At 56.2% G+C, this 69255-nt stretch overlaps 2 protein-coding genes across 4 annotated transcripts; both read right to left on the bottom strand.

Moving 5' to 3' along the window:
* Positions 1 to 19299: 19299 nt before the first annotated feature.
* MATN1 (matrilin 1) lies at positions 19300 to 29074 on the bottom strand. Its single transcript, XM_036256960.1, has 8 exons — positions 28955 to 29074; positions 26667 to 27013; positions 23856 to 24078; positions 22715 to 22840; positions 21872 to 22288; positions 20879 to 21031; positions 19987 to 20067; positions 19300 to 19393 (listed from the first exon to the last, which is right to left on the bottom strand). Exons 1-8 carry the CDS (start codon positions 29043 to 29045, stop codon positions 19344 to 19346), a joined length of 1488 nt encoding a protein of 495 aa, XP_036112853.1. The 5' UTR covers positions 29046 to 29074; the 3' UTR covers positions 19300 to 19343.
* An 11698-nt stretch (positions 29075 to 40772) lies between these two features.
* LAPTM5 (lysosomal protein transmembrane 5) lies at positions 40773 to 66200 on the bottom strand. Of its 3 annotated transcripts, none has more exons than XM_036255485.1 (8): positions 65054 to 65246; positions 50357 to 50450; positions 49596 to 49672; positions 48135 to 48263; positions 47310 to 47432; positions 45835 to 45930; positions 43448 to 43540; positions 40773 to 42233 (listed from the first exon to the last, which is right to left on the bottom strand). In XM_036255485.1, the coding sequence occupies exons 1-8, from the start codon at positions 65222 to 65224 to the stop codon at positions 42144 to 42146; spliced, it is 873 nt and encodes a 290-aa protein (XP_036111378.1). In that variant the 5' UTR covers positions 65225 to 65246; the 3' UTR covers positions 40773 to 42143. The 3 variants fall into 3 exon arrangements, with proteins under 3 accessions (XP_036111378.1, XP_036111380.1, XP_036111379.1); XM_036255487.1 differs by lacking the exon at positions 65054 to 65246 and adding an exon at positions 64621 to 64741; XM_036255486.1 differs by lacking the exon at positions 65054 to 65246 and adding an exon at positions 66023 to 66200 and having other exon boundaries at positions 42008 to 42233.
* Positions 66201 to 69255: the final 3055 nt, after the last annotated feature.

The following is a 69255-nucleotide window of genomic DNA, read 5'->3' as shown; positions in this document are numbered from 1 at the left end:
TCTTATCTCCATTATAAAAACAATGCCAGACCCCCTCAGACAGAGCTGGTGGGAGTATAAATGGAGATAGTATTTTAGAAGGCAAGTAGGCAATGCAGATCAAAATGTAAATGCTGTGCCCTTTGACCCAGCGAGCCCACATCCAGGAAGTTAGCCGACAGAAACAGACAGACAGACGGGAGGGAAGTGTCCCTACAGGAGTGTTAGAAGCGCTGCTTATGGGGGGAACCTGGAAAGCCCCAGATGTCCGTCATGGGGGGACCGGCTAATAAATCATGGGTCGTCCACAGTGGAATTAAATACAGGTTTTTTTTTAATAAGGTAAATCTATAATGCTGTCAGACAGACATTTCCAAGACAATTGGAGGGGGGAAAAGAAAGTGGAGAAACAGCATGTAAAGTGTGATCACATGCAAGAACCCCAGAGGTCAGAAAATGAAACTGCCAACTCTCAGAGGAAGGACCCGGGGCCTTTCACGTTCTCCGGTGGGCAGGAGGACATAGTCAAAGGCTTCTGGTAACTATTTAGTTAGAAAAAACAATAACAATATTCATTTTTAAATAAAATCAGTGAACACTGCTAATAAAAAAATAAGTGCTTTGCTTTTTCTTTTTAATATGCATCTTCAATACCCGAAGGTGCGTTTTTAATATCTGGTTGCATATCTTTCAGTATTTTTTAATCAGTTTTTCAGGCACAGCTGCTATTGATCTGTATGTATAATTTCACATCCTAGGGTTTTTAAAATCTTAATATTATAGCATTAAGCCTTTCCCACCCAGTACGAGTGTAAACAGCATTTCCATAGCCTGTGGAAAATTCCGGATGGCAAGTTTTGTTAACCAAACCCTCTTGTTGAATTGTTTAGGTTTTCTTTCCACCCACCCTCCTATTATAGGTAGTCCAGTGGTAAATACATTTATGTCTGAAGCTCTGGGGGAGAAGCATATGGGGGTCCCCATGCCTCATTCTAAAAACACAAACTATATATGTAACCAGTCTGTTGACTGGGCTGAACTTGATGGAGGCACAAACAGAAATGATGTAAATTTCCCCCAACATGGCCTCCAATTGTGCTCCAGCTGAGACCCACCTCACCCCAGTCCCCAGACATGCAGGTGGATCCCAAGATGGGCACCTGTCCACTGGCCAGCATTGAAAGGTCCAGACTGATCTATCCACAGACCTGTTCCTGTTCCCACTCAGGCCCCAACGGAGCTCGGGGACCCCGACCAGGAAGAGGCAGAAAGGGAGGCTGAGGGTCCTCTCACTTCCTTCTTCCCTCCTTCTTGCCCTCTACACCATGTCGACGTGACCTGAATTCAAGGGAGTCGCTCTCTCCTGCCGTGTCTCCCCTCCATCCACCCCCTCGTGGTGGTCCCCCTGGAGTCCCCACAAATGACCTGCACCCTGCCCAGGCCTGTGCTAGGCCCTGGACAGCAGCCCGGGGTCCAAGCCCCTCACCAGCATCCTCAGTGAACAGGCTGGACTGCGGGGGGAGCTGGGATAGAGCTGGGATGGGAGGGGCCGGCGAGCCCAGGTGGTCTCCCTCCTCTGGTGTCTAAGCCGCCACCTCATTCCTGTGGGCGCTGAGGAGTTGTCCTGCACTTAAACATGCTCCGGGGCTTTTCTGACCCTCTCCCGCTGAGAATCCAGCAAATGCCTCGGAATCCTCCTCACCCCCTCTCCTTACAGCCAGTGGGGTGGGGGGTAAGAAGTCCCAACAGCCACTGGAGCTGGGTCATTGGTTGGCCATTAATGGGGGCCTATTACTCAGGGTGGGAGGAGATGTCTCCACCTGGAGCCCTTGGCCACCCCACACGAGAGGTTAGCTCAGCCAGTGGCCTCTGGCAGGTGGAGAACGTGAGGCCTAGAGGGGGCTCAGTACCCACTGAGGGGTTAGGGGTGCCCAGCTCTCTGCTTGCACTGGGTCCTCATTGTTACAGCTCCGGGTGGGGGAGGAGGGAAAGGAATGGGAAAGAGAAGGAGGTGGGGTTGGCCCACCCCCTCGGAGGGTTGGAGCAGGGAGCAGAGCTCCTAATTTAGTGGGTTTGTTTTACTCGAGATTTCTCGCAGCTCATCAACTTGAGAGGAGGTGTTTCTTTTTTAACTATTTTTTTAAACCCTCTGTCTAAATCTGGCTTTCCCAGTATGTAGATTCAACCCCCACACCATGTGCCGCCCCCAGACCCCCAGTCCCATCAGCCTGGCTTGCAAGCCCTGACTGGCTCCTGGGTGGGTCCGCAGGCTAGGTCTGGGGGTTCCCGGGGAAGGGGGAGGCTCCTGGGCCAAATGCCTGGGCTGGGTGCTCCGGCCTCTGCTCCCCTCTGTCCGCTCTCCTGCCCTAGGTGGCCCAGCCGGTTTCAAGGCTGAGAGAGGGTCCTCATGCTAAGCATAGCTCAGCAGGTGTGAAGAGCATTAAGCAAGGTAAGTGCGTGCAGTGTGCTGGTCCCGAGTGCTTGCTCAAAGACAGCTACTGTTATTATCTTATCATCTTTTCCTCCTCTTGACCCTCCTGGGGGCAGCAATGTGACCCCCAAGTCACAGGGAGGCTCAGAGAAGTGAATCAGAGACGGAACTGGGACTTGAACCCAGGTCTTTGTGAGAGTCTGGGCTCTTGGCACTGCCCACCTGCTCGACCTCAGGCCTCCAGAGCCAGAGCCTCTGCTGGTGCTGTGGGGTCAGGACTGATCTGCAGGCAGCAGAGCTTGGCCGGAGGAGTTATGGAAAACAGTGCCCAGGGCAGTGCAGTTGGCTCTAGTCGGGCAGACAGCCCACGGCTGGCATCAACCTGCAGCGGCCAGGTAGGGGCAGAAAGGGGCCCAAGCACAAAGGTAAGCAGAGAGCCCTTAGCCTGCCATTCAAGGTCCTTCCTGACTGGCCTACCCCTCCCGTGGTTGGCCTGAGCCGTGCTACCCTGAACCATCTGTGGTTCAAGTTTCCACTGTGCACCAGTCACAGATGACTTTTTCTACCTTGTCCACCTGGCAAACTCCTACTGATCCAGCAAAACCCAGATTCGAGGCTTCCTCTTCTGGAAAGCCTCCCTGCCTTCCCCCTACCTATGGAAAGTGAATCTCTTCTGCTTCTGAAGTATGTGGCTTCTTCCACACAGGTCCTTTTCAACTACATTGTGATTTATTTCTCTCTTTGTGTGTCTCCCACACCGGATTCAACAACAGGACTTAAACTTTGGTGGGAGGCCAACAGGCATCCTCTAGGGCAGTCATCAGCACACACTGGGACACACTTCTTATTCCTGGGAACTTGGGGAGCCAGGGCACCCAAGCTTGGAGTCTTATTTCTCTCTGAGCCTCACTGGCAGCAAACTGGCAGCAAACTGGCAGCTCTGGGGTCTTGAGGACCCAGCCCCTTGGCACAGACACTGGCATCTCCCCGGGGGCACCTCCAGGCACCCCCAGAGGCTTCGCCAGTGGAGGAGCAGCGAGGAGAGAATTGACCCATGAATCAGCAGCCACCAAGCACCTAGGCTGTGCCAGACTCTGAGCTGGGCATTTCACAATGGCTCCTCCCAGGCCCAGGTGGTAAGTTTGGGCATCTCCCGTGAGGAATCTGGGACTCGATGTGCCCAAAGTCACCCCTACTAAGCAGCAGGACACACATACAAACTCTACATGGTTTCAGGGACATTTCTGAAACAGAATTCACAGGCCTCCGAGACCATCTGGGATGGAGTGAGAGCAGGAAAAATGGAGCCCCTGCCCTTCTCCCACGAAGCCAGCCTCAGTGCCTTCCTGTCCAAACACTGTCCTCCCTGCCCCGACTCGCCCGCTCCTGAAGCTGGCCCCGTCGCCGCCTCTCAGACGGCGCTGGACTTGAGGTCTGTTGGCCCAGGGCCGGACCTCACCTTAACACCTTCAGTGTTGCCTTCAAGTCCCGTCGCCCCTCAGAGCCTCAGAGTCCTCCTCAGAGAGGTGGGGGTGACAGCGTGCTCTTGCCACATTGCTGCGAGAACCAAGCCGTCGGCGCACGACAGAGGCCACCAGACCCAGCCAGGCGCCGCCGCACGCGGGAGCCCACCTCGGGCACTGCGAGGTGATGCTGGATTTTACTCAATTTGGAGCATTCCAAGCGGTGGCACATAGCTGGACTTTGATAAATGTTTGTTACATGAATTAGTTAATTAATGGGCTTGAATGTTGGCTCTGACGGTTGTTAGTTCTGTGACCTGCAGCGAGGGGCCTGCCTCGCGTCCCCCCTTGGTGACTCTACAAAGCGGAGTCCTTGGCCCCCGGAGTTCCAAACATAAGACACACTAAGGCCGACTCGGGTGCAGGGAGGAGAAGCCTGGGGGGAAGAGGCAGAGACAAACCTGCCAGGGAGAAGCCGCAGCTCACAGTCCACCGGGCTGGAAAGGCTGTGCCCAACTCCTGGGCCAACAGGACCCGTTCATTAAGCATGGGACTTGAGAAAACATGAGTCCAGTTTTTAATTAACTTTCCCCTGAGTGGAGGGAGAAGGTGGGTGGTAGGAGCCCCGCAGGAGAGCGGAGTCCTGGGCACCCCCCGAGGTGGAGGTGAGAGTGGGAAGAAGTGAGGCAGGAGGGAGGGGAGGGGCTGGGGCCTGAGGAGCACGTGCTGCTGCATGTGCCAGTCACTGTGCCCGGAGCTGTGCCTGAAGATGTGCTTGGAGCTGTGCCCATCACTGTGCCCGTCACTGTGCCTGGGGCTGTGCCCGTCGCTGTGCCCGTCACTGTGCCCTCACTGTGCCCGGAGCTGTGCCCATCACTGTGCCCAGAGCTGTGCCCGGAGCTCTGCCCAGAGCTGTGCCCCCACGGAGCCCCCACTGTGCCCATCACTGTGCCTGGGGCTGTGCCCATCGCTGTGCCCATCACTGTGCCCGGAGCTGTGCCTGAAGATGTGCTTGGAGCTGTGCCCATCACTGTGCCCGGAGCTGTGCCTGGGGCTGTGCCCATCACTGTGCCGGTCACTGTGCCCATCGCTGTGCCTGGGGCTGTGCCCGGGCTGTCTGCACACGTCTCACTTCATACCCCAGCAATCCTGGACTCGCCCTGCACACAGTAGGTGCTCAGGAAATGCCAGCCCCACCCCTGCAAGGCGGGCGCACTGTAAGCCGCACCCGGCTCAGAGCTAAGGTTCTAAGAAGCTTCTGAATGAATCCTTTGTCCAGCAGCCGCCAAGCCCAGCCCACCTCCGTCCCAGGCCCCAGCCGGCCTCGAGCCCACCTCAGCCCCGCTTCTCCCGACATAACTCATGTGGTTTTGTGGGATTTGTTCCATCCACGACATACAATAAATCTTTTAGGATGTTTAAATTCCAATCTTTTTTGTAATTTCCCCCTCCCCGCTCAGGGGAATGGCTGTTCGGCAAAGGTCACACATAAAACAGGCCCTATCAGGCAGGAAGAGGAGGCGGGACTCCCGGGAGGAGCAGCTGCCATTGATTAGGGACAGGCAGGTCCGTCCAAGGAGCACACGCTTGCTCTGCCGGGGCTGCAAAGCCAGGGTGACGCCCGGTTCTCCCCACCGCCTCAGACATGCGTGATTCAGGACTGCTCCTCACAGCATCCGTGTGAGTCCTGCTCACTGAGCACCTGCTTCCTTGCCTCCCACCCCAGCCCTGCACCATCCACAGTGTGATCATCCCTGCTGCACAGTGGGGGACACGTGCCACTGAGAGGTGAAGGGACTCCCCAAGATCACGCCCAGCAGTAAGAGGCGTGGCTGGGATTTGAACCCAGGTCTGGCTGGCACTAAGGGCCCTGCTCCCCTCCCCCACTCCCCTGCTCAGTGGGAACTCACAGTATTTCAATGAGAGGTGAGCAAAGGGATCGGCCCAGTCCTGAATGCTCCCCAGGCTTGGTGTTCAACCCACTCCTCTGGTCATTTGCATATATTTGCATACCATGGCTCCAGAGGCCTCAAGTATAGGCAATAAAATCAATTAATTAGTGCAACCAACCAGTGGATACTTAGCTGCAGGGTGCCCTCCGACCACTGAAACCTACAGAATTGATTTTGAATGTGAGTCATCCGCTGCCTCCTGAGTCAGCAGAGCCCACCCCCAAGGCCCAGCCCCCAGCCATGGCCCCTCCTCCTCAAAGACAGACACTCAAGGGGAAAAGACTGTTTAATTTTCTGGAATAAAGAATCTGCTATTTTGTGTTCTTAGGCCATAACGCACCTCAATAAAAGCAGGGCTGTAACAGGATAGAACTTGAGAAAAAGCGAGTCCGGGGATGTTTTATGTGTGACCTAAAACGTGGGTGGCTGACAGCCTGTGCCCTCGGCAAGTACACCGGAGGCAGAAGCCCCAGCCCAGACTCCTGCGTGCTCAGGGCTCCCCAGCGGGAGGTGCTGGAGGCAGGTGGGCTGGCCCAGGCCTCACAGAAGCCACACAGGGGCAGCAGGCTCCCCTCCAGGGGGCTGCTCTGACCAGCCCTTCCCCGGGTCCGCCACTAATGGGGGTTCCCAGCTGAGCAGGGCAGACGAGAAGACCCTGGCGGGGATCTGGAGCTCCTGAGGCCATGAGACCCACGTGAAGTCACACACCCGATCCTTACGATTCCCGACAACGCTACGTCACATGGGAATGGCCACTGGTTTCCTACCAGCCCCGTGGCCAGGGTCACTCGGGCCCAGGCGGTGGGCCCACAGCGGCAGAAAGGCAGCAGGGCGGAGCGTGCCAGGATGCCCGATGAATCGTGTATCAGACAGTGGAACAGCAAGTGAACCGCTGCCTAAATGAACGAATGAATGCGGAGACTGGGGGAGAGTAAGAATGAACGAATACATTGAGCGAATGACACTATGAATTCCCGCATGGAAGGACGCAAGCCTGCCTGAGTGGACAAGGTCATACTGGGTTATTCCCATGATCCTTTCCTCATGGGAGAGAAAACTGAGGCACAGAGAGGTTAGCAACTTACCCAAGGTCACACAGCCAGCGTGAGGCAAAGCTGCCACTCCAACAGGTATGGCCACAGGGCCTACACTTGTACTATGGCCGAGGCTCATCGGAAGAACTGAGCCTTCCCATTGCACCTACCCCACCTCTAGCGGAAAACAACTTCACGAAACCCAGCACCCACATCATTCTTGTTGTTGGCTGGAAGCAGAGCTCGCTTTTCCATGATTGCTCCCGGTGGTGCCCAACCTGCTGCCTCTGCGAAGCTGGGCTGGGCAGGCTGCAGACACAAGGCTGGCGTGGCCCTGGGCAGGGCACCAAAGGAGGGGTCAGTGTCATCACCAGGAGTTGTCGCGGCGCCTCCTGCGGCCCGAGGCCTTCAGTCATTGTTTTCAGCCAGGAGCCTGGGAGCTGGGGGTGTAGGAGGAGAGAAGAGGTGGTGAGGGGATGGGAGGGCAGGGGAGGGTGGGTTGGGCTGGGGATGTCCCAGCCCTGTTTCTCGAAGCTGGGGGATGGTTTTCCAGGGGAAGTTTCTGTCTTGGTCTCTATGTTATTTTTTCTAGCCATTTAGCTCTTTGAGGTGGATGGGGAAAGACAGGGCAAGGGGCCAGGAAGGGAGGGGCAGGTAGGTCACATGGGGACAGTTTAAGGCTCAGCATCAGCAGCCAAATCTGCTCAACAGTGAGACAAGTTGCCCTGTCAGGTGGTGAGCTCACTGTCCCTAGACGTGTTCAAGTTATTACAGGAAAGCAAAGAGAAGGTTTGCTGCATTACAGGAAGAAGTTGGACTCAGGTCATTTCTTGTGCTGACATCCAGATTCCAAGATTTTTATTTCAACTCTAAGTTTCTCTGAATGCGTCTACACTATTTCAACTCTTCCGGAGAGATTCCTAAACCCTAAGATTCTGTGGGCCTGGGAGTCCATCAGTGCACCTGTGGTCCCCTAATTCTGGGTTCCGTGTGAAGACAAGATGCTCGGGTCCTGGAGTTCTGTGACATGCTCTTTGAGTCTGTGAAATGGTTCTGATTCCAAGACTGCACATCTCAGATGCTGTGTGCGGGCTGAAGACCCAGGCCTCTGACCTTTCCGTATCTTTAGAAGGAGGTTCTTCAGCCATTTATCTCCAGGGACCTCTCGGCATTAAAAATGAAGTTCCAGGGAGTTCCCATCCCATTCTCTCTTCTCTCTCAGCCTCACCTGGCTCACCCCCGACTCTCCCTCAGGAATCCAGAGTCAGGAGGGTGGATCAACATTCCAGAAGCTTCCACCCCCCTCCCCACCTTCATTTGAACCTGGTTAATCTGCCAGCAGAGATGAACTCTCCTCCTGTCCCTGACAATCTGCTTTCTTTTTGGGTTCGCCCACACACACTTCCCCTGGAGACCATGCCCCAGCTTGGAGAAACAGAGCTGGGAAACCCCCCCACCCATCCCATCCCCCCCCCACCCTCCATCCCCTCACCACCCCTTCTCTCCTCCTGCACCCCCAGCCCCAGACTCCGGGGCAGAGTGTGGGCTGCCCCCCTGCTGCCTTCACGTTGGGACCTTCTCCGTGAGAGCGGTGATCACCTGTTGCAAGGTCACTACAAGGACTCCTGCGCCACCCCAGTGTCTTGAGTGAGTTAAATGGGTCCTGAAGCCCCAGGTAACGAACACAGTTTAAAAAGGCCTGTGGAGATGTGCTCCCAGCTGGACGCTGCAGGGGTTTGTCCTTCAGTATGAATCATGACACTAGTAAGGAGCAGCAGTGGAGTTTCCTGGTGCGTCTCCCTCAGTACAAGCAGCCAGTCCTGTCTGTGTTCCCCGATCCACTCGCCCTGCTCACCACGAGGTCTCCTCCTGTCTCAGTGTTTAATCCGCTGGCTGTCCGTGGGCTCTGAGCGATGTCTGTCCTTAGGTTCAGTTTGATTTCTCTGGAAGGACCTGGGTCCGGGAGGAGGAGTGGAGACCAGGCGGGGAGGGGCCGGAATTCTGGAGGAGGCGGGACCCGCAGGGGGCCCTCCAGGACGTCCCAGGGAAGCCCCCCACCTGCTCCTACCTCAGCAGCAAGGATGGGGTCCCCCGGGCGCCTGTGACAGAGAGCCCAGAGCACGGTGACTTGGCCCTGGAGGAGAGGAACAGGGGTGATGGGGTTCGGTCCTGTGACAGGAGGGGAGTCCCTCGGGCCGTGGCTGCAGGCACTCACCAGTCTCTTCCTGTGGCTTCGGCCCAGCCGTCTGGACCATCTGTGCGGCTGCTGCCCGGGAGCCCCTGGCCAGATGTAAACACAGGGGAGCCCGCACCCACCCTGGGCCCAGGCAGGACAGGCCTTTGGCTCAGGAACCAGACAGTGGCCGCCGCCTCCAAGTGGGAAGAGGCCTGTGAAGCCAGAGCCGGCAGGGGCCAAAGCAGAGCTGTGCAGCCTCACTACCCTCTGGCCCGGTGCCCACACGGTGCCGGAGCCCAGGGGCTGCTCAGGGGACCGCACAGACAGGACGTCACAGGCAGCTCCAGGACGGGCCCTGGGGAGAGACTACGGCCTGAGGGCCTGAGGGCGGCTGGCCTGGGAGAGAGCGGGCAGGAGGCTGTGTTTGGGGCCAGCTCCTCTCCAGGCCCTGGGTCTCTGCCATCCTCACACAGCCCTGGGAACCTCTGTCCGTGTCTCCACTTCTCAGAGGAGAAAACGTCCTGGGTGATACGCAGGCCCAGGTCACCCTCTCAGTAACGGTACGATTCCCACCAGGCCTGTCTGGCTGCGAAGCCTGTGATTTTCCTCGTGCCCCAGGCCACATAGATGGGACAGGCGCCATTAGGCACCGAGCACAGGACTCCGGCCTCGGGCCTAATTCCAGGGGGACCTGGGAGCTGGGGCTCCGTCCGTGGCATCTCACTTTCCCGGTGTGTGACCTGGGCCTCTCTTGCCTGCGTCCTCCTCTGAGGAGTGGAGGCTCAGGCAGGTGCAGTGACCGGCCCAGGGTCCCTCGGCCACAGGCGGAGCCAGACTGGACCCTGGGACCTCACTTGGGGCTCACGGGCCTCGTCAGTGTCTCTCCAGCTCCGGCCACTCCTCTGGTCCTTCCGTGCTGCTGGCCATCGCCACCCGCCCCCTGCACGACAGTGACCCAGCCCCTCCCTTTCAGTGCACTTGAAACGGGCTCCCTGTTCAATCCGCCTCACCCTGAGCAAGGGCGTCCATGAAGTCAAGGGTTCGACGCGCTAGCTGCTGCGGGGTGTCTCCGACGCCGTAAATACAGACACGACTGGTAATAGAAAACGTGAGTGTTTGTGCCAGCAGCACCCGCAGTCACCTCTCAGACCCCGGGAGTGAGGACGCCCCTCCCCTGAGAGGCCCAGGCCTGCCGCTGGGGGCCGAGAATAGGGGGAGGAGGGGCATTTGGGGGGTGGACATGGCCCGGCCTCGCCCAGCCCAGCTCAGGACAGTGGGGTTTCTCTTCCTGGGGGGCCGCACCCTGCCTGCTGGGCCTCAGCAGGAGGGGGCTGGGCTTGCCCCCACCTTGTGAGCACAGGCCCCGTGGGGAGGGGGTCAGAAGGCTGTGATGGCCCCAGTGGCCCCTGAGCGTGGGGTGCATGTTGGGGTGCTCACCACATGCTCTCCCCACCAGTCCTGGCTCCTGGAGGAAGCCCCAGGCTTGGGACAGAATTCGGCTCTGTGCCCCCCCAGGAGAGAGGCTGGGGGGCGCGGCTGTCCTCGGGCCAAGGGCTCCTGCCAGGAATGGAGGCGGCAAACTGCAGGGGATCTGACACCAGGAAGAGGGAAAGCGATGCTTTCAGCTGTGGCCACGTGCCCAAGCAGCCGCCACGCCAGCCACGGGGCACGCGACCTCCAGATGGGGGTGAGGCTGCAGGGGCCGGCGAGGGTCGGTCGAAGGGTGTGGCCAAGCTGCAGGCGGCTAGAGGCGAGGCCAGGACCCTCACCTATGAACCCCAAAGCGCACCAGGGCCGCCAAAAGGTTTCTCCCTAGAGGAAGGAAATCTCAGGGGTCATGAGGGGCAGACGGGCCTGGGTTCAAGTCCCAGAGCCTCAGCAAGGCCCTCGGCTGAGCCTCACTCTACTTTAAAATGGAGATGGTCGCCCTGGCCGGTGTGGCTCAGCGGTTAGAGTGTCGGCCTGCGGTCCCGAGAGACCCGGGTTCAGTTCCCTCTAAGACCATGTACCTCAGTTGCAGTTTGTCCCCGGCCCTGGTTGGGTCGTGCGGGTGGCAGCCACTCGATGTGTCCCTTTCACATCGATGTTTCTCTCCCTCTCTCTCTCTCTCTCTCTCTCTTCTTCTCTCTCCCTTCCACTCTATCTGAACAAAAAAAAGGAAAAATGTCCTCAGGTAAGGATTAAAAAAAAAAAAATGGAGATGGTCCTTTCTCCCAAAGTGAATGCGAAGAATGAACGAGGTCAGCACCAGGAGGACCACGCTATACGCATGGTAAGCACTGATACATGTTAGTCATTCATAAGTTCATATTTATAAATCACTACTTACAGTCTATAATATACCATAAATAAACTATTATATGACAATATATTTATATTTTATGTATTATTTATATGGTTATATTATATTTATAAATCATAATGTTTACATAATACATATTACATGTAAGTATGTATAATATACTGTATACACTGTAAATCATTAGTCGTGAGTTATCTATTACTATTGCCACTCAAAGGCTAAGGGACACAGAGAGCAGATACGTTCTGTGTGGTCTGGTTTTCATTCTTTCACACATTCATTCAATCCACCTACAGGGCGGGGCAAAAGTAGGTTTACAGTTGTGAGTACGCGAAACAGAGTGTATTCTTGTATTATTATTTATTAATTGTTGTACTATTTTCCATGCACACCCGCCTCTGCCCACCCTGCGTTCACGGAGACGCGGGGAAGCGGAGCTGAGCTCACTCACGATGGCGCAGCGGCACCGGCAGGGTGGCTGCCGAGGAGGAGGGATGAGTTGCCGTGACTCTTGGGTGTGGGAATTTCAAGTTCAGTTCACATGGATGACGCCTACCGTGTGCTTGGCACAGCCTGAGATGCCGGCAAGGAAATGAGGCTCAGAGAGGTGAAAACTCCCCAAGGTCGCACAGGCCTGCGTGAGCCACGCCCCACACCCAGACCTGGGCACTGGGCACCGTCCTGCAGACCCCAGGCTCCTCCTCAGGGTCATGGAGTGGGGCAGCTGCTGGCACTTTCTAAGGAACCTCCTTGGACCCTGCAAACCGGAGGGGACAATGTGAGGGGGCAGTTCTGACCGGTCCACAGGGTTCCGTGAGGGAGGGTCTGGATCTGGAAGATCCGGTGCCTCCTCCTTGGAGCCCCGGGGGGAGCCCTGTGACCTGAGACACAGCTCCTGGGTCTGAACCCCTGTGAAGATGCTGTCCCGGGTTGGACACCCTCCCTGCGCTGGGCATGTACAGTTTCATTTCTGTCTCCACACCCCCGCGAGGTGGGAATTATTCTCCCCATTTCCTGGGTGAGCAAACGGAGACCCAGAGGGCAGGCACATGCTGGGACTCACCCCAGTTCTTTGGACAGTGGAGTTTGTGTTCTCTCCAAGGTGTTTGAGGGTGCTTTCTGGGGCCCCCAAGTCACCTCCACTTTGGAGTCCTCGATGCTGCACCAGGCTGCATTTGTCTTGGCTCAGAAATAATTACACCCTAATTTGGAGACAAAGGACTCAGCCATTTGCCCATAGAAACAGACAGTAAGACAGTTCCCTGGGGCACACCTACTTAGCCCCTACCCCATCCCCTACATTCGGTCTGAGCTGCCCCCCCCCCCCAGCCCTCCCGACCCCACCCCACCCCCCAACCCCCCACCACCTGTCCAGCTGGACAGGTCCTGGGAGACTGACATGCATCCAGCCCAGGCCCCTCCCAGGCCCCTCAGCGTGAGGGACTGGACAGTGTCGCTGGGGTGGGGAGATAACCACCTCTGCAGAGTCCCACACACAAGGTCTGCCCCTGCAGAGAGGTCGCTGCCCCCCTTGGAAATATTTGCGTTCGGGAGGGAGGGGACAATTTAAAGGGATTAGATTAAGTGCTAGCAGTGAGTGAGGGAAACTAGCCCATCTCGGTGACAAGGGCTGAACCCCATCCCCCAGCTGGGCCCAGTCACCCCATTCCTGGGCCAATGATGCCATCGTGTGGCCAGATTCCTCCATTGCAGCCCAGGCCCACGATTCCAGCCCCACTAAAATCCTTTCATTCCAAGGCCCAAGACGTCCTTGAGATCATTTTTCCAGTGTCAGGAGACCATTGCACAGCTCGGGAAACAGAGCGCCCCGGTAGCAGCAAGGGGTGAAGGGGAAGAGTGGGACGTTTGGAGCCCAGCAGGCCTGGGCAACAACTACACCAGACAGTACCTACGAGGTCCAACTAAGTTTGGATTTTACCTTAGAGACAATAAGGAGCTGGAGAAGGTTCTTGAGCAGCGTGTGACCTGACCAGGGGCTCGGTCTGGTACTGATGTGTATAATGGACTAAAGAACAAGGCAGGAAGGCCAGCTAACCTGCTATCGTCCCAACCTGTGGAGAAAGAACTAGAACTCGCTTTCAACATAACGTCTGAACCTCAGAGAGGCAATGACTTTAGAAGAGTCCTGACTTTAGAGCCAGGATTCCAGGGTTCAAATCCCAGCCCTGCCACTTACTGGCTGTGTGACCCTTGACAACTGCAGCCTGGGTGTCCCCTTTTGTGAAACAAATGTATTACATGAGTCGCTGAGGATTCTGAATTAGAAAGAGTGTGTCTATCACCTCGCATCTGAAGGATGATCAAAAATGTAAGACACCCTGGCTGGTTGGGCTCAGCAGTTAGAGTGTTGGCCCGTGGACTAGAGAGTCGAGGGTCCGATTCCGGTACCTCAGTTGTGGCTCAATCCCCGGCCCTGGTCGGAGTCCGGAGGGAGGCAACTAGTACATCTGTCTCTCACATTGAGGTTTCTCTCCCCACTCCCCACTCTATCTGAAGATAAATGAAAAAATATCCTTGGTGAGGATTTTTTTTAAAAAAATGGTAATACAATAGGTGACCTAAATCTGATTCTGACCCCAGATACTCAAAGTTTGCTCTGTCCCCATGAGCAGACCTGGTCTGTCCCCATGTCAACACCCAGCTGAGCGCTGGCGGGAGAGCCCCCCAGCCCCGAAGCAGCTCCCAGGCAGCCGGCAGCCTCTGAGCAGCTCCCCTCTCCCCCCTATTCACTGCGACTGCAGCTGGAACCAATGGGATGCTGGGACCCCCCCAACATCTCTCACAGAGCTCTGGTCCCAGAGAACACCACGCCATTCAGAGGAGAAGTGCAGAGATCCCCGTAGGGACTGCGTCTCCCCTCCCTTGTAAATCCGCTAATGAACTGTAATGGCAAAGACAAACCCCTTGTTGGAACCTGGTAACCAATTCACTGTGGGGCCAAGAGACTGCCATTGTCGTCCAAGTAAGGAAAGAGAAAAAATAATCCTCATTAGTTTAGTCTTGTTTATCTATATAAAAACAATAAAACGTAAAAACCAACCAAAATATCCGTTGCAAAGTAACATGCTTTGTGCCGATGAGCTGGCTGCCCTGGGGAAATGTCGGCTTGCCTTCTCTCTGGATTGCTTATAACCTCTGTTCATGGAATCCAGAGCAGAGACGAGGGAACGGCGGGGGCGGGGGGCCCAGAGCCGCTGCGGGGGGAATTATGATGAGTTGGCACGGGAGGCTGGGCACGAAAGACCCGCAGCTGTGGGCTCCACCTTCCTGGGAGCCTGGCAACGTGATCCTGGAAGAGCTAGGTCCTGACCCGAGACAGGGACCAGTGAGGTCCCCCGGATCTAGTCCAGGCTTCCAGCCGGATCCTGACCCACTCTTGGGGACACCTGCCGTCCTACCCACCCAGCGCTGCCACCTGACAACAGCCCCTCCTTGTCCCTGAGGAGCCCCTGCCGAGCCCTCTCAATCCTGGGGGGTCTGAAGCCCCAGCCTGGCTCCGAGGACCCCAGCCAGAGTCTTGCATCCCTGGCCACAGTGATCGGTCAAGGGCGGGCGCAGGACCCAGGCTGAGCCGACGAGGCTGGATTCTGTGAGCTCGGAGCGGCAGGGTGAGTGGGCTGCCTGCCTGGGGTCAGGCCGTCCTGGTGGAGATGAGTTACCGAGACCGAGGCCCGACGGCCTTGCTGAGCCCAGCACCCACCTCCCCGGCTCCTTCAGTCACGGGTCCCACCACCTCCCGCCTTGTGCTGGAGCTGGGTGGTGCGACCTTTCGGTCACTTCAGCCAACAGCCCTAACTCGCCCGGTTCTGGCCCATGTGCCTGTGGTCCGGTCTCCGGATGGCTGCTTCTCTCCCCCTCCTGCCACGGAATTCCTCGTTCCTGGAGCAGGAATACTGGAGACAGGAAGCAGCCTCCCCCACCAGATGACTGAGTCTTGGGCACAGGCCCCCTCTATTTGTTGCTTTCATGGAGAATCCTGAAGCTCAACCCCAGAGGCCCCCAAGTCCCCACCCCACCTCAGCTCCACCTGGACTGGGGACGGAGCCGGGCCTGACCAGGTCAGGGGTTACAATGGCAGCCTCAGGCCCACCTGTTCTAAGCTACTGGACTGTGGCCTCCCCCAGCCCTGTGGGCCCCTCCCTAGCCCCCGCTCTGATCGGTCTCTCCCTCCAACACCTTTCCAACCCAGCATGCTTGGTGGGCCCTGACTCCCTGCCTGGCCCCGCCTCTGGAGTCCAACCCTGCCCCCTCTGCCCTCAGTGCCCTGGGTGGAGCCTCAGGCTCCTCCAGGACCAGGTCCACCCTCTGCTGAACTGCGAGCCTGCTGACTGCCTGGCAGGGTGACGGGAGAAAGACGCCCCTGGGGTCTGCTGAGCACATTCATGACCACAGGCAGCAGAGACGGGTCCATGCTGTCGCTGAGAAAGGCCTCAGCACGAGGAAACCTGGGAGTCCGGCGCCTCCACTTACCCAGACAGTCCCGTCCTTGTGTCTAGATCAGCTCTCTGTTTAAGAGGTGAGGAGCTGAGGCCCAGGGGAGAAGGGGTGACCTGTCCAGGCTCCACAGCCAGAGTAAAGCGAGGCTGGAACGCGGGCTGATGGACACAGGGCTCTCTTCTGCTTCTGTCCTCCGTTCCGGCCCTGGTGCCTAGGGGGGGCCTGGCCTGGGTGCAGCACAGTCGTGCGTCGCATAACTGAGTGATGGAGCCGGCCCGCTGTCCCGGAAGCTCGCAGGCTTGCACCATGCTCCGTGCCTCGCCCCCCTGAGCCCTGGCACACTCGGGCTGGCGGCGCCCGAAGCGGAGGCATGGCTGTGGTTCTTTGCCTCCCGGTGGAGCCGGGATTGTGCCCATCAGCACGAGGCAGGTGGGCCGAGTCCCCCGCCGAGGAGCAGAAGACTTGCAGAGCCGTGGTGCACACCGAGCGTGGTCTCCCAGCAGGTCCAGGTGCTCCGGGTGGCACAGCCTCTGGAGGCCAGGTGGCCACAGCAACTCCACGGACAGCAGTGCCAGGTGGGAGCCAGGGAGGTGTTGAGAAACTGACAGGTGTGGGTGTGTCCCTGAGGCCCAGAAACCAGCCTCCAGATGGCAGCAGTGACACCCACTCCACCCTGGATGCAAAGTGTGGGCGCACCACGTGGAGTGCTCCCCACGCATCATCTCATTTGCACCCTGCAACCCCCTGTGAGGTGGTGCCGGTGTTACTTTTCCACGGAGAGGTGAAAGGCCCTGCCACGTCACTGGGTGGCTGAGGGGTGCTTCTGGGACCTAGGAGGGTCCAGTCATTTCCCCGAATTGAAGAACAAGAACCAGGACATCAAAGCCAGGAAGTGCAGGTGCGAGAACAGCTGAGTGAGGGCTGTCGCGTTGAGGAAACAAGCTGACCCAGCCACGTGGAGCTTTGCTGAGAAGGCTCCCTGGGTGTCTCAGGAATGGCCGAGGCGGGGAGTGTAGCCAGGCCCGACGAGGCGGACCAGTGACTGACCCCGTGTGGTGGATTAACATGGCCACAAGCCCCACTGTGTGGTTCTGTGGATTGAGAAGCGTCCCATGCACCAAGAGGCTGCTGGTTCGATTCCTGGTCAGGGCACATGCCTGGGTGGCAAGCTTGATCCCCAGTGGGGGTTGCGCAGGAGGCAGCCGACTGATGTTTCTCTCTCATCGATGTTTCTATCTCTCCCTCCCTCTCCCTTCCTCTCTGAAATGAGTAAAAACTTTTTTTAAAATGGCCACAAATTCCTTGTTACTTTCCCCCCATGGAGAGTGGAGTTTCTCTCCCCACCCCTGGAATGTGGAACATAACATCTTTGACTAATAAAATGCAACGAAAGTAGCTCAGTGCCAACCGGGGGCCTCAGACCTGAAAGGCTTTCAGAAGCCCTGAGATGCCTTGGAAGAAGCCGTTCCCCTGCTACAGCGACCGCAGGGGGAGGGCAAGGCCCTGAGGCCGCATGGAGAGAACACCAGGCAGCCCGCCTGGCACCCACCTCCCTGAAGGCCCCAGGCACGCGAGTGGCCCTGCTGGGCGCTCCAGCCTGGCTGGGAACCAAACGTTTGCAGCATGTGGTGCACTGAGCGCAGTCAACCCACAGAATCGTGACAGTAACCGAGGGCTGTGTAGAGCCACTGGGTTTGGGGCGGCTTGTTACACAGCATAGATAACGGAAACACCCTTGGACCGGGACGCCATCGGCAACCCGACAAAGGCTGCTGTTCTCTTTCCTAGGGAGGGTGGTCTCTGACCTCTGCCTTCCGGGGACCTGGGAGAAGATACAGACCTCCCAGCTCCAGGACCAGCAGCCAGGTCGCTAGGGTCCCCATGTCCAAATTCCCAGAAGAGAGACACCAGCTCCCCGACTTGTCACCCATTGACCAGTCAGCTGAGCACAGGACATAGGCCCTGTGGGGTGGGCGGGTCCTCTCAGAAGGGAAGTGTGGGCAGAGCAGCTGCCCCCGGGGGAGTGTGACAAGGCCTCCCCTTGGGGAGCAGAGGAATCCCCAGCCCAGGGCCGGCACAAGGACAGGGCTCAGGGAAAGGTGTGCGGCGGGGAAGGGGGACGGCCCCTGCCCCAGGGTGGTTGTGAGACGGCTCGTGAGGGGGTCTGTGTGCTGTGGCTCCTGGCGTTGCTGGGGGGTGTTATTCTGCCTCCTCAAATTGCCTCTAAGGAAGATCTTCCAGGATGCTCTGAGCATCTTATGAAAGCCTTTGATGTGCTCTCAAGTGTGAGTCTAGTAGTAACAGTGAAAATGCTCCATTAAACAAGAATGAGTTCTGAAAATCACCTCGCTCCCCTCTGGGAGGCAAGAGACTGCAATTCCAGAGGGCGCTGATCCAGAGGGGCCCAGGGGAGGCTGGCAGACCCCATGTGGAGTTGGGGGACTTGGGGGTCAGCAGTCTTTCCCTTGTGCTGTCCTTCATGTGGGGGCTGCAGCTGTGTGTGTTGGGGGTGGGGGTGAAGCTTCTGAAACACAAGGAACTAACAGAGAAGACTCCGCAGAGCACCTGGGCCAGTCTCTGCCCAGGCTGGGACCCTTCCCATCACCTCTCTCACACACTCGCCTCACGTACAACCTAAACCTGCTTTCTTTTCCTCCAGCTACATGAGGGCGACAGGGCACCCTGCTCAGTGTAAGTCCTTTAAGAGCAGGGACTGTGTCTCGTTCATAGACCACCACCTCCCCACTGTCTGGCATGGGGTAGTGCTCTGTAAGCGTTTTTGTCTGCATGTGTGCATGTCTGCATGCATGAACGAATGAATGAGTGAATGAATGAATGAATGAATGAGTCAGACCCTCAGCTTTCCCATCTGTGAAGTGGGGATGACAAGTCTGCTCTGGGTAGGGTTACTGAGAGCACGAAACGAGATCACGAAATGAACATGTGACTGAAAAAGCAGGACAAACAGTGAGTCCGGAGCAGTCGCTGTCACCACCGTTACCACCACTGTCGCCGTCCTGCGGCACCCTCATCCCCAGCCACCCATCCGACCTTTCTCCTGCTCCCCAAATAACCACACTGCCTCTGGCCCACTCAGTGCTTAAGTTAAATCACATTTAATTGTTTTTCAAAAAGGAACAGAGAAGTCAGAAGAGATTCACAGCACTCACAGTCATGAGGGTTAACTAAAAGTAGAATATATTAAGCTTTTGGTTAAAAAATGCAAACGCAGCCCCAGTAACACTCACCCTTGTGTTCCCACTCGTGCACTGCTTCCAGACGCACCCCCGCGCTCAGGCATGGGCGCGCGCACACACCCACACACACACCCCCAAACTCACGCAGTCCCAGCGCTCACACACACCCCGAGCAGGGCTGGAGGCTGGTGGAAGAGGGAGAGGCCCGGTGCCATCCCAGGGCTGCCTCTCCCAACCCCCTCACTAAATGACAAAGTAGACTACACTCGGGGCTCTAGGGGACACACGCGGGATTCTGTGAGCTGTGCTTGGGGTGGGGACATAGAGGAGCCACGGCGGGGACGAGCGGCCTTAGACGATCCTGTTCTCCATGACGGCCAGCCGCTTACTCACCGCTTCCAGTGGGCTCGGAGTTAAGGAGGTGCAGGTGGCCCGGCGCAGGGCAGTCCTGCTGCGGCCCAAACAGGACCCCCTTCCTGTTTCCTGCAGTGCCACCCTTCCAGGGCTGTCTCTCACCCGCCCATAGCAGGTGTTTTCCCCAATGTCGAAACGTGTCCCACTGCCCTCAGAACGGTACTCTCCGAAAACACAGCCAGTGCTCAGAGCCCCGAAGGCCAGCCCTGCCCAGTGCAGGTTCAGGCCGGCTGCCCCCCCCCCCAGTATGACCAAGCCAGGGAAGCTGTTGGAGGCCCAGCCGCATCCGAGTGGCAGCTGGCATAGTCATGTGACCAAGAGCCTGAGAAGTGGGATGTCCATGGGCACCATGTTTTCCTCTAGACCTTGACCTCTGCCTCAGTTTCTCTGTTTACCCTTTAGGAGCCCCTGCTCTTCCCAGGGTCAGTATCAAAGCTGACATCCGCCTATCTGGCCAGAATCCAGCCCATCTTCAGCAGGAAGCAGACGAGGAGGAGCCCACACTGACCCCCACACACCTTCTCTCCCCACAGGGCACCTGCCGCTGCCCCCTGCCTCCTGCCCCTCTGGGAAAGGATATGTTTCCTGGTCAAGGCCTGCAGCAGCCCCTCCACTTTGGCCTGGAATTTCACAATGGATTCACAGTCACACGGGTCTTCCTCTGGAATGGACAGGAAGCAGAGAAAGACAGGAAGATGGTGAGCAGTTGCCAGGCAGGGGGGCTGGGTAGTTACTGCCCGGGACCAGGATTAGGGAGTCTTGGGGGAGTGTGTGGCCTAGAACCTCTCAGGGGGTGAGATATGTGGAATTCTTGAGACAGAGCTCCAGGCGTGGTGGAGGGCGACCCCCGATCGGCTTCCTGGCCCCCCAGAGCCCTGATAAAGAACTCCAATCCAGCGTCACTGCGCTGAGCACCTGCTGCGTGCCTTATGTCATCATGGTGACTCCTCACCCCCATCCTGTGTGTTTGAAGTCGTTAATGCCATTGTACCGATGAAGAACCAAGAAGTGAAACAACCGGCCCCTGGTCAGCAGGCAAAGCGTCAGAGCAAAGACGCACACGCAGGCCGTGCGGCTCTGGAGTCCACGCTCTACCACCGGGAACAGCAGGCAAGGTCACCAGCAGGGGCAGGGGAGGCGGCAGGATTCAAAACCCGCTCCTCGGTTATTTACCATGTTTCACCCCTCTGACCTTGGTTTAACTGTCTGTAAAGTGGGGATAAAAGATTCCTACCACATAGAATTGAATGATTTACTATCTGGAGAGCACAGAGGAGGGGCATTTGCGTCATGAGCACACATGTTTGCTGGCAGGAAGTTAGACTGGCCAGCCTACCTCCCAGTTCTGCCAAAGCTCGGTGCCACCCCAGCTCCCGCTTTTTGCCACCCACATCCACTTCCAGGATGGCTCCATGCCCCACCCCCAGAGCCCCACCTGCCCCTCCATCCACTCCGGCTCTGGTCTCACTCACCCACACAGATCTTCTTTTGCAGCTTCATGCCAATCTGGTTGATGGTCTTGAAGTCGGCCGTGTAGAAGTAGTGCTCTGCCACGGGCTCCGAGGCGATCTCCCTCAGCTCGTCCTCCACGGCGTTGCCCACACCCACGGCAAACATCTTAAAGCCTGCCGCCAGGAACAAGACAAGTAAGGGTGGAGGTGTGGGCTGGCAGCCGCGGCTCAGCCTGTGGAGGGATGCTTAGGAAATCAACACCCGATACCTCCTGGTGGCAGCTGCAGGAATTGCAGGCACAATGCCTGGGACAATGACGTTGAGGAAATGAACATTTACTGAGATTCTCCTGTATGTCAGACCTGTCCCCACTCCCTGCACTGGGAGCTTTGTAATCTCATTTAACTCTCATAACCATCATCTGGTGGTTATTATTATCCTCATTTAATAGGCAATAAAACGAGGCTCAGGTGTGTCCCAAAGTGGGCTGCCTTTCCACAGTTGTTATGTTCCTGGGAACATTCAACTAGAAAAGTTCCAAGTCCCCAAGGACCATCAAAAACAAGCCATTTTCCCGGCCAGTGTGGCTCACTGGTTGAGCATTGACCCATGCACCAAGAGGTCACCGGTTCGATTCCCAGTCAGGGCACATGCCCAGGTTGTGTGCCCAATCCCCAGTGGAGGGCATTCAGGAGGCGGTCAATCTATGTTCTCTCTCATTGATGTTTCTATCTCTCTCTCCCTCTCCCTTCCTCTCTCTCTAAAATCAATGAAGAAAAAATATTTTTGATAATAGATAGATAAATAAATAAATAAAACAAGCTCTCTACTTTCCTGGGGCCTCAGTTTTGTCACCAGTATAAGAAAGACATGGATGAACCGATCCTTGCTCACTCAAATTGAACCTGGGTTTAGGGCACCATTCAGAATAGACAATAGGATAAATTACAGTTGGGTTGTACCATGTACCCCTGGCCATCAGTGGTGTCCAGGGTCCAGGCGGGAGCACCTACCAAGGTCCTTGGCCTTCTTGGCAGCATCATTGATGTAGTCCTGGCTCCGGCCGTCGGTGAAGACAATGCCCACCTTCTGGGCACCAGGCCTAGCCCCACTGGACACAGTGAAGGAATTGTCGATGAGGTACTTCAGGGCGGCCCCGGTCATGGTGCCCTTTTCCATGTAGGACATGTTTCGCACAGCTGCCTTGATGTCCTTCTTGGTGTGGTAGCGGCCCAGCGGGAACTCCTGGCGCACGGAGCTGGAGTACTGCACCAGCCCCACCTGGGCCAGCTTGTCTGACACGTCCAGCGTGTCCACGATCTGGTTGATGAACTTCTTCACCAGCTCAAAATTCTCCGGCCGCACACTCTTGGATCCATCAATGAGGAAGACCAGGTCAGTGGCCGAACCGCCACCGCCACCGCTGCAGACTGGAGAGTGTGGGAGGGCAAGGAGGTGAAGCTTCACGACAGTTTTCCATCTGCCCACTGGCTGGGTACCTACCACACACCAAGCTCTGTGCTGAGCACCATCCCATCTTGTCCTCAAAACTCTCTGCAAAGCCCAGTGTTACAGCATTGAACACTGGAAACTCACATGGCTCAGAGGTAGTGGCACCAAGATTTGAATTCAAGATGTGTGACTCCCTCCACCACACTAAACCCACCACCCATTGTGTCAAAAAGAGGAAATCAGAAGAGAATTTTCAGCCGACATCAAACTCTAGAAGGAATCTGTCACCTTTGCAGACTGGTCCAGAGCAAGGTGTGGGAAGGTTCGGATGGGCTGGGAAATAGCCGAAGCCCCATCCCCCCCAGTCCACCCTCTCCAGGGCTGCCTGCGTCCAGCCCACTGACCATTGCAGGTCTTGCCATCGCTGTTCAAGGTGAAGCCCTCACGGCAGGCACAGGTGTAGGAGCCTGGAGAGCTGATGCACACCTGCTCACAGTCATGGTCTCCCGTGGCACACAGGTCTGACACCACTGCGGGGACAAGAAGAGACTCAGAACCTCAGGAGATTCAGAATCATTACAGGGCCTGGACTCTCTCAGTCAGGATGGGCCCTCACACACTCAGGAAAACTGAGGTCCCCCACTGGGTGGGGTCCAGGCCCCAGAGCCTCAGCCCAGGGCCAGAATCACTGCACCAGGACTGACATCCCTGAAGACGGTGATGATACTGATGATGAAACTAAAACTTCCTGATAAAAAGGTACAGGCCACGGGGACAAGAGCTCGTTTTGTTCTGTTTGGTTCACTGCTGTATCCCAAGTGTCTAGAACAGCACACGCAGCAAAGAACAAGCATGCTCAAGGCGCTCAACAAATGTTTAAAGCCACCTGCTGAGCGCTTGCCATGCGTTACGTCATTGAATCCGCACAATAAGATGCAAGTTTTTCTTAGACCCATTTTAAAAATGGGGAAAAGTCCTTGCCCTGGCCCCGCCCCACCTACTCGAGACCCCATTCCCTTCTGACAGGTCACATCCCACAGGCCCACCTCCCTCTTCTAAGGACTCTGAACCTCCTGCCCAGTGCCCCAGCCCCTCAGACTCTCCCGCATCACGGAACATTTTGGCACCCAGTCCCCTCCGCCCCCATCCAAACATGCACAGGTTTTTTTAGGCCCTCTCTTGACTGGATTCCCACCCCTCTTTGGTCCCTACCAGCACCCTGCCACAGAAAAGGGTTCTTGGTATCGCCTCTTCCGAACTCCCTTCTGCCAGGCGGAGGACCCGCCCGCAGATCAGCACCGGGCCCCAGCCCTGGCCCCGCCCCCGATGCTGGCTCTATCGCAAGCCCCGCCCCCGATGCTGGCTTTATCCCAGGCCCCGCCCCTGGTCCCGCCCCTGGTCCCGCCCCCGATGCTGGCCCTATCCCAGGCCCCGCCCCTGGTCCCGCCCCCGATGCTGGCCCTCTCCCAGGCCCCGCCCCTGGTGCTGGCCCTATCCCAGGCCCCGCCCCAGGCCCCGCCCCAGGCCCCGCCCCGCCCCGCGCACAGCAGAAGGCCTCCTGGAACTTCTTGGACAGCTTCTCGATGACGCTGTAGCTCTCCACGTAGTCCACGTGCTCCTCCTGAGGCTCGCTGGCGATCTGGCGCAACGTGGCCTTGTCCACGCGGCCCACGCCAATGGCGAAAAGCTCGACGCCGCTGGCCCGGGCTCGTGCAGACACGTCCCGCACGCTGTCCTGGGGCCTCCCGTCCGTCACCACGATGACCACCTGCAACACGGGAGACACCTGTGAGGAGCGAGCCCCGCTCCCGGCGCGAGGCTCGGGGCGCACTTGGCCCTCCAGCAACCCCGGGACCGCTGGCGGGAGAGCGGACTGAGGCGAGTTGGTTCAGGTGGATCTAATTCCCCTCCAGAGTTCTACGCCAGGGAACAGAACAAGGCTCGAGGAAGAGAAGACAGGTCTCCTCTGACTGGAAAAGACTAGGCTGAGGTGTTCTCCCATCCGACTAGGGCCCCGGATGTCGCCTGCATCAGGCGGACCGAGTTCAGAACCGTATCTCCCTCGCCCCAGGATGGGGCCTGGGACGAGGCCAACGCCGTGCAGTTCTGCCCGCTGGCCACCAGAGGGCGGCAGAGGAGCCATTCCCACAGAGAGGTCCAACAAAGGAGAGGTGACCACCTTTTCTCCCTCCATTCCCTGATGCTCTGTGTCCTTTCCACAGAGGGAAAGACTGTCTGCTGTCCTCGCACAAAGCTCTTCTGTTCTCCACCCTGCAAAGGGAGGCAGAGGGGACCCTGGCGCTGAGCCTGGCCCTCCTCACCCCTGCTTGAGCCTGCCCTGAACCTGGGTCCTCGCAGCTCTGCCGGAGTCTGGGACTCGGCATCTGCGTCCTTGGCTGCTTCTCAGCTTCTGACCTGGATCTGCTTCTGACCCCTGGGTCCCCACCCCTGGCCCGGTGCCCAGGCCTTGTCTCGTGACCTGTAGGATAGTGGATTAGACAAGCTGGGTTAGAAATGCAGCCCCCCAAGTTACAGCTCACCTTCGAGCCTGTTTCTTCATCTGCAAGAAGGGGGTGTGGTGAGGTTCAAGTGAGGTGATTCGGGGTACGAAGCCAGGAAGGGGAGCTATTATTTGTAGTATCACTGCCCTGGGTCCCCTGGGGAGTGAGCTTGCACAATCTCTACCCTCAGAGGCCTGGGCTCCTGGCCCTAGAACCCTGCTGAGACCATTCACTGCGCGGGCACGCCTCTGAGCCCTAGAACCCTGCTGAGACCATTCACTGCGCGGGCACGCCTCTGAGCCCTAGAACCCTGCTGAGACCACTCACTGCGCGGGCAGGCCTCTGAGCCCTAGAACCCTGCTGAGACCATTCACTGCGCGGGCACGCCTCAGCCCTAGAACCCTGCTGAGACCATTCACTGCGCTGGCACGCCTCTGCGCCCTAGAACCCTGCTGAGACCATTCACTGCGCGGGCACGCCTCTGAGCCCTAGAACCCTGCTGAGACCATTCACTGCGCGGGCACGCCTCTGAGCCCACCGGCTCCCTCGGGCCCACTGCGCCTCTTCAGCCCAGTTCTGGGACTTTCCGTCCACGTCGTAGGACGTTCCACAGGTCAATTCCAGGCTGAACACCTAATGTCTGGTGCCAGCTCCCCAGGCCTCTGTCTCTGTCTCAAGTATTATAGAGAAATTCTCCTCACTTGCCCATCCCAGGCCACTGGGCTGAGCTGGGGTGAAGCAGTTAACTCTGCAGATGGGACAACTACAGATGTCACCTCCATCCCCTTCACCTCTCTCCACGGACCACCTGGGGCCGCCATATCCTCCCAGTTACCATGACCATCCACCTCATGTCAGAACTTATAAGTGGCCCCCACAAAATAAGACCACCAGGCTGCCGGATGCGCCATTTCTTTGAGGGCCACGATGGCAGGGGTTTATGCTACTGTCTGCGAACACTTCTACCGCCTTGTAGCTGGGCAGGCTGCTTGCGCTCCCTGTGGCTCGTCTGTGAAATGGAGACTCCGCCTCCGAGCAGGAGCGCGTTCACTTGACACTCACGTCTCAGCCATGCACTGCACGCCCGAGAGTGGGTACAGAAGGGGTAAGAAAGAGTGTGTCCCTGGGCTGGGGCCCCGGGCAGGTAAACGGCGAGTCCTCGGTCCAACAAGGGCAGCGATGGGGAGGTGCAGGAGCCTGTGGGAGGACCAGTGGGGGAGAAGACACCTGACTGGACTCCCGGGCCCTAGGCTGGGTCCTGAAAAATTACCCCGTGGGTCCAAGGTCTGTGAAAGTGCTGAGCACTCTGCCTGGCGCCCTCGCTGGCTGAGACTCGGGGACCCGTGCCTCGTGTTTCTGGGCCCCTGCCATCTGAAACTTGCTAAATAAAAAACTAGTTAATGCTCGTATGGGGCTCATTGGCACCAGGGGCTGCTCTGAGCACTTTGTGCTTATGAACTCACGTAGTCCTTGTTGGAGCCCCTTGAGAAGGTGAGGAAACTGAGGCATGCGAGATGAAGTAGCCCACTCAGGGGCCAGTACGGTGGCGCAGGGACCGGAACCCACACGGGCCAGTGGCAGTGCTCAGCCCGTAACCATCACACAACCATCTGAACAGCCCACTCTGCCTTCGGGAGCACAGCCTGGCTGGGAAGCCAAGGTCAGCTGAACTGAAGTGCTCACCTGGGGTCAGAAGGGTGGGGACAGATGGGTGCAGCGCTGCCACTTCTCTTAGTTGGGTCTGCTCCCCAGCTGTAAGTGGTCACCTCGTAGGGTGTTGGGAGAATTCGAGCGTGTGCAGGCAGAGCCCACAAGCAGCAGGACCACAGCAGGGCAGGGGAAAGCGTGCAGGTACCTTGCTGATGTCGGGGGACCTGTTGCGACCGCCCTCAGCGTCACTGAAGGCCGTGGTGATGGCGAACTGGATGGCCAGACCGGTCATGGTGCCAGTGGACAGCGGCCGGATGCGGCGCACGGCCTGCAGCAGCGCAGCCTTGGAAAGGTGGGCACGCAGCGGGAACTCCTGCTTCACTGAGCTGGCGTAGTTGACCACGCCCACGCGGGTGGCATTGGGCCCCACATTCAGCGACTCGATGACCTGGGACAGGAACACCTTCACCTTCTCAAACTCCACAGGCCGTACACTGCGTGAGCTATCGACAACAAACACCAGGTCTGTGGGCCGGGTCCGGCAGAGGTGCCCTGGGGAGAGGAGGGAGACGGCAAGGGGCAAGGGGCAGGGTCAGGAGGCTGGACCCAGACACTCAGGAAGGGAGCAGAGCATCGGGGGTGACGTAGACCCCACTGGAGGCCTCGGGCAGGGCAGACGACTTAAGCCAGGCCGTCCTGAGCCTTTGTGAGCATGAGCCTCACAGCTCAGCTCCTGGGGAACAGAGACTCACGTTCCGGCCTTGGGCAACTCACCTCACCGCTCTGAGCCTCAGTTTCCTCCTCTGTACAATGAGCTGATGACCCTTTCCTTACAGGATCCTTTAAGGACAAGCAAGATTGCCCAGAGGTGGCCGGCGCAGGGCCGGGCCTGCAGTGGGTGTTCCAGGAGCCACGAAGGCTGGGTGGCCTTTAAAACCCACTTCTCAGGTTTGAGCCCAGAGTGGCTCCGTAAACAAGGGGCAGCTGTTTCTCCACGCTGGGCAGCAGGGCACTGAGGGGGGCCCTCTGGGGATGACACAGCCTTGAAGCCCAACACCGTGCCGGTCAACATGGCCTCTTTCATCTGAACATCAAAGCTAATCACGGACGTGGACCCAGCTTCCCTCAGCCGGGCGCGTCCTGCTGGCTGCTGTCCAGGGGCAAGGGCAGAAATTTCTAGTAGCTGCCTTGGCAGCCTGACCAGGTGAGCCTCTGAGACACACCCCCAAGGAAAAATGTCTTTCCAGACGCCCTGGGAGGCAGCTTTAGGAGCTTGCGTTTCATCTGCTCCTGGGGAGAAACGCTGCCGCTTGATGAAGTCACCGGCCCGGGCCTGCCGCCAGCGGGCCAGCACCAAGGCCTTTCCCTTCCCGTCCCCAGTCCGGCCGAGCACGGCCTCTCCCAGTACGGACGCGGGATGAGTCATTCCAGAGCGTGTCCTCGGCAGCCGCGGGTCCCGGCTCCCGGCCACAGGACCCTGAACCCAGGCACCAGAGCGCCTCGAGGGGCCTCAGACATGACCTTGCGGCCACAACCTGGGCCTCTCTAGCGAAGGGCACAAAAAAATGGGTAAACTGCCCTGGCCGGTTTGGCTCAGCGGTTAGAGCATCGGCCTGCTGTCCTGAGAGACCCAGGTTCGGTTCCTGCTAAGGGCATGTACCTCGGTTGCAGTTTGTCCCCGACCCTGGTTGGGTTGGGCGGGTGGCAGCCACTCGATGTGTCCCTTTCATGTTGATGTTTCTCTCTCTCTCTCTCTTCCTCTCTCTCCCTCCCACTCTACCTGAACAAAAAAAAAAAAGGAAAAATGTCCTCAGGTGAGGATAAAAAAATTTTTTAAAGGGTAAACTGAGGCCCAGAGAGGGAGAGGGACATGTGCACAACACAGAGCAGTGTATCAAGACCCAGGAGGCTCCGGGGCTCTCACTGCGTGGTCTTAGGTCCTCCCCTGTCCAGCCTCAGTTTCCCCACCTGTATAGGAAGAGTTGGGCATTCGAGGGTTCAGTGCCCAAGTCTGAAACTCTGGAAGTGGTACAACCTGCAGGGAGCCCACTCCAGGATGTGCTGAAAGGGTGGGGGACCAGAAATGGAGTCTCCCCGCCCCCCGAGGTACGTGCATCACAGTCATGTGCTCAGCCCTGGCACAGTGCAGTCCCAGACATCAGTGACTCTGCGTAGTTTCTGCCCTCAGTGACCCAAGAGACAGTGGTCCCTGCAGCATGCATGGCCCTTGAGGGCAGCCCAGGGCTGCGAAACCCCAGGAAAGGCTGTGGGCTCTGGAAAGAAGCCCACTGATATCCCCTGACAGACAGACCGAGGGTCGCTCCGGTCCTGGGCCCTTATCGTGCCACCACCTCTGTCTGCTCCTGTGTTGGCCTCCCTGCCCCTCCCCCCATCGGCTCCCATTCCATCTCTGCCCATCTCCGTGCCCAGGCCCCCGGGCTGTGGTCAGGGGCCACACATCCACTGTCCCCCACCTCACATAGGCCCCCTCACCTCTGGACTGGGGGGCAAGGCCATGCGTGCGTGGGGCCAGGTGCAGCAGCAGCAGATGGCAGAGCACAAGGGTGGCACCAGAGACCCTCATGGTCCTAGCAGCGCGGCAGCAGCCAGCACAGCTGTGGAGGCCAGTGGGCTCCTGGTCTTATCAACCTTGCTGCCCAGCCTCCCAGCCAGGAGGCCCTGCCCTGCCCCTTGCCTCCTTGGGGGTGGGGCCCCACTAAATGAAGGTAGGTGTGCGTGTGTGTGTGTGTGTGTGTGTGTGTGTGTGTGTGTTCCCCCCTCCAGAGGAGGGACTGGAGGAAGCTGGGAAGGGCGTCAGCGCCGGGCCTGTGCTGGAGCGGCCCCTCTAACCACAAGCCTCCTTTGCCTCCAGAAGCAACCAGAGCCGCAGCTGCAGTTCAGGAATCTCAGGTGGGTGGAGGTGACTCCTCCGGGCTGGAGCCGGCAGGAACCTGAAGCTGCAACTCTGAGGCCAGGGAAACCTGCCCTCCAGGGCCTCACCCCCAGCCTGCCCTGCAGCCTCTTCCACACCCAGATGCTTCTCTCTCCTGCGATTTCAACCCCAGTCTTCTCATTAAACATTTCCCTTCTCCAGCCTCGGCTGTGCCCTGCCTCTCCACGGAAGCCCTGCTCTCCACCACCCCTGGACTCACCGGGCTCTCTTCCAGTCCGTGCACATGCAAAGCGATCTGCCCAGAATGCCCTTCCTCCCACTCACTCTGCGAGACAGAATCTTTCCAGATCATAATTTGAGCGGTGTGTATATTAGTAGTTGATACGTGCAAGGCAGCAGAGAAGATAGCCAAGAGCACGGAGGTGGAGCCAGATTAGCTAGATTTGCTATATATGACCTGTGTGACCGTGGGAAAGTGACTTCACCTCTCTGTGCCTCCAATTCCTCATCTGGAAACAGGATGGACTAGAGGAACAGAGTTCTCGAGCTATCTCATTTAATTCTCTTGACAACCCTGCAAGGCAACTATTAGTATCGTTATTTCCTAGATGTGGAACTGAAAAACAGAGAGGTGAAGTAACTTGTCTAAAGTCACACAGCCAAAGTCCTTGCTGGGATAGTGCCCACGCCAGTGTTCTCAGCAACACTGCTTTCTCAGGTGTAGCTTGGTGGAGGTGCTCTCTCCATGCCCACCTCGTCCCCACTCTCCTGAGTTAGACCCCTCCCTACGCTTCTGTGCACTGACTGTCTCATCCATGAGTGGGTGAGAGTCTAATCCATTCATCTCTGCATCCAGGACCAGCCCAGGGCCTGCACAGAGGAGGCAAAAATAAAGGCTTGTAAATAAAAGATCAGAGCCCTGGCCAGTGTGGCTCAGTTGGTTGGGCATCGTCTGGTGCACTGAAGAGTCTCCAGTTCGGTTCCCGGTCAGGGCACATGCCCATGTTGCAGGTTTAATCCCTGGTTGGAGCATGTGCAGAAGACAGCCAATTGATGTTCTGCTCTCTTTCCTTCCTCCCTTCTTCTCTCTTTAAAAATCAATAAAAACTTTTTTAAATAAAAAAGTAAAGGAACATTACCAGGGATGGTCCCTACCATTGCGGCTAGGTCCAGTGGTCGGTGGGATAAAGCAAAGGAGCGTGGGCTTGGCCACCTGAGAGACCCATATTCAAATCCACTTCTGCTGTCGACCGGCTGTGTGCCCTGGAGCTGGCACTTAAACTCCCTGAGCCTTGGCTTGTTATCGCGTGGGGGGAACGGCAGCTCCTGGCCTGCCCGCCTCACCGGGACCACGTAAGGAGGCAAGGAGAGGACGGAAGTGGAGATGGGGGCGTCAGAATTATCACCTTCCCGGGGGTAGAATTGCTAACACTAAAGACCTGTGCACTTCACTCTGTGTAATGTACCTTAATCAAAGGAAATGTACAGACACTTTCTTTAAAATGATTGCGGGGCACAGCTGCCCCAACCGACTTTCTCCTCGTCTTCGTCAATAACGGCAGTCACTCACGCCACCACCAGACCCGTTCGTTCTCCCGGCAAACCTGTGATGCCAGCAGATCCGAGCATATTAGCCCATTGGTCAGATGAGGAAACTGAGACCCAGAGAAGTTCATGACTGGGAGCCACCCAGCCAGTTAGAGGCAGAGGCACGCCTGGGACTCAGGTATCAGTCCCCTTGGCCCCCGTGTAAGAGAACAAGGAAGTCAAAAGCATCTCCCTCCGACTTGCATTATTTAAGTTTCAGTTATTCATATAATTCATAGCCCCCCCCCCCCAATTTCCATTTGTTTTGGGGTTTTTTTAAATCCTCACCCAAGGATATTTTTCCATTTTTGTTCAGATAGAGTGGGAGGGAGGGAGAGAGAGAGAAACATCAATGTGAGAGGGACACATCGACAGGTTGCTCCCACATGACCCCAACCAGGGCCGGGGACCAACTGCAACTGAGGTACGTGCCCTTGACCAGACCTTGACCAGAATCGAACCCGCGACTCATTGGTGTGTGGGCCGACGCTCTCACCACTGAGCCAAACCGACCAGGCCCCCCACCCCCAATTTCCAAAACCAGCATGCTGCTGGTTTCTTTTCCCTCTGCAACATCTAAGTCTACTTCTCTTCTCCAGAGACACTGCAGGGATGACGGCGGTGGCACTTATCATGTCCCCAAATTGTGTTGTAAAAGTGCCACCCGCCCCACGTATCAGCTCCCCCAGAGCAGAGGTCTTGCCGGTCTCAGTCACCACTGAACCTCAGGACTCGGCGTGGTGCCTGGAACAGGGCATCTGGTGTGTGAACGAAGAAGTGAACTAAAAGAAGGAAGGATGATGAGGTGTCAGACAGTCAGCCATGGTGACTGCCGGTGACAGAGGCAGAGTGCTCTCCCCCCGGCCCCGCCGAAGGTGGACGAGGTGAACGTGAGCTTGAGTCCCCTCACCCACCGCCCCTCTCCCGGGTGGACAGGGCTGTGTCCAGAGCTCTGGGTACAAAGCTGTCTTGGCCGGGGCAGCAGCTGGGCCCATGAAATAGCTCTTTCAGCTCTGGCTCTGAATGGCAGGTCTATGGACTCCTCAGGGGAACACAGGCGCCTTTTCTGGGTCACTTCTCCGCTCATTAGCGGAGCCACAGAAATATGCCACAGGTAAGCTTTCAGGAACAGAGATGGATTCTCCCCAAAAAGGGGCAGCTTTCACGTTCCATAGCGAGAACAGCGGCGTACAGGGAAGGGGCCTAGAAGTTCAGCCTATACGTTGAGGAAAGAAAATAAATACTTGTGCTTTAAATGTGTGAAACATTTTTCCCCAGGAATGAAAATGGGGAACACTGTGTCGGTATTGGCCAGAGAAAGAAATGCGCCGAGGGGCCTCCCTCCAGGCTCTCCCCCGGCAGGACCCCCGCTGCCCCCTCTCCTTGTTGTCACACACCTCAGGTTGCCCAAACTCAAAGCCTCCAGTGTTCTGTCTGAGAGAGAGCATTTCTGATAAAGCGAGAGGCCCCGGGCACCGTGTGGCTCAGTGGGGATCGCACAGGCTCCGTTTCTCTCCGAGAGGGCAAACCTGGTTACCAGAGCCCCCCAGGACCAGAGATGCCACCTGGTCTAGGGCAGCACGTCCCCTCGTCCTTCACCCACCATCATCACGGTTCTGCTGGATCCAAATACGCCTTTACTGTTATTCATTCCATCTTTCTCTTTAACTCTAAAGCCACTTGCTTGTTGAAAAAATGTCTCCTCCCACTAAGAAATAACAGCCATGAAATCAGTGGTTTGGTGTAGTTTATATGTTTATTCCGATAGGCCTTTAAATAGATTAGAAACAAATTAAATTTAACTTTTTCACCCACTGACCGCCAAAAATTACCCTGCATCCTGCCAGTAGCAGGCAGGCCAGACCTTGGGATCGGGGTCTGGCTCCGCCACCTGCCGGCGCGCTGACTTCAGGGGAGTCCCTTCACTTTCTGCTCTGGGGTTTCCTGTCTGTACGTTGGGATCTGATGGCAGCGTCACCGGTTGGGGAGAAGGAAGTGTATTGAACCTGCGTCACTGTTCTGTTCTTTGTGCCTTCAGTCAGGAGAGAACAGGCGAAGCTGCTGTAACAAGCAAGCCTTCCGAGCACAGTGGCTTTAACACAAGGGTGCGTTTCTGTCTCGTGACACAGGCTGGTGCCAGACAGCCACCTCCCTGCACAGGCCCTCAGGCTGCCTCCGTCTCGTGTCCCGCCACGTCCAAGTCCTTCATCTCCAGCCACGTGGACAAGAGAGAGACAGCAAGCGTCCCTTCTACCTGCCTCAGACAGGAGTGCACATCCCCTGACTCTGCCTGGGGGTCCCGGGCTGGGATGTGAGCAGTGACCCTTCCCAATAAAAAAAGCTTCTGTGGCACTGTATCACCTCTCCACGGACATTCACACTTAGCTGGGCAGTTAAGCCACGTCACAAGCTTCTCCCAGCCAGCCTCTCTCCCTCCCCTCCTCCACCGCCCTCTCTTCTCTGCCACACAATGAGTCACATGCTCCTCGGTTCCAGCACGGTTTTTTTTTTGCCTTAATTGCTGCAGATTTTATTTCAGATGTTACTTGCTGGTTTTAGGGACTCTCACCCCAGGGGACCACGAAAGCCTCAAAGGCAGAGACGGCAACTTTTGCACAGGCCATTTTCAGAATTTGCACTCAGCAAGAGGTGGCTCGTTTTGTCTGGGGGGAAACATAAAACCTTAAATCTCAAGCTGTGAAGGAAACTCAGACATCATCTGCACAGTTCCTCCAGCCTGCCACCCATCACGCTCATTCTGGAGAGGTTGTTAAAACCACAGAGTTCACCCATGCCAGTGCCTTCTCGGGGCAGAGGGTCAGCCCGCAGCCCGAGGGGCAGCTGTGGGAGGTTCCCGGAGAAGGAACCCACTGTCCATCACGTGGAGAGAGAATGAGCGTGCAGGGAGGGCGTGGGTCTAGCACGGGAACCGTAGCAAACCCAGTCGACCCCTCCGCTTGGCCCTTCAGCCCACCTCTGGTCTGCAGCAGGCAATTCCCATCACAGACAGTGAGCAAGGCAGCCTGGGCATTTCGTGTGTGGAGGGCAACACAGGGGGGATGGGCTCTGTGAATAAATACCCCGCTTCCCACTGCCCCCTGTTGGACAGTTCTGAGATGTGCTCCTCGTGGTCCCTGGAGGGTCCCCAACAACAGTGAGCCCAGTTGCCCACAGAAGCAAACTTTTGTTAATGTGACTTTTTATTGGCTTTTGCCCCTTCCCTGCCTCACTTTCCCCTCACTGTATTTCCTGGGACCACCTCCCGAGTCCTGTTCTCAGGATCTGCTTTGGAGGAATGTAAACGAAGCTAAGGCACCGCTTTCTCAAGTGTGGGAGTCAGGGCGAGGCGGTGTCTGAGGCCCTCCCAGCGGAGAACAGCCCTAACGTGGGCAGGTAAAGGCGAGGTAGGGAGGAGTCTGCACGGGACCCTGGGCCAGCTGGGATCTGCGGGGCTCTGGGCAGAATAAGCATCCTCATCGAGGCGCATTTACAAGTTATTCTCCGTTTTATACTTCCTTCAGTTACCCCCAAAACAGCAACAAGTTTAGTCAAGGGGGTTTTATTTTTAGGGTTTTTTTATTTATTTATTTATTTTTCTTTTTTATTGATTTTACAGAGAGAGGAAGTGAGAGAGAGAGAGAGACATAGAAATATTGGTGAGAGAGAACATCTGGCCGCCTCCTGCACGCCCCCCACTGGGGATCGGGCCCACAACCTGGGCATGTGCCCTGACCAGGGATCGAACCGGCGATCTCTTGGTGCATGGGTCGACGCTCAACCACTGAGCCACACCGGCCAGACAAGGGTGTTTTCTTTTAATGCAAATTCTCAGGTCCCACCCCAGACCCAGCAAATCTGTATTTCTAAGCTCTCCAGGTGGTTCTGATGTAACAAAACCATCCATCTCATCCAACCTCCCCTATGAAACATCAATTCTCTGTCTCTGGAGCACCTCTCGGACAGGGGGCTTGCTCTCCTCAAAGCATCCCGTCAGCTCTGACGTGAGCGTGTCTGCTGGTGGACCGTGGTCAGTGACCTGAAGATCATGGCCATGCCCCCGCTCAGCTGATTCCTCCCTAAGGAAAACGTCTTCATGTCTTACAAACAGCCTTTCTAACACACGGATCGCAGCCCCTCAGCAGCCTGGTGCCGGCTCCCAGTGGCAGTTCAATTTGTCTCTTTCCCTCTTAAAGATTTTGATTTTTTTTTTTTATCCTTACCCAAGGATATTTTTTTTTCTTTTTTTTTTTTTATCCTCACCCTAGGACACTTTTCCATTTTTTGTTCAGATAGAGTGGGAGGAAGAGAGAGAGAGAGAGAAACATCGACGTGAAAGGGACACATCGAGTGGTTGCCACCCGCACAGCCCAACCAGGGCCGGGGACAAACTGCAACTGAGGCACGTGCCCTTAGGAGTAACCAAACCCGGGTCTCTCTGGTCCGCAGGCCGACGCTCTAACCGCTGAGCCAAACCGGCCAGGGCCGGAGGATATTTTTCTACTTATCTTCAGATAGAGTGGGAGGGAGGGAGAGAGCGAGAAACTTCGACGTAAGTGGGACACATCGACTGGTTGCCTCCTGCACCACCGGGATCCGGGCCAGGGATGAACTGCAACCAAGGCACGTGCCCTTGGCCAGAACTGAACCCAGGACTCATTGGTCCCCGGGCTGATGCTCTAACTGCTGAGCCAAACCAGCCAGGGCTGGACTCTGGATTTAATCCTCCGGCTAGCAGAACAGAATATATTTCCTCCCCCGGTTTTCAAAGTACCTAACCTCTATTCACGCTGCCTGGAATCCTTGCTGTTTCCCCTCTGGAGGCCCGAGAGCACATGAAGATGCATGAACAGTGTCCAGCCTGCTTCATCCTTCAGTTCCAACTCGGCCTGCCCTGACCAAGATGTCAGAGAGTCAGGACTATGGCTGCCGCTGCCACTTCTACGTTCATGGAGGAAAAAAATAAAACTCCAAATGGGGACGAAGTGATACTTTCGTTTTCTATTGCTATGTAACAAATGGCTGCAAAGTCGGCAGCTTGAAACAGCACCCATGTGTTAGCTCGTGGTTTCTGTAGGTCAGAAGTCTGGGCACAGCTGGGCTGCGTTCTCCTGTGAGCTCAGGGGCCTCCTCCCAGCTCACACGGTGATGGGCAGAATTCAGTTCCTTGCGGATGTGAGACTAAACCCCCTCCGCCACCCAGCGCTGGCTGTTAACCAGGGGCCACTCAGTCCCTAGAGCCACCCACAGTTCCTTGCCATGTGGTGTCCTCCAAGGCCTCCTCATGCTTCAAATCCCTCCTGTGCTGATCCCCCTCTTCAGGAAGAGCCCAGTCCCTTTTCAGGGATCACCTGATTAGGTCAGGCTCACCCAAGAGAATCTCCCTTTCTTGAAGTTAGCTGTGCCACGTATCCTAACCTCATCCCCAGAGTGACTGTCCTGTCAGATTCACAGGCTCCACCCACACTCAAGAAGAGAGAGCTATACAAGGCCATAGGTCATGGAAGGCATCTTAGAATTCTGCCTTCCCCGAGTGGTGTACGTGGGGGGAGGGAGGGAGGAGCCGGGGTGTTGACGAGGAAATGCAGCCTTCTCCAGTTTGGGGTAAGACCGGTGCTAACTCACACACTCCGACTACGGCCCACTGGGTCCGCTCTCAGTCCCTCTCCAGGCCCTTCCCTCTGGAAGCCTTCAGCGACGAAGGTGTTGGGAAAGCGCCCTGTGGAGTTTGGGGACCCCGGAGCCAGGCCTGGCCCTGCTGACTCACGGAGAGACCACCGGCAGCCAAGGACTGCTGGCAGGGTTGCTTCGCCTCCAGCTTTCGTGCGATGTCCAACCCCAGGAACACTGGACCCTTTCCCCCCGCACCCCGGGCACGCTCATGTTCCCGCCCCTGTCCCACCTGAAGCACTTAGAACGAGCACCTTCATTTCTCCCAAGGCCCGTGATAGGAACTCAGCTCCACCAACGCATAACATTTCAGCAACTTGGCCCTGTCAAGGCCAAGGCTGGACATGTCTGTGGTGGTGTAAGCTGTGAGTTATCGAAAGTCCAGTTCCCAGACTGGAGCCCCCTCCCGCATGTGGTCCTGGCCCAGGCGTGGCCCAGGCTGTCTGCCAGCCGGAGCCCCCAGCAGGTGGAGCGGAGGAAGCTGCGAGGCCAGTGTCCTGCTTGACCACCGGCCCCCGGGGCGGCAGCAACACTGTTTACCAGGTGGACTGTTTATTGAGGGTTGTAGCTCCCCGGTGCTGGCCGCTCTCTGCCAAGCCCGCTGCCTGTCGGACACTCTCGGTGGCCAATTAGACAGGCTTCCTCCTGGAGTCCCAGGAGGGACTCGAGAGGGAGAGCTGCCTCCCAGAGAGCCCGTCTGGCGGGTGGCGGGTGGCGGGCGGCCTGTGGCCGCAGAGACCCACAGTGGCTGCTTCTTAGGTGCCACCCAAAAACCCCAGGTGGGCCCAAGGGTGGGTCCTTCCCAACTTCCTTTAACCTGGGAACTGCTTTTCTTAACACTTCCAACTCCTTGCAAACTGGAGACGTTCCCAGGGTGCCTGATTGGATACGAATCTCTGGTCTCCCCAACAGTCAGCAGAGACCCCACAAAGTGGAGAACTTGCCCATAAGCACAGGGCCAGGTTTCCCCATCTGCAGAATGAGTACACACCCCACCCCCGGCTGTTACTGTGTCCCTGGGCTGTCCGTCCTGGGCAGGGTCCCTTCAGGACACAGCCCCGCGCGTGAGGTCTCCTGTGTGGTCCGTCGCACCTCACACGTGCTGTCTTGGTCTCCGGCCCTCTAAGTGGCCAGCAGGCTGGAAGCCGGAGGCTGGACGGGGCAAGGAGGTGAAAGCTTTGATCTGAGGGCATGTCAGCACCGGTCCGGCTGATGTGTTACCTCCTCCACGAACCCTGGTGACATCACATTCCTGTGTCCACAGATGGCACTCACACCCCCCTCCCTCCTTCCTCACTCTCCTGAACTCCAGACCCATAGACAGCTGTCTCCTGAGCACCCCTATCAAGCGTCCCCCAAGGCAGCTCAAATGGAAACAAAATTCAACATATCTTTTGTTCCCCGTCCTGTGTCCCTAGCTCAGAGCTGGGCACCCCCCCCCCAGATGTTCTCCAAACCTAGGCACCAGCCTTGACCTCCCCTCCCTCCCTTCTGTGCCCAGGCCTGGCAGGTGCTGCTTCCCAAATGCCCCTGGAATCTACCCAGCCGCACGGCCACTGCCTGGTTCCGTCCCCAGCATCCCTCCGCCGGGCCACCTCCTCGTCAGCCTCTGTCTGGGCCCTGCTCCCACCACGGACCCTTCCTCCGTCACAGCTCCGGAGCCAGGCCTGTGCTCAGTGCCAGGCACACGACAGTGACTATGCCACAGCCCCTGTTCAAGGGGCATCCGAGGTTCTGAACCAGGCCCTCACCTTGGAGGTGGATGACACGGGGCAGGAAGGATGAGAGGGACAAGCTCAGGTTCCAGTCAGGGCTCCTGGACTCAAACCCCGCTCTGCCCTTCGACCGGCAGTGACTTTGGGTGAGTGGCTTGCCCACCCTGAGCCCCAGGAAATCGTCACACAGCACCTGTGTGTGACGCCAGTGGAGAGTCATAGAGATGACACGCTGAGGAGTCCACTCAATTACAGGGACCATTCCTGCTCCCGTCGCAGCCTGAGGGCTGAGGTGCTGGCAGTCGGGTGTGATTTTGCAGGCTTTCCTTCTCCCCAAGAGACTGCCCATCCGGGTGGCCCTCACCTGCCCAGCCTGTGCACAGTCCCTCTGTCGCGGGGCCAGCTCCTTACAGGCTGCGAGCTCAAACAGGCCCTCTCAGTGGGTCCAAACCTGGCCTCGTCAAAGGACCCCTGTGTGAGCCTCAAACAGGGCATTGATAGGGCCGCGGTGAGAGCTGCCCAGCGGATTGCGGGCTGGCTTGGCTTGGCCGGTCCACGAGACTTCCCCAAGCCCAGCTATTTCCTGCTCCTTGGGCCGGCCCCCGCCCCGCAGCCTGGCCGCGGGGCACAATCTTGCTATACATCTCAGCCTATTTCCTGGCTCCAGGCCAGGGGTGGGGGTGGGGCCTCACCCCAGCTATTCCTCAGGACATACAGCCACGGCTCCTTGCTGTCCTCTTGACGAGGATGCAAGACTGAGGACAGGGCCAATCCTCTCCTCTGGTAACCTCTGCCCTTTGTCCCCATTAATGGGCTTCTTCATATGGACCTATACAAGAAGCAAGAGCTCTCACAGGCTGGGATCCCAGCCCCTCTTAACAGCCTCCATTTGAAGTGGAAATAAAAAGACACTTGGGCCCAGCCAGTGTGGCTCAGTGGTTGAGTGTCGACCCATGCACCAAGATGTCGCTGGTTCAATTTCCAGTCAGGCCTGGCACAGGCCCAGACCGTGGGCTCGATCCCCAGTGGCATGCAGGAGGCGGCCAATTGATGTTCTCTCTCATCAATATTTCCATCTCTCTCTCTCCCTCTCCCTTCCTCTCTCTCTAAAAATCAATAAAGAAAAATAAAAAATTTTTAAGCCACTTGGTCTAATCCCTGACCGCTGTGTGGTCTCAGGAAAGTCACTTGATGTCTCTGGGTCTCCATGCTGCCCAGGTGGATGGGAGCTTGCTGTCCATCTGTATCACAGCCTCGCTTGATTGGTTGCTTGGGGATCTGATAAAGGTAGATGGAATCTATGAAGAAAGCTACTGTCCCCAAGAAAAAGTGACAAGCCAGAAGCTTGACAATACCTTTCAAATCCATGTCCTTCTCTTCCCCACAGGGTGACTTCACCAGCCTTCATGGGGACCCTGTATTGGATCTCTTCCTTCCTAACACCCACACTCAAACCCGACCCTGTAACCCATGCCCAAAACCCGCCCAAGACTCCCCTGTCCCAGGATAAGTCCACACTCCTGGGGGTGACATTCAAGGCTCCGTGGGGTCTCCGGGTACCAGGGAGGGAGCCCAGCTCAAACTGCCTGGGGCTCTGCGGACTTCGCTCTTGGCAGGCTTGCAGCTGCGGGCAGGGAGGAGCAAGGCAGGAGGCAGAGCAAGAGAACAAGAGATAACTGAAGAATTTGATTCCTAGGTCCAACCATACCTGAAGCAGAAGTCCCTGGGCTTTTCCTTTGTGTGAACCAACAAGCATCATGACCACCTTTTTTTTCAAAATAAACTTGGTTCACTGAGGTTTCTGCAATCATCCTTCCTGTAAATGCCTTCTTGGCTGAAGTTAGCCAGGGTGGGCTTGCAGCCAAACAACCCTAAGGTATGCAGACTCCTGCTCCAGGCCCCCAGCCCGCCCCAGCCCCCTCTCCCAGCCCTCCCCACTGGCAGCCAGATGAGCCCCCGACCCCAGCTCCCCTCCCCCACGTCCACAGGGGCCTTCCATATCCTGCTACTTTTGCCTAGCACTTCCCTCCCCACGTTTCTTGCTGCTGCCCACCCATCTTCCAGACTCCGCTTGGCGAAAGGTCCTCTGGGAAGCTGTCTCTGGCTGGCTGATGTCCCTCAGACTTTCCCTCTTGTGGTGTTGGCTGTTCCTCGAACTATTATAATCGGTTACAGATCTGTCATCGTCTACCTAGACTGGGGGTGCCTGGAGGCCAGTCTGAGCCCTTGCAGTCACCCCAGTGCCAGCGCAGCTCCTGGGTCTGGCAGGTGCTCTCCGGGTGAGTGGCGTTCACGCCTTCCCTGGGAGACATCATGGTGCTTACGTGGTCCGTGATTTGTCATCAGAAACAGTGCCAGTCATGACACTCCCCAGCTGCACAGGACCCTGTGAGTCGCTGGATGGAACAAACTGTGTGTGTGTGTGTTGGGGGGGTGGAGCCCCATCTCCTCCATAGTCGAGGAACCACATCAGCCAGAGAGAAGCATGTTGCTGCTTTATTGAAACATCTTCCCCGTCAAACACAAAGCAATTTTGTGAGCGGGTGTTGGCGGGGAGCCTCTTGCAGAGCCCTCTCCCTCTGTACCCCCTAATAGACTCCCAGAGAGCCTGCCTCCGTGGCCCTATTGCCACCTTTGGGTCAGCTGCCTCAGGAACCCCAATCCTCAGGGAAGCAAGCAAAAGAGGGGGTGTTGGGACCAAAATCTTCCCTACGGCACCAACACCACCAGCCCCCGTGGCAAGGTTTGCACCCACAAAAGGTGTGCCTGTTTTGACTGAATTAACCTGTGGATTTAGTCCAACAAATAGATTTGCCTGATTTCAAGGCTGAATTTCTGCTTGACCACAAGCATCGGGCAGAACCGGGTCACTTACAACCAAATTGGCGATGGCTGAACGGCGTGGTGGAATGGACTGATGACCCGTTACTTGAGATGACCGTAGTTGAGGGACCCATTGCACGAAGTCTACTGCTGTGACTGCTCTGACCACACGTGGATGTTTCAACCACATGTGGCTGATCACTGACGATGACAACTCTTAAGCCAAACAATGTGTGTCCAAAGGAACTGTGTGATGATTAAAACTACTGTTAGTTCCTGGAACTAGCTGTTGAATGATGGTTTGGCTACGTCTCAATGAGTTTTCATTTGAATTACCAATTATTCAGCCACTGAGAAGTTCTAAATTGACCAGAGTGGGCAGCCAGTTATTGGATTGGATTGAATTGCATGGTTTGGGGCATAATCTAGTTTTTTTTAATTACTGAATTTAATCCCTATTCTAAGCAAACTGGGTTGGCTGACTTGATAATTATTTAAGCAAGCGACTTGGAGAAATTGAACATATGGATTTGGTGGGGAGGACTAATTGATAATTACTTCACTAAATTACTCTGTGAATTTATAAACCAGTGCAATGACCCATTGGAGTTTGACCAAGTTATTTTACTGAACTGACAAGTGTGTTCTTTTTTATTTGTCAGCCACTTGGTTAAACTGGTCAATCTGTAATTTTTTAACCAAACTCAATGAATTTAGAATGACCAATTGTTTAAACAAATGTCAGAGCTGATCAAAATAAGCCACATGTTGAACTGAACCTTTGAGAGACCCAGGGAGTCATTTAGCCTAAAGGGTTGACCCAACTGTAAGCATCTCCCAGGCCCCACGGGAAAAGCAGGCCAGCGAGGGGTACACAAGCAGATTGTCCTGAAGTCGGCTGGGTGGCCCACCCAGGCCACAGGGGCCACCAAAGCAAAGAAGTAGATTGCGAGGCAGCTCTGCCGCCCCCCAGCACCAGCGCTGGGGCCTGGTGCTGTCACACCTCAGAGTATGGGGGAGGCGCTGGGCCCACTTCCGGAGTCTTGGTTGGCAGAGACACAGCTTCCTCGTAGGATGGCAGGACCACCTGGGAGGCACAAAGATGAGGACTGGTGACTAGCCAGAAGGAACCACACCTCTGATAAAGCATGGCATGACTGCACACCTTCTGTACACTGCATGCACCAGACAGGTGCCATTTCTGTTCCCGTGGCGAACAGACTCGCCTCTGCCTATTCCGCTTCAAGCCCCTGTGTTTTGATTACAACACACCATTTTCCCTGGGAAACAGTCTCAGTCCATGTGCTTTCAGAAGAATTGGCCCCATCCTTCAGATCGAGGGGGTGAACATATGACGAAGTAGGGTTTTATCCCCCTGGCTGTCTGTAATCAATGGTTTGGGGATAGGCTTGTGACCCACACTGGTCCAATCAGACGTGCTCCTGGGCCTTCCTTTCTGCTGGGTTGCTGAGAGGATGGGATGTCAACATAGGGATTTTGGCAGCAATTTTGCCACCATGAGGAAAGGGCTGCCTGCAAATGGAGCCAACAGGGAGGAAACTGGAGTCGAAAGATGGGAAGAATGAGATCGCATCTGGATGTCGGGACTCAGCCAGGCCTGAGCCAGACATATTGGACTTACAAGTTCTGTGAACTAATAAATTCTCTTTTTTAACTTAAGCCAGATTGAGTTGGGTTTCTGCCACTTGCAACCAAAAAAAGTCTTGACTAATGCAATCTCCATTTTACAGATGAGGAAAGTGAGCCACAAGTAATTTAAACCAGCTGCCTTTTCCCATCACTTCTCCAGTCGGCTGTTTCTAAGGGCACCTCATCCTTCTGTCTGGAAGGCCCCTCCCTGTTCCCAGCTAACCTGTCAATCGGTATAGGCTAGCTGTACTTGGTCAAATGCCACCTCCTCTAGGAAGCCTTTCATGACACCCCAGATGAGACCAGCTGCCTCCTCTGCTCCTATTGTTCCTGTGCATCATCTGAGTTGTGATTGGATTTCTGCATCTAGATTCACTCCGGACTACACAACCTTCTAGAATGGGGTGACATCTTAGTTTTCTCTGTACCCCCAGGGTGGGATATGAGGCCAGCAAAGAGTGAGAGACAGAAAATGTTGACTGCATGCCTGAATGAAAGAACCCTAGATTATCAGAGATCTTCACATTTCTTCTCGTCCAACCCTCATTTTACGAGCGGAGACACTAAGGCACAGCAAGGGCGAGAGACATGCCCTAAATGACAGGGGGAGAGGCAGAGCTCACCCTTGCCCCAACCCCAGCCCAGGCTCACCTTCGGCAGCATCTTGGAGCTGCTCTTCTCCGTGGCTGAGTTCATGTACTTGATGAGTCTGTAGCATCTCCACACACACTTGAACATGTAGACCTGGAAAAGGCCCAGGTCAGACTGTGGTTGCTGACCCTCCTCCTCACTGCCCCAGCAGGCCCGAGACAGGTGCTGGGCCCTTCCTGGGGAGCCCCAGCTCACCCCGAAGGCAGCATCCAGCTGCTGCAGCTCAGACCCCTATTCTGGTTGAAGGGTGCCCCACCTGCCAGTCCCAGGTACCCCAGGTGTTTCCCTCTTACTGCCCCACAGGCAGCACAGGAAGGGGCTTCTGAGCTCCCTCAAGGCCCTCGGCCAGTGGTCCTGCAGACCCCGCCCTCTGCCAGTCGTCCTGCAGACCCCGCCCTCTGCCAGTCGTCCTGCAGAACCCGCTTGCCCACTCCTGTGGACTGAGAACTCACTACCTCCTGACAATGCCTGGCTCATCTTGAGACAGAGCTCCCAGTGGGAAAGTTTCGCTTGAAAATTGCTTATGATACGTTGTTACTTAAAGCAGATTCAAAACAGTGTATGCAGTAGTACTGCATGTTTATAAATACAAACAATTATATGTACAGATGTATGTATCGGTCAGATATTGTAAGTGACTGCTCTCTTAGCAGCTGAAGAAAGAATTGGGAAGACGGTCCCCAGGGTAGGGCGTGAAGTCCCAGGGGCATGCTCAAGGAACAATAGCCAGTAATTCTCGCCATGGCCAGTTTGGTTCAGCAGTTAGAGCGTCGGCCCGGGGAGCAATGAGTCGCGGGTTCAATTCCAGCCAAGGGCATGTGCCTCGGTTGCAGTTCATCCCCGGCCCTGATTTGGGTCGTGCAGAAAGCAACCAGTCAATATGTCCCTCTCACATCGATGTTTCTCTCTGTCTCCCTCTCTCCCCTTCCCTCACTTCCTCCCACTCTCTCTGAAGATAAATGGAAAAATATCTTCAGGTGAGGATTAAAAAAAAATAGCCAAAATTCTCTTTCTGCCCGAAGCTGTCCCCCAAGGAAGAAAAGGGGGTCCTGTCATCTGGAAGGTCTCTTGTTTTATGGAGTCTCATGACGGGGACTTAGAGGGCACCAAGATAAAGACAATGAATTATAAAAGACTGAAGTATGAAGGGCCAGGGAGAAATCGAGTAGGTGGAGTGTGGCCAGTGAGGGGCCCAGAGAGAACCCCACCCAGAGGAGAGGGGCAGGGAGACGGGGTGGTGTGGTGGGGTTTGGGAAGTTGGTCTCTTGTCCCGTGTGTGATGTGAACCCACACTGTTTCTCCCAGCCTTCGGGAAAGCTCTCATCGTGCGTCACCAATGCACTTGGACTTGGAGGGAAGGTGAAAGGAGTCAAGTTCCGTTCCAGGTTGGTCGTAGGTGAGGCCAGAGACTGCTCAGGGCCCCGGGTGAAAGGGGGCGGGGACGTCTGCTTATACCCACAGACAAGGACAGGAGGAATGCACCAAGGTGGCGCCGAGTGCTGGTCCCAGGTGCTGGTGGGTGTGGGCTGCTTGTCCTCTCTGCTCACCCGTAGTTTCTAACTTTCTACAATGAGTGTATGTTACTTTCACCGCCTGATAAGAACACGTGTTTAAAAGCTCTCTCTTCTGTGTAGTCAACATCAGCCTCCCAGGGGCTTCGAGCCACGGTTGCAGCCTCTAGGGTCCCTCTGCGAGTCCTTTGAGTGTTTGGAGACAGGATCGGGTCCTCCTGTGTCATCTCTTCCCCAAGCTGCCTTGCCCTGGTACCCTCCACTCCCTCAGATGGCAGACTCTTCTTGCCCCTTCATCCTCCTGTTTGTCGTCACCTCTCTAAGAACTGGGACCTGAAACTGGACTCTGTTCTCTGGGTCTGACCAGCCCAGAGAAGAATAAAATGATTTTCCGCCCTCCTGCTCATCACCAAACCTCTGGTGATATGACCTCAGGACCCATCTGCATATTGGTGCCTGAATCACACAGAGTTGTGACATGGGCGAAGCAAGGAGTGTGTCCCTGCCACAGAGGAGACCTGAGTTCCAGAGAGAAGTGACTTGAAAAGCGAGCACCCAGCTGGTGAGGGGAGAACTGGGATTCGAAACCAGGTCCTTCTGAATCTAATGCAGACAGAACAGTTAGTTCCTCCTTCCCTAGATCAGGGCCTCTCTGGGTTACACATGATGTCCCTGCCCCCTGATGGCAGGTGGTCTTTGCAGACCCACCCCCTTTAAATGGGGTGTCCCCGCGGACCCCAGCTCAGAGGAGCTGGTGTGGGGAGGGCTGGAGTAAAGAGCCAAGAGCAGGGAGGTGGCAGCGGACACCCTTCCCTGCCTGGTGTGTGGCCAGACAGCCCTCCGCCCTCCCGGAGCCATGCAGCAGTCACCACTCACCTTCAGGATGAGGACGGTGATAAAGGCGACGGAGAAGATGATCATCATCTTGACAAACTGATTATACGCCATTCCCTCCTGGCTGGGGAGGTAATTCTGCAACAGATTTGGGGGCCATGTCAGTGCCTCTGGCCACAGGTAGAGGAATGACAAGCCTGCCCTCCACACACAGGGACATGTGTGACACAGCCATGATCTGGGCTGATCCTGCAAGGATCCTGGGAGGCAGGTGTTACTTACCATCCGCCCCATGTGACAGGTGAGCGGATGCAGCCGCTGCCTGCCCAGATGGCCCTTACCTGGTGGTGTCCCACCCGCTCGTGGAGGGCACGCCCTTCCCTAGAGTGCAGTCCTGGCTGACCTGACCGAACCTCCTAGTCCTGCCATCCTTGAGAACTCGCCCCTCCCTCGGGGCAGCTCACTGGCGGATGCCGGGCTGCTCGCCATGGGGCGACCTCTATGGCATTTGCAAATAGGTGCACACATTCTTTGACACTCCTCCCTTCAGAACGTGGAGGTCATTCCCCTCCCTCGAGTGTGGGCCAGACCTAGGGACTCACCTCTCATAAATAATAGAAGGTGGCAGATGTGTGTGACCTCTAAGACATACGGTTTTCTCCTTGCTCTGCCTCTCAGATGCTCACATGGGGACAGCCAGCAGCCATGACAAGAGGATGCTCAAGCAGCCTTATTGAAGGCACGCAGAATGCAGAATTGAGGCAACAAGCCAAGAGCCACGTGAGAAGCCACCTTAGGGGTGGGTCCTTCAGACCTAGCCAAGCCCTCGTTGTCTAAAGCCCATGTACCCAACCTCAGGAGAGACCCTGAGTCCGCACAACCAGCTAAGCCACTCCCAAACCCCTGATCCCCAAAAGCTGTGTGAGATAATGACTGTTTATTGCTTTAAGTTACTATGTTTGGGGAGAATTTGTTTGACAACAATAAAAAATTAGTATTATGTCTGTGGGGCAATTCACACTCCAGGGCTCCCCCTGGGATCAGGCCGGGCTGCTCCTGCAGACACGTGTCTGTCTGCCTTCTTCCCTGGGTCTATCCTAAGGTTCCTCCTGAGCACTTTCCCTCAGTAAATCACTCATACAAGAATCCTTCTCCCAGCCCGGCCGGTGTGGCTCAGTGGTTGAGCATCAACCTACACACAAAGAGGTCGCTGGTTCCATTCCCGGTCAGGGCACGTGCCCAGGTTGTGGGCCTGATTCCCAGTGGGGACGTGCAGGAGGCGGCCAATCAATGTTCTTTCTCATCAATGTTTCCATCTCTCTCTCTCTCTCCCCCTCTTCCTTCCTCTGTCTCTAAAATCAATAAAGAAAAAAAATTTAAAAATGAAAAAGACTCTTTCTCCCAGGCTCCACTTGTAAAGAACTCAGTCCAGCCGAAGCCTGAGGCACAGAGAGGAGAAGCAACTTGCTCAAGGCCACACAGCCAGTGACGAGAGTGGGCCCTTGGCCCGGACTTACCATGTGGTTCATGGACTTGAAGTTGAGATAGGTGGGCACTTCCATGTAGGAGCTGCAGAGGGTCAGGATGCTCAGGCAGAAGTCCAGCAGCTGCAGGGTCAACAGTGGGACCTTGGAGGGGTGCTTAGGAGGACAAAGACAAGGAGGAAGACAGACAGCAATTAAGCCCAACCAGAGGCTCCAGTACAATGAGGCGCATGGGGGCCCTCAGAGGCTGTCTCGGCTAGAGAGTACCAGTGACCTTCCTAGTCCACCATACCCAGAAAGAAATGGATGCCCGGTGCTCAGACACTCATATCAAGGGCCGGTGGCAGACCCTGGGACGAGGACCTGGTCCTGACTCCCTGCCCAGGGCCCTTCCCCAGTCTAGCTTCCCAGTCTTTTCAAAGACAACAGTCAGGGAAAGGGTGGGAAGCAGCTGTGGGAGCCACGTCAACAACTGGCACCACCCGTCACGGGCACCCCTGTGGGTGCTCAGCATGGCTTTGACCACGATCTTCCTCTAGACTTGGTTACAAAGGAGGGACAAAGCAGGGCTGGGGGCTGAGCTGGGGCGGGTGCCCCTCCCTCTGCTGTGGACCCACCTCCGCCAGCATTGTTGGGTGCTTACCCCGTGTGAGCACCCTGCACACTCTCCTCATTTAATACTCCTGGGCACATTGAGCAGATGGGGCCACAGACCCATCAGACAGAACAAGGAACTCTGAGGTGCTCAGAGACTTGCTGAAGGTCACCAACCAGGAAGGGGCCTTGGGGGCTCCCTGTCACCACCTGAGCCCCGCCCACCCCAGGCTGGGTGGGTCGAGGGCAGGGCTGGGTACTCACAGACCGACTCCGGGAGATGAACTTGAGGTAGGCAGGCAGCTCCACGTAGGAGCCCAGCAAGGTGAACAGACACAGCAGGTAGTCCATGATTTGCAGGGACATGAAGGGCAGCAGGTACTTCTCCCTGTTCTGAAAGGCAGGCCCAGCACGGTCAGGGTGTCCCTTGCACGCTTCCCCCTGCAGCCTGATGACCCCATGCACCCACTCACCAGCAGCTCCCTTCCCCCCCAAATGCTCCCACCCCACACGGAGTCACATGCCTTCCTCTGAGCGAGGCTCTGGGGACAAAGAGAAGGCAGAACACAGCCCTGAGTGCAAGGAGCCTTGGAGTTCCAGGAGACACAGAACAGTCCCCATCTACAGGGATACATGCTCCAGGGGTTCGGGGAGCAGGCCTGACTCAGTTTCCTTTCAAGAACTCCACCAGGATGGGCCATTTTAGGAGAAGGGGTCAGAGAGGACTTCCTGGAGGTGGGGATGCCAGGATAGACCTGGAAAGAAGCAGGAGGGAAAGGGGGAGGGCACTGGAGGCAGAAGGCCAGCACGAGCAAAGGCCCTGTGGTGGGAAGAGGCCAGTGCTGCTGAAACCAGCAGGCCTTCCCGCACTCAGGCACTCCTGGGGAGGTTCGTGGGCAGAGGCCCTGAAAGGCTGAGGCTGATGTACTCCTTCAGCTGAAAGCAAGTGATCAGCATGACCAACAGTACTGCAGGGGACCCCACAGCTGGGGACAAGATCATAGAAAGGGTGGTTTTGTTGGTTTCTCATGTGGTTGTCTAAAATCACTCAGGTGGTAGTCAGAGCAACCCAGTGGTGGTCAAAACAACCCAGACGGAGTCTCAGAGCCTCCAGAGATGACCCGATGCATTTTCGAGCTGGACCATTTGCGCTGCTGCACAAGCACCTGGGTGCCACCCGGAGCAAGGTGGAATCCATCCCTGGGGTGCAGGGCTGGGAGAGCGCAGGAGCCAGGGGTGCTGGTGACGTTTCATGAAGGTGGAAACGTTCCAACCTGGCACCGAATCACGGACTCCCTGTCACGGCCCTGGGAGGCCAGCCCACTGTCTGCCCAGGAAGGGCGCTGTCTCCGGCCCGGCTTCCTGCCTCCCTGGGGCCGAGGGACAGATGGTTCCCCTTACCCACTCACTGGTGGCACTGAGCCGGACGGCTCTACCCTCCCCTCTGCTCTGGCTCCTCTCGTGGTTACAAAACCCACTCCCTTCTCCCCTCTCCTCGTCCCTCCAAACGGCTCTTCCTTTACCAAGGTTCCCTGCGGCCATTTGTACTATGAGAGGATGTGGGTCACCAGTGATGATTTCTAGGAGGCAGGTGGGGTCTCCCCAAATCCCACCTCCCACCATCTCAGCAGCCAGTTCTTCCCAACGCGGTCGTGACTGGGAGGGGGACAGAAGGGCAGTTGGGGCTCCCCAAGCCCTGGTTCCCCTTCCCCAGGGGGCCCTCACCTTGACCACGCCGACCAGCAGGCTCACACTGATGACAAAGAGCATGGCGATGAGCAGGAAGCTGGAGATCAGGTCGGCTGAAAGGCAAGGGGGAGTAGTGAGGGACCAGAGGGGCCCCAGGGACCCCCGGGCTAAGGACCACACCTTGGGAACCACTGCTGTGGGGCTATGACCATGAGCAGGAACGCCTAGGACCTGTCCTCTTGTAGGTCTCAGTCTTACGGGGCTATGAAGATGCAAACAGACCATTTCAGGTTACACAGAGGGCATACGAAGGGTCCGGGCTGGGGCAGGAGGGGCAGGCTGGCGTCCGCCTAACCAGGGGGAGTCTGGGAAGGCCTCTGAGAAGGTGCTGTGAGCTGAGGGACAAGGTGCTCGGGCAGGGGCCTGAGACAAGGTGTGGTCAGTGCAGCTGGAACGCGGGGAGCCAGGAGGAGCCTGGGGGAAGTCCGGAGGGAGATTCAAGTGACCACTGTGGCCCGAGAGGTCAGCAGGGGCTGGGTTTCACGATTTTCTTCTAGATGGGCAGCCGCTGAAGGGTGTAAGCAGGAGAGTCCTGCTGTGGTCTTTCTAAGCCTGTTAGGTTTGCAAAGTGCCACCCTATCTACTCCGGGTCCGGACAGTGGAGCCGCCCCATTTGCAGATGAAGGGTCTGAGGCCCAAAGAGAGGAAGTGGCGGGGCCTCAAACCCCAGCAGGCCTACACCAGCCAGGGCCCCTCCCCTTTTTTCCCAGCTTCCCCTTCCTGTCCCCGGGACCTACCAATCCTGAGGTAGCCTGTCTGGGAGAATCGGCAAGAGGCTTTGCCGTGGGCCACCTCCACGGAGTGCTCGATGAACAGCAAGACACTCATGATCTGGGGGCAGAAGAGAGCATCAGTCAGCCGGGGTCTGCACGGTTCCCCCCCCAGCCCAGTCCCTCCTCAAGGGTGTCCAGTCAGGGGCCTGTAGGAGGGGTCCTGGAGGAGATGGAATGGCAGATCAGTGCAGCATCCTGGATAAAGCTGTGGCCTGGACAAGCTCATGACCGTGGTTTTTCCTCGTCCCTGCTGTGTGAGCTTGGGCAAGTTACTTGACCTCTCTGTGCCTTGGTTTCCCCCGCTGTGAAATGAGGATAATAGACTAGCTACCTTAGGAGGCTATCACGAGGAGTAAATGGGGACATTCCAGTAGAGGACCCATGTTCTCATTATAGTGGTAACTGAGACCCCTGACGGTCAGTCTTGAAGAGGAGGTGGGGGCTAAAACTGGGTCCCTCCTCTACACCCCCTTTTATAACGAAGGCACTGAGCATCATAGGATCATAGTCACAGCATCTGGGCATCAGAGAGATTCAAGTTCATGAAGTCATCAACACAGGCCTGGGAGCATCTGACCTATGAACCCCCCAGGGTGCCGCCCAAAACCCATCCCTCGTGACCCGTCAATTTCCCCATCTGCAAAATGAGGACAATAACAATACCTGCCTCAGGGTTGTAGTGGGACCAAATGGGACATAAGTCAGCAACGCGCTGGCAGATCGTAAGCACTCAGTCCACGTTTTCTATTATTGTTATTATTATTATTATCCCCACTGGACTGTAGTTTCCTGTGCTCGTGTGTTCACTGCTGTAGCTGTTTTATTTGATGAATAAATAGATGAATAGATGGATGAATGAACTCTGTCTCCTCGGGGGACCCTGCTGAGAATAACGGAGGAGGGGCACACCTGACGGATGTGAGTGTTGGGGTGGTCCTAGAAACTGGCGAAGTCCAGGCACAAAACTGCACTTGGAAAGGACCTTGGAGGTCACCTTGCCTGTTTCCTCTGCCTCCCAGTGCAGGGATCTGGCCCTGAAGCCTCCATTCAAATGCTTTCAGCCACGGGGAGCTCAGACTCTTCTGTGTGTCTGTGTCCTTGCAGCAGGCCTGCTGCCCTCCCCCACCACACACAGTTCTCTGGGCACCATCGACCACCCACTGAGAACAAGACTATCTCCTCCCTCGTAGTAGGTGTCCTACCTCTATTAATGTGGTACATTTACATTGGCTTCTCGGCAGCCTTGCACCAGCAACTCATGCTCAGCTGACAGGCAACTCAACACCCACCATCTGTTTCCCCCTTGCTGACTGTGTGGGTTATTTTAGCTCAGACACAGGTCTCAGTCTGTCTTTCTGCTATGTTACATCCTGTTCAGTGGGGCGGAAAGAGACAACACAGAGAAGTCATGAAGAGCTGGACTCCAGAGTCAGACGGAGATGGGTTTGAATCCAGGTCAATACATGACCTTGGGCAAGTCACTTCCCTCTCGGTTTCTCACCTGGAAAGTGGCAATCACTGGATCTAGTAAGGAATGAACTGCATTGTATTTGCAAAGAACTGAGCTTGGGGCCTGGCGATAGGTGCTCAGCGAACATAACCTGCTTTGGGTGGGCGTGAGCTTCCAGGGGTGGTCAGGCAGTACCAGGAGCAGGGTGCCAGGCCCCAACAGGGAGCTTGCTGTAGCTGTCGCCTACACCTGGGTAACCAAGTAGGCTCTGTGTCACCAGGAAGAAGCAACCCAGAGCGGAAGGCAGATGCGGTGGGGCCTATGGCTGATACCCACAAGAAACAGCCCTGAGAGAGAAGCTGCTTCCTCAGCCCCTCTCCTTCCAGTTTCACCTTTAACGAGGGAAGAGAAAGGGAGGCAGACAACAGTTTCGTCTAGGACAGAACAGGGAGCAGGGCCCCCTACGAGGTGGTGAGCTCCCCGTCCCTGGGAGTGTGCAAACAGAGCACAGATGAGTCGCAGCTGGGCTTAGAAAGGCCCCTAACTTTGCACAGAGGACACTAGTCCCTGGTTCAGGTGTGGCACAGAAGACTTTTGAAGTCCCAAGAATCCAGAATTGTCTGAGACCTGGAACAAAGCTCAGAATCAGACAATCCCAACCTCTAGCTGCTGGAAAGAGCCTCATCCAGTTTCTTTATAACCTCCCCTCTGCTTGTTTTATGAACTCAGAGAGGTTAGGTGGCTTGCCCAAGGACACACAGTAAGTTGGGGACAGAGTAGAACTGAAGTCAAGTCTCCCAGTGCTGGCCTGTTGCCTTCTCATACACCCTGCCCCCAAACACCTCGAAGCCCCTGCTGGCCCTGACCCCGAGGGCTCAGGTATTTTTTGTTTGTTTGGTTGGTTTTTTTGGTACGTGCCCCTAGCAGGAACCAAACCCGGGACTCTGGTCCACAGGCCGACACTCCAACCGCTGAGCCAAACCGGCCAGGGCAGGCTCAGGTATTTTGATAAGTACCTGTCAGTGAACCTTTTGAGCACACTCCTCTATGTTTCTTTACTTTTAACTTGTATGCATGTGCTACTATCCTGGTTTATCATGAACTGATATCATGAAATGTACATATATAAATTTCAGATGTTAATAAAGAACATGATTGAAAATTTTATGAATTCTAATATTGTCATCCTGAGACCCCAGTGGTCACCTTGAGTATCACCCCACTTTGGAGACCACTGCTAATTTTCAAACCTCCCACCCTCCCCCAAATCTTAATTCTGACCCTAAACCCCTCTCATGCCCCTGCCTGCAATCCTGCCATTAGCATCCCAACCACCCCTCCTAAATACCGTGACCCCCAGCAAGGAGAGGGACCCTTGGACAGCCGGGAGCGCCACCCACGTCATCCCAATGACCCTCCACAACCCAGTGAAGGACCATTCTGACTTCTCCCACCCCCAGTTCAAAGACGAAGAAAGCGAGACTCAGAGAGGGCCAAGGCTTCCCAGCTTGTCATCTGCAGGGCCAGGATTCCAGCCCAGGCTGAGGGGCCTCGATTTGATTCTCATTCCCTCTCCAGTGTCCCCCCAGCATCTCCAGCCTCCTGGCTCTGCGAGGCCTGCCCCCTCCCCTCTCCCATGTCAGTGCCTCAGTAGAGTCAGAGGGGATGCCCATCTCCTGCTCCTTCCGACGTACCCCCCACCCCGTGGCGTGTGGGCGCAGCAGCAGCAGGCACCAGAGCAGGGCACCTGCGAGACGGTGAGCTCCCTGTCTGGGTTTAAAAACAGGCTCACAGCCCTGGCCGGTTTGGCTCAGCGGTTAGAGCGTTGGCCTGCGGTCCGGAGAGACCCGGGTTCGGTTCCCGCTAAGGGCACGTCCCTCAGTTGGCAGTTTGTCCCTGGCCCTGGTTGGGTCGTGTGGGTGGCAACCACTCGATGTGTCCCTTTCATGTCGATGTTTCTCTCTCTCTCTCTCTCTCCCTCCCACTCTATCTGAATAAAATATCAAAAAATGTCCTCGGGGGAGGATAAAAATAAAATAAAATAAAAACAGGCTCACAGAAGAGGGGAGCAGTGTGTGTGGGGGGAATATCTGTAATACTTCCAACAATCAAGATGTAAAAACTTAAATAAATAAATGAAATAAAAACAGACTCACCCTTCACCCATTTCACCTCCTTAACAACCCTGTAGGGGGAGGGAGATGATTCTGTCCCCATTCACCAGGTGAAAACCCGAGGCTCCCAAAGGCGAGAGCTAGCCCCGGTCGCACAGCCTGCCTCACACCCTCCCAGCCCCTAACCTTCGACAAAGACACCAGTCCCCAATCCAGGAGAAATGTGGGAGACTCAGCAACCTAGGAGATGGGATGGAGAGCAACCGACATGTGTTGAGCCCCTACTGTGTGCTCAGATCAGTGCTCACAGGTTCGTACCACAAACTCCCAAACGCTGCAAGAAAGGCAACGTTTTCCCAGTGCTGCAGACGAGGAAAAGGAGGCTCAGAGAGAACTCACGTGCTCCGTGTCCCGTGGCCAAGCTGGGATCTGAACCCTGGAGCCTGTGCTCCCAGGGTCCAGGCTCCCCTCAGGGCCAAGTGGCTGCTCAGGCGCCCAGCCCCTGGTCCCACCAACTCTCTGCCATCCTCCTACCCCCATTTCAAAGATGAGGAAAGCCCCGGACACTCAGAGCTCAGGACGCAGCAGCTGGAGTGTGATGGGAGGCCTCTCCCACTGCCTCACTGCTGTCTGACCATAGCCAGGTCTTGGTTCCTCCCTGGCCTCAGTTTCCCCCTCCAGTCCATGAGCACAGTCACTCCTTTTGCACCCAGGGCCACTGGGATGATTGCACACAGGAGAGACAGGGGAGTGGAACTTTTGCAAATTGTGGCACGTCACACCCGGGCTCTCAGCCCGGAGCTGCGCCCTGCTCATGAGACGGCCCCCACTGCTCCACTCAAGTCTGGAACCAAGAGCCCTTTGCAGTTCCAGAAAAGCACCCGGCTTACCTACAGCGTATGCGGGGAGAGGCCTGCAAACCCACGAGTCCACATTTCCCAGGCCCTCATTTCCCCTCACCGCCCTCCACCCCCACCCCACCCGGCTTCCACCTGGACACAGCGCTGCCCTCTCCCTGAGCTCCAAGGGCCTGGCGGGCGGTGGCTCACACCCTCCTGGACAGGGCTTCTCTCCCACAAAGCCCAGGCAGGCAGCATTCACTCACCCACCTGTTCCTCCATGACAGCGTCTTCTCGCTCACTGTCCTCAACTCCGTAGGGTGAGATCACGTGGGTAAGAGCCCGGGATGCTGGAGTCAGATGGCCCTGGGCCTAAGCCCGGCTCTTTGCCCTTGAGTGAACCACTAACCTCTCTGAGCCTCAGTCTCCTCATCTAGGAAATGGGGGTAATAACCGGACCTGCCTTGTAGGGTTGCTATCAGGTCAGATGGCAGGTGGCACAGAGCCAGGCGTGGCACAAACACTCCTTGAACTAGCGCCACTGGGCAGTGTTCGTTCATCTATGTGGGTGATCATCCTTCCCCTTGCTTGTTCACCCAGTGAACACTCTGAGCACTACCACTCCAAGCCTTGTCTGGAGAAGCCACTGACCCTGGCCTGCTGATGCCCGTCCCCCGGGGTAACCTGACCTGCATGTTCAAAGCCATAACAGGGGACATGCAGCAGGTTTAGGGGCCCTGATGAAGGGGCGATCACCACCGCCTGGAAGACTCAGGGAGGGTTTCGCAAATGGGAATAGTTTTCACGTGGCTTTGAAGGGTACAGAGATGTCCAACAGAGAAGAGAAAAGCACTCCAAGAAGAGGGACCGTCATGTGCAAAGGCCCGGAGTCTGGCAGAGCTGATCCCGGGAACGGGGAGCTGATGCCTCTTCCCTGAGAGAGGGGATGTTACCAGTGGGAAGTGAGGCTCAGGGAGAAGCAGTAAGCAGCCCAAGGTCACACAGCAAGACGGGTGCAGAGCCAGAATCAGCCTCACTCCTCCCGCGGCCGAGGCAGGGCTCAGGCTGCGACTGTGTCCTCCCGTCCTGGTGGTGCCCGGTGCCCTCACGGCCACCTCGGCTCTCCATCCCCCTTTCCACCTCTTCTCTCTGCTTCTGTTCGCACCCAACACCCACTCTGCTCCTTCTTTCTCAATAACAAGCACAACTTCCCTAAGCTGTGCAGGGGGGCCGGTGGCCAGGACGCCAGGGGGCCCTCTATTTGTTTTCCTGGTGGCTCAGAGGAGCCACCAACAGCTTGTGCTGAAACAATGTGGGCAGGTTCGGGGGTTCGCAGGAGGGGAGGAGAATCACGGGCGAGGGGGTGCACTGTTGAACATGGCCATGGCCTGAGGAGGCCACACCACAGCTGAACATAGTGGAAGACGTTCTGGTCAGAGGAGGCGGACAGTGGTGACCTGCTGGACGTGGGGACTGGCTCGCCTCTCACTGGGTTTGGCATGGTGAGAACAGCTATGATCGCGTGAGTGTTGATTATAGACGTGACAGTGAATGAGGCTGCAGAGGCAGTGACAGAGGTCAGGCCGCTGAGCAGGCTGGGAAGTGGCGATTAACCGCAGCCATCACAGGGCCTCGCTGCCGCTGCTGATCGTGGTGGTGACATCACGATGTGATGGCAGTGACTAAGACCACGGGGACACTGGACCCCTAGATTCTGGGGTTTGAATACCAGGTCCCTCTCCAGAAGGTGGGCCCACTGTCTTGGACCTCCCTGGGGGCTCAGGACCCAGTCTGTCTGAAGCAGGCAGAGACCCAGCCTCTGAGATTTCAGAGGATAAAACGGACAGGACGCAGCCCTCGGTGAGCACCTGCTACGTGCCAGCCAGTGCGAGGGCGCGGCCCTACCGGTGAACTTCTCTGCCTCCTGCTCACCAATGTATGAGGTCAGGATCCGTCCCCCTTCCCAAGAGCAGAGCGGGGGCCTGTGTGTGACTTCGCAGAGGTTGCACAAGGAATATGGCCCAGGCTCGTCCTCAGTGCTTCCCCTACAGATAATGCAGGTTGCAAAATGGGTTCCAAGTGCACCCTCCTTCCTGCCCGCTCTCCCTTTCCACCCTGACCTCCGCGGGGAGGGCCTAGGGGCTGAGGGCACACTTAGACCATCATCATTATTATTATCAGCCTCGCCCTGAGCTCAATCTTCTCAACCACCCAGGCTCATCTTGTTTTCCCTGCCCGCCCCCCAGGTTTTCTGGGAGGAGGAGGAGGAGAGAACCAGATGCGTCAGCGGCAAAAGGAAGCTCCCCTCCCCCACCCCACACTTCCTGTTGCAGCTTATCAGGGGGCCACCGGGTAGGGGCCATTCCCCAGCAGCATATCTCCCCAGCCACATCCCCAGCAGCCCAGATACCATCACAATGTCCAGTGTCCGCCCTCCCAGAGCCTCGGCGCAGCGGCAGCCCCAGGCCGCGGGCATCTGCCCAGACCCCTGCTCCTCTCACCAGGCTGCTGTTCTGCGTCCTCCCCTCTCTGTCCCCTCCGCCTGGCGTTTTGCTTCTCTGTGCCTCAGTTGCCTCATCTGTAGAACAGAGAGAAGGAGGAGCCACCCACTGGTAGAACGGTTGTGAAGACTAGGCGAGGTGACATATGTCTGTTCCCAAAGTTGAAGGTGTAGAAAGACAAGTGACCAGCAGAAGCGCTTGTGTGTGGAAACCAAACCCCAGGTCCCCGTGGCCACAGCCGTGGCCGTGGCCATTCTATTGGTAACTGCCCCGAGCTGGAAACAACCCAGTATTCCCCACCCCCAGCAGAACAGGCAAATACATGGTTAGATATTCGTGAAGCAAAGTGCTTGGGGGGGTGGGGGGGCTGGGGATGTGCTGGCTGCACACAGCAACCTGGGAAGCTCCCGACGTAATGCTGAGAGGAAGAAGCCGGCACACGAGCACATGCCGTGTGATCTCATCCCTGTGGTCCTAGAGCCACACTAGGAGAAGTCAGTGGGGGCAGGGTAGTTTGCGGGGCACTAGGGGCCTCTGGGTGCCAGTCCCGTCCTAGTTCTTACTCTGGATGGAGGTCGCACAGGTGTGCTCGCTCTGTCGAAATTCAGCCAAACGTGTACTGATGATATGTCAATGACACATCAGAAAAAGGTTTACAAAAGTAAAATGAAAGAGAGACTGGCTGACCCATACTCCACATCAGACCCTGGACTGCAACAATGAAGCCGGCCAGCCAAGCCCTGGACGCGCCTCCGGCATGAGACGGGCCACCTCCACTGCGGGTGGGCAGCTGCCCCGGGACCCGGGTAGGGAGGTGCTGGGAGCTTGGGCCCAGGAGTGGGGGCTTCCGCTTCTGAGCGGTGGTAAGTCTTCAAGATGTCTCCCAAAGGGCCGTGGAAAGGGTGTTCCAGGCAGAGGGAACGGCAGGAGCAAAAGTAAAAGTGCATGAGATGCATTCAGGAAACTGCAAGAAGTTTCTCTCGGGGAACTGTGACTTGGAGTGAGCCATGTGCCAGGCACACCAGATGCCCCCAGGAAACGGTAGCTGCCCTGTGGCTGGGCTGGTGGACGGATGTAGGGGATGCTGGGGGTGACACATGGCTTTACAAAGGCTGTGACTGGGGCCGGCAGGGACAGAAGAGGCATTTCAGGTGGAAAGGAGGGCTCAGGCAAAGGCCAGCCCCCCACGGAGCACGCAGTCCGGATGACGCGCACTGCTGTTTGCCGCCCTGCGGCACAGAGACGGCGGGACAGGAGCACTGCGCAGCGAGCTCAGGACCATCGGGGAAGCCAGCGTGTCACCCCAGAGCCCTCTCCCACCTGTGCTCAGCCTGTGGCAGCCCAGCAAGGCATGCCCTCTGCCCTCTGCCCTCTGCCCTTCCGGACCTGCCCCTATGAAAGAAAACACGATGGCAAGGAATGGGTACTGAGGGTCAAGTTTCTGGGGGCGGAGAGCAGGTCATCAAATCTCCTTTCAGGGGCAGCATTTCAGGGCGCAGAATCAGATTCAGCCTTCAGTTGCCCTAGGTTCCCATCCCCCTCCACTTCCTGAGTTTCTAGGGAAGTAGCCTGCACCCCACAATCTATCCCCATTAACCATTACTTCCCTGTTTGAAATCAGAGCAAACACCGCCCTCCCTGATATAATAAGTACTTCTCTTACTACTAAGCTCTCAGGAGAGGCCAGCACCTCCTCGAGCACCAACACCCTCCCCTCAGCCCAGGAGGCAGGTTCTGGCGTCAGGCCCCCATCTTGCGGGTGAGAGTGAGCCCATCTTTTCATGGGGGCTCCATGTTAATAAGAACAAGATGCCCTGGCCGGTTTGGCTCAGCGGTTGGAGCATCGGCCTGCGGACCAATGAGTCAAGGGTTCGATTCCAGTCAAGGGCACGTACCTCGGTTGCTGTTTGTCCCCGGCCCTGGTTGGGTAGTGCAGGTGGCAACCACTCGATGTGTCCCTTTCACTTCGATGTTTCTCTCTCCCTCTCCCTTCCACTCTATCTGAACAAAAAAAAATGGAAAAATGTCCTCGGGTGAGGATAAAAAAAAAAATAGCAACATATCCTCGGGTAAGGATTAAGAAAGAAATAAGTAAATAAGAACAAGGTTCCCTGAATAAGAGGCACAAACTTCCAGTTATGAACTGAATAAGCCGCAGGGATGCGGTGCAGAGCACAGGAAATGCAGTCAGTGCTCAGTGACACACAGAGGGTCGCTAGAAGCACTGGTGCTGTCTGCACCATAAGGTGTGGGAATGTAGAATCACTCTGTTGAATGCCTGAAGCCAATATAATATGCATGTCAACTATACTTTAATAAAAATGTTGTAAAAGGAAACAAATAATGAGGACAAGCCTCCTGGACATTACCGCTGACACTGCCCCCTCCCCCCCCCCCCCCCCCCCCCCCCCACGGTCTGGAGCAGCAGGAGAGCCTGGCCCTCTCCAAGCCTCAATTTCCATTTCTGTCAAGTGGTGGCAGCTGCCATTTGTGCGGAGCTCACTAGGTGCCAGGTGTATCTCCCACCTGTTTTCTCCTGAGTCTCCGAATGACTCTGCAGGCCATGGTTACTGGCCCATTTAACAGGGAGGAAAAGTGAGGCTAGAAGGGATGCACAGGCAGCAACTTCACTCTGCACAGCTCCCTGGTCAGCTTCATGCTTCATTAGGTGTTCTGTGCCCCCCCCCTTCCTTCAGCGAGGTAGGGTCCCCTGGGAGACCAACACAGGCCTCATAGTGACCTCAGAGCAAAGTCCTAGTTCCAGACCACTGCCCTGGGCTGAAAATAAAAGTGTCACTTCCTGGGAGCTTGGAACAGGGGTGACCGAGTAACTTCGCCCCACCCAGGCCTGCCCTCCAGCCACAGGCCAGTCTGGGTGGGGCCCCAGCCCCTGCACCAGAGGGGCCCCCCTCCTCGCGGGAGCCTCCCTCAGCTACCGCCCTCGGACAGCAGTGAGTCCCTCCAACCAAGGTGACCCCCGACAACTGGGACCGCCACCTGCCTCCTGGTCCCACAAACCTCTTCTTTCCCTTCCCTTGGGCCTGAGAACCAGGAACTGGGGAGAAGATGAGGCCCCGGCTGGGTCCGGCGCTCCCTGGCTCACCTCGCACGGGGCTGACCATCATAGCTCAGCCCGCCGGACCTGCTACAGCTCGGAGAGCCCACCTTTGCCCACAGTAGGTCCTGCGTGCCCCTTGCGGTGGCCTAGTGGGCCCAGTGATCCAGTGGGATCTAGCGGTTCCTTCCAGCCTCACTCATACACCTCCAACATTGTATAAGCTAGATGGTGGGGTGCACACCCCAGAGATAAAGAACACAACTCAGTTCCCTCCGCCATGGTGTAGGGGAGAGGCAGAGGGTTCTACCCTACCCCCACCAGCCTCCCCACCACTCCAGGAAGGGCCCACACACTCAGCAGTAGCCCAGAGCCAGGCCTCTCTGCCCCACACGGGAGCACTGAGCATAAAGGTATCTCCGCTCCACACGGGGGCAACCGGCGTGAAGGCACAGAGTCTAACTGATTCTCATCTGGGGCTTTCGCCATCTGACAGTTGGGGCCTATTTTAAGGCCTCAAACAGCTGAGATTTGAAATGGAGCATGGTCTCTGTAGTCTGCTCTGGTAACCTACTCTGGCCACTTGCCTGCCAGCTCCCCAAACTCCACTCCAGTGGGGCCACATCAGCTCAATACCTTGAAATGGTTACCCTTAAGACAGAGTCCAATAGTCCCATTTAATGGATGAGGAAACTGAGGCCCAGACAGCAAAGTTGCCTATCTCCTCAAGCTCATATCAAGAGTAAGTGATGGAGACAAGTCTGTGATCTTTTTTATCCCAAGTGGAACAGAGAGGGAAGCCTCTGGAATTCTAAACAGGGCAAATCGGGGCAGGGGGGCTTCCTGGAGGAGGAAACTTCCTGTGAGCTGGACCATAAAGAAGAAATGAAGGGCCTCCAAATACTTGGACCAGCCCTGGCCTGTGGGCCAGGTAAGGACTCCTGTGTTCACCACTGGCTTATTCCACACACCTGTGCGCCAGCAGAGGCAGCCTGAGCAAGGCCCTGCTCACCCTCCTGTGTGACCTGGAGCAAGTCAGGACTCTCCTGGACCTCTGTTTACTCATCTGTAAGATGCAAGAATTGGCCAAGCAGAGGTCCACCGTTTTAGCTATGATGCCTGAAAGAATCGAAGGACTTGGTTCAGTCCCATCCTACCTACCTCTCCAGCTTCTCAGCCACACCTCACAGCCATCCCTGCCTCCAACCCAGCTTTGCGAACGTCTGGGGTTTCCAGAGCACCCGTGTTTCCCCGCCTCCGAGCCTTTACTCCAGCTGGGCCTCTGCCTGGCCCGCTCTCTCCCACACACCGGGGCGAGCCCTGCTCTGCGTTGGCGCTCAGGCTCCTCCGGGAAGCCTTTCCCGAAGCCTGCACCTCTCCAGCGGCTGGGCTGAGATCCCTCCTCTGTGCCCCATAACAGCCAGCACTGTCATCCATCAAAGCCATAATCACAGTTTCCCCAGACTGGCTGCAACCCCTGGAGGCCAGAGGCCGTGAACGAGTCAGGCCGGATCCCCGCCTGGGGCGGAGCACGAAGCTCGAAGACCTGTCTGAGAAGCGTCTGCGCTCACTAGAGACTCCTTTCAATAACAGAGGTTGCTTTGCTGCATTTTTTCCCATTTAAAAAGTGATACAGTTGAGCGACCAAATAAATAAAGTAGCACTGAATTATAACCCAGAGTATAAAATAAATATTCAGGAGGCCCTGCTGATAAAAACACAAATCAATCACTTACGGATATAATAAATGAGGAGAACTAACAAGTGTCCCGTGAGGAATTTAAAATAATGTATGTAACGACTGTGCCCTCAAGACGGGGTTGCCGACCTCCCCATCCTGAAGTGTGGGTCGTGTGCAGTGACTTCCTTCCCGAGAGCACCGGGTGGGCGCAGTGCAGTCAGTGGCGGGCCCGTGGGCTACCTCTGCCAGGGGCTCCAGGTGGGCAGCAGCGACGTGCTGAGAACGGCCCTCACCTCTGCGGTCTGCCTCCCAAAACCACAGTACTCAAGTCCGGCCACAGGAAAACGACCAGACAAGTCCCTCTGAGGAATATTCGACAAAGTGCATCACCCCTCAAAACTGTCAAGGTCACCGAAACCAAGGAAAATCAGAGAACCGTCAGCCGAGAGGAACCTAAGGGCTGACTGGAACAGGGGAGCTTGGATGGGCTCCCGAAACAGAAAAGGGGCATCAGGGAAAAGCTGGGGACATCCGAATAGAGTACGGACGTCGGTTAGTAACAGCGCCCGATGCCAACTCGTCCACCGTGTCAAACGTGCCTTATTAACGTGAGGTGGTATCACTGAGGGAAACCTGGCGTGGGGTGTCCACGAACTCTGGGTTCAACATTGTTCTGGAAATCCCAAACCATTCCAAAATAAAAAGTATATTTTAGAAAGCAGTCATGCTCATTGCAGCAGATGTGGAGACGAGGGAAACATAGAAGACCATTCAAGCTCACAGTCTGTAACCCGGAGACCACCACGCCCTTCCCTCCCCACCCTGTTGCTACACGGTTACATCACCGCAGGTGTGAGGTGTCAGGCAATGTCTTCCAGTGGAATTCAAGAGTGTTTGGTGGGGGGATGTATCTGGGCAGAGGGGTCGTCTAGGGGTCCCCACCTCCTGCCATTGACTTAGGACATGCTTTGGGTTGCCAGAAAAACCAGGTCCAAAGTGGCCACATTAAGAAAGTTCTCTGACTCCCCTACCTGTGCAACTTTGGGTTAGAAATCATCTGTGACCCAGCAAATTCTCTACCCAAACCCAGCAAAATCCCGAGGCAGGCCCTCCGACCACTGGACACGGGAGGGTCCTCCAGTAATGATGTTCCTGAGGACTCCATGATGGGCGATGCAGTCCCAAGACACCAAGGGCCAGATTTAACCCTCCCCGAGGGGCCGCATCTACAAATAGCCCTCCATATGCAGGGCAGTCACCCTTGACTGGCTCCAGATGAAGATGAACCTGGTGATTAACACATCTGGAGGGTGGCTTCTCTTTTTCCATCCAGATGTACAAGGCCCTGCCAGAACACCTGCCACCCGACTGCTGGGCCACAGGGCAGGTCCCAGCCCCTGCCCTGTCACAGAAGGGTCCAGAGGATGACCCCCACTGGAATCAACAAAGGACCCCAGCCCAGACACGGCTGCTTGAGCCGGTCATACAGTCTCCCAGCGTCTCCTCCTTCTCATGCCTTCTACTCGAGAACATCCCCCGGCTCCTCATGACTCACACTATAAAGTGTTTCTCAACTGAGAGCAGTTTTGCCCCCAGGGGACATTCGGCAGTGTCTGGAAATGTATTTGGTTAGCGCAACTGGAGGGTGCTACTGGTATTTTGTGGGTGGTGGCCATGGATACTGCTAAACATCTTACAACATACAGTTCAGTCCCCACAACCAAGAATTCTCCAGCCCAAAACATCAACAGTGAAGGTTCAGACTCTTTCGCTTGTCACTCCAAGCCCCTACCACCTCCTGCCCCCCAACCTGAAGCCTCCAGGTTGGTCTGTATAGTGTCACCTGCACAAGCCACTATCCTTCAGCCTCCACACCTCTGCACACCATTCCTCCCCCATCCATACTCCCCACAACCCAACTCTATGCCTCTGCCGATGGCACCACCTCCAAGAAGTCTTCCCTGATCACTTGCCCACAGATTCTCCAGTTCTGTGGGCAGGCACCGATATCACTTCATGTCATGTATGTCAGGTCCCTGATGTCATGTACAGGTGAGGGCCTCAGACGGCGTGATCAAGAAGAAACCTTGAGAGTCACAGAGTCCAGAGTTTATAGAGCAGCCTCCTGGCCCAGGCAGCCTGCACGTGGATTCGGCTTGGCTGGCACAGGGATATTTTTTACCTTCAATCAGTCACCAACATGGAAGTATCAGAAGACAGGACATCAAAGCCTGTGTTCCCTGCTTCTCTAACCATCAGGAGAGTCACCGCCAGGGCCATCTTCCTTCATGGCAACACTCAGCAGAAACAGAGCAGAGGCCAGAGTGAACCCAGAGAAGGCCCCCAGCTCACTGCAGGTCCAGCTGCCCCACTATGCTCACACACACGACCTGTCTGGCCCCTGGAGGGACTGGGCTTCGGGACCTCTGAGCCGGTCCACACTCCCTGCACACCCTTCATGTTATAAAGGGGAACTGAGGCCAAGGAGAGAAGCTTGTCCAAGGTCACACAGCCAGTTAATTTCCGAGCACAGGGAAAGATCCAGGGGCCTGCTTCCCACGAGGCCTCCTCTGAGTAGCCACACTGACCTGAGAATGTTGCACAATCTCAGAGCTGGAAGGGTCCCTAAGGACAGCCAAGTTGCCACTGGCTTCTTTCAGAACCACTTGCGTTAGCAGAAGCTAGGCAGGCAACCACTGAGCTCCTCCCAAAATCAGTGTCCTGGGGTTTGCTGGCTCGCCTCCGGTGTGCAGGCCGCAAGCGCCCTGTCTGACGCACTACTAAGAAGAGGGCGCTCAAGTGCGTCAGGCACTGCCTCGTAGACACAACACCCTTGACCCTCACAGCCCACCTCTCAGAGGTGCCGTGATGCCCATGTGTCAGAGGAGGACACTGAGGTTAAGCAAGTAATCCTGGGCTGCACAGCTAGTAAGTGGTGAGGCCAGGACGTGCACCCCGGAGCCTGGAGCCAGAGGCTGTGTGCACCCCAGAGCACCTCCCCTGGGAGGGCTGGGCCCTTGCCTGCGGCAGGGAGCAGGTGCAGCAGGTCGAAGGGTCAGAGCAGCCCAGCGCAGCATTCGGTCGAGGCGGATTTGGAGGAAGCCCTTCCAGGCCCATGAGAGAACTGTTAACCACAGGCCATGAGTCAGCCTGGGAGGAAGGTGCCCAGGCCTGGGGGGCTGGGTATGGCATGACCGTTGTGGAGGGGGGGAGGGGGGTCTGGACAGGGCAGAGCAGAGACCCAGACCTTCAGCCACTAAGCTGGGGGAACCTCTGGCCCTGGGGGGCTGTGACTCTCCCAGAGTCAAGGCTCCACACCCGGAGGTGCATACCAGCCTTCAAAGTGGAACCGCTGGGCCTGTTTCCCCTCAGGTTCCCCCATAAGAGATTGGACCAGGCAAGTCCCCCAGCTAATTAGACAAAGCCTGGAGCTTTCCTGGTGGGGAGAAGGTGTGGGGAGAAGGCAGTGGTTTGCCTGAACTGTAACTGTAACTAAGAGGACTCCTTCCTCCCTCCCACAAAGGGAGATTCCCACTTGTTGCCCAGGCCGGTTGGCGGGGGGTGGAGGGGGTGAGCTGGAGCTGTGCCTGGGGCTCAGCCTCATATCCTGGCGGCAATCCCAGCCCCCCTTCCTCCCAAGAGTTCTGGCTCCCAAAGCACTTTCCCATCTGGGGTTCCGTTTGCACCCGGTTGACCTTGTGGCTGCTATTTTGTTCCATTTTACAGAGACAGAAACTGAGCTTCAGAGAAAATGTGAGGTTCGTTTTTTTTGCAACAAGGACCCTCCTTCCACCACTGTTCTGCTCAGGGGTCTGCTACAGGGTGCCCTTGCTCCCAGTTCTCAGAGCGGGAGACCAAGACTTGAGCAGGATCCCACAGAAAGGTGGTGAGCACCAGGGGCCCCGCAGGTCAGAGGCCCTCATACACTCACACACACGCGCGCGCGCACAGCCTCCGCCTGCCCACAGCCTCCGCCTGCCCCACACTCACCACATGGTAGATAGCCAGGGCGGTGGTGGCGATGCGGACGTTGAAGCAGCAGCAGGTCTGGCGGACAGCCATGCTGGGGGCCATGGTGCTACTGTCCCCTCCTCCTAGGCACTGAGGGGAAAGAAGCCGGGCTCCTGGAGCAGGACAGAAAAGAGGAAGCTGCCAGCTGCCCTCCTCACTTCCTTCCTGCCCCTTAGACAGGCAGGGGCATGGTCGTCACAAGCGGGGCGGGGCAGCTGGGAAGGGCCACAGCCTGCCTAGCTGGCCCCTGCCTCTCCTAGCAGGCTTCCCGGGGGACAGACCTTGCACCTTCAGCACTTATCTACCTTATCTGAGCAGTTTCCCACATCCTGCTGACCGGATTTTCATCCCCACCCTTGGAAGCAGAGATGGCCACCAAACGCATTTCCAGATACAGAAACAGAGGTCCAGAGAGATCAAGGCATTCACCCAAAATCACACAATAGTGCTGGTAGAGGATTCAAACCCAGGTCTGGCTGGCTGCAAAAATTACTATTATCTACTAATCCTTACCTGTTTAAGCATGTTCCTGGATTAAGTCCTTTAATCCTCACCTCAACCCTCTGAAGGAGGTACCATTATTCCCCCTATTTTACAGGTGAAGAACCTGGGGCCCAGGGATGGGAAGTGATCTGTCCAAAGTCACACAGCTAGGCCTAGAGGAATGGAGATTTGGACCAGGGCTAACTGGTTCTAGAGGCTGCCCCTTTGAAGCTGGTACTTTCTTCACTCTCCCCGCACCCTCCCAGAGAGCATGTTCTTCCTGAGCTCTGTCCAAACCAGAACAGAAGAATAATTACTAAGTAAATCTATCAACTGCATGTCAGGCCTGAGCTAGGCTCTTTCTACTGCTAGGTCATTAATTCTTCACAGCAATTTGGGAAACCCTCCGTCAAACCCCCCTTTGTGGGCCTCAAGGCCCCCAATGATCACATGCAATCAGGGATTTTTTTCACCTCACTCTTGGGAAAGGTTGGATTTAATAAACCATGACTATTAAGTAAGCAACACTGGGATCTATATTCCCTCTCGGATGATAAATGATCCATATTGCAATAAGGGAAGGGAATATGAGGCACTTGCAAAATTCCTGTAGGAATTCTGCTCTGTCCAGATGCTGAGCTCACTTGCAAAGTAAAGCTTCTAGTGGAGAACACTGCAGAACCTATCATGAAGCCCCGCCCACAAATGAGATCATGGAGTTGGGATTGGCCACTATGGCTGCCCATCATTTCTGCCACAGGAGAGGTTATAAAAGGTCTCTAAGCTGCTCCCCCTTGACAGGAGCTACTCTATTGGACGCATAAAATTTGTCTGGTAGACTTGATCAAAACTTTCTGTTTGCCAATGAGACCAACGGGGTCTACCAGCATGGGGCTCCGGGGTGACCCAGCCAATCCCTTCCCTACTTCATTTTCAAGCCTGCTTATTTTTCATCACAGGCTTTGCTGAGACCAGACATTGTAGAAAGGTGGTATAGTGTAACAGTTAAGCACTTGGGCTTCAAGAGTCATGGCCTAGGTTCAAATCCTGGCACCTCTGGCTGGGTAGTCAACACAACAAGAAAAGTTCTACTTTGCCAAAGAGCACCAGGACCAAAGGGACTGGAGGTGAGGAAGTGTGGCCAGTGGGACCTGAGGGCATGCTGAGGAGTCTAGATTTAATTGTGCTAGGAAGCCGCTTGAAAATGTAGCGCCATCATAGCGTTAGCCATTGATAATGTTACAATTTGGTGAAACCAGAGCAGGTTTGGAGCGAATTCCCAAAGAGAAGGCTGAAACCCACTGCTGGTATATGAGACCATTTATGTGTTATGCAGATGAACACTTTCTCTTTACAGTGATAGATTCATTTTAATGTGCATTATAATTAAGTAATGAAAGGTCTCCTTTTAAAACAGATATATTTAAGTTTTTTTTTTTAAAAAAGCAGTAAGTTGATCTAAAGAAATATATCAAGGCAACCACAGGCCAGGAGGCAGGCAGATGTGGCAAACAGCCGTGGCGGTGGAGTGGGCATCACCGGCTTAGGAATCCTGGTGGGTAAGAAATCCCACAGTCGCTGCGCGATCTCAGACAAGATGCTTGATCTCTCTGAGCTGTTGTTTCCACGTTAGCAGAGGTAGAAGCTCCACCTTGGCACGACAGTGCGATGAGGTCACGTGCAAACTCAGCTTATTTGTTTCCTCCCTTCCTGGCCCACCCTGCTCCCCTCCCCCACAACCACCCTCAGACTGCTGGGAGGCAGACCTGGCGTTTAAACCCTGATCTGTCTGATGCTGTCTTGGGCCATGCCTCCGGGAGGGGCCAGTGAGCATGAGGACAGCCTCTTCCTGAGCAAGTGGCATCTCCCAGGCACTGCCTCCCTCCCAGAAGCACTGTTCTGGGAATATCAGGTCCGATAGAGATCAGAAGAGGCTAACCTGCTGGCTCCGAAGATGGAGAAAGGGGCCAAAAGCCAAGGAAGACAGGCAGCTTCTAGGAGCTGGAAAAGGCAAAGGGAGAGATTGTCCCTGTCCAAAGGCACTGCCGCCCTGCCCACTACTTGCTTTTAGCCCAGTGAATCCCATTTTGGGTGTCTGACCTCCAGAACGGTAAGATGATACATTTGTGTTGTTTTCAGCCACTGACTTTGTGGTTACTTTGTTACAGCAGAAACAGAAACCTCATACATCTCCTCATCAGAGTCCACATGGACCCCGGGTCTCCGACACCAGCGCCCAAGCACACCCCACGGAAGCCACAGTCCCCGTCGTCACACGCGCAGACCTCACCGTGTGGCCTCGGGCGAGTTGTGGACTTCTCTGAGGCTCAGATTCCTCCTGTGTAGAGCAGAAACACAGGTTTGTGAGGACTCAGTAAGAAAATGCCCGTGGGGGACAGTCACACCACCCATGCCCCTTATTCCTGTTCTGCCCTTTTCCGGTACAAAGGACAAGTCTTGAGCTCCTCCAGGCTACTTTTTAAACTCTGTTTCTTAACTGGTGGACCCTGGGAAACGTCAGAGCTCCTCCCGAGCTCCTCGAGATAAGGAGGAAGAAATGTTCCGCGTGTCCACAGTCACAGCCAGACGGAGCTGGAATCGCCTGTGTCACTGTCCTCCTACATGTCCCTTCTGACAAGGGAGTCCTTTAAGACGCACTGACTGCAGGGGGATTCCCGTATCCCAGAAAAGCATCTTCAGTCCTGAAAGAGACTGTAGTTCTGGCTGGT

This window comes from Molossus molossus, unplaced genomic scaffold, assembly GCF_014108415.1.
Source record: "Molossus molossus isolate mMolMol1 unplaced genomic scaffold, mMolMol1.p scaffold_m16_p_12, whole genome shotgun sequence".
Taxonomy (NCBI): domain Eukaryota; kingdom Metazoa; phylum Chordata; class Mammalia; order Chiroptera; family Molossidae; genus Molossus; species Molossus molossus.
The sequence above is the reverse complement of the archived record's forward strand: the minus strand, read 5'-3'. Positions and strand labels throughout refer to the sequence as shown.

Excerpts from the sequence above, each read along its gene's own strand:
- LAPTM5 (XM_036255485.1), bottom strand. The coding sequence starts at position 65,224 with ATGCCATACCCAGCCCCCCAGGCCTGGGCACCTTCCTCCCAGGCTGAC. Across the intron at positions 50,451-65,053 it reads GCACCTGCTCCCTGCCGCAG|ATCATGAGTGTCTTGCTGTT; the intron begins GCAAGGGCCCAG and ends TTCTGCCCCCAG. Across the intron at positions 47,433-48,134 it reads TCATCTCCCGGAGTCGGTCT|CACCCCTCCAAGGTCCCACT; the intron begins GTGAGTACCCAG and ends TGTCCTCCTAAG.
- MATN1 (XM_036256960.1), bottom strand. The coding sequence starts at position 29,045 with ATGAGGGTCTCTGGTGCCACCCTTGTGCTCTGCCATCTGCTGCTGCTG. Across the intron at positions 22,289-22,714 it reads CGATGGCAAGACCTGCAATG|TCTGCAGCGGTGGCGGTGGC; the intron begins GTCAGTGGGCTG and ends CACACTCTCCAG. Across the intron at positions 19,394-19,986 it reads GCAGGCCTTGACCAGGAAAC|TGGAAGCGGTGAGTAAGCGG; the intron begins ATATCCTTTCCC and ends CTCCGAGCCCAC.